Here is a 72,089-nt window from a genome sequence, read left to right as displayed (position 1 = left end):
TATGAGATTCTGTCCCAATTGATTTATATGGGGGGGACACGATCAGAGCAGGTGTCTCACAGCCCACTTTTATGAAATTGTACATTTGAGGTGTTAACGCAATGCAAAAAAGAAAAAGTCCACATAAGTCATTCAAAATGGCAACAAACTGGTGCAGCAAAAAGAAAATTTTTAAAAGAAAGAGAAGCAAAGAACACTGTTGTGCTAAAACCGATGCTTGCCATTTTCAAAAACAAACTAAAATGAGAGATTGAGCAAGTCATAAATAACTGCAGTGCTTTCACCACTTCCAGCAGCTTTAACAGTAACGAGCTGTCCGGGAACACCGAGGAAGACAGCTAAGATGCACTGAACATTCATTGTAATAAACAAAAACCTAAAGAAAAGCTTAACTTGAATAAAGCTTTGGAGATTTTTATTCCTTACTCCGTTTAGCTGGTATATTATTGGTACAGATTATGTTCACTGGGTGTGTCCAGTGGGGGTAGTGAGGAGTGGATTTGTGCTTCAACAATATCCTAGGACCCACGAGTCTTAATCTGCCCTTGCTTAGAGTTATTATTCTTCAAACACTGATTGGAAATTTTTAAAACACAAATCCCCTCACATGAAAAAGTTGCCACATAATTATGAATCAAGTGTGTATTATTGAAGTATTGAAGCATTAACCTTAATTTTAGTATAAATCTTAAAACTGTTAATCCATTATAAATTGTATTTATCAACTGACTCTGCAAAAGCAGACACAACAAACACAGCCATTGCACATATTGGCAATCACCTTTGAACTGGCAATTGATAAAGAATTGTAAGGACTATAATATGAGAAAGGGGAATTCAGCAGATCCTGTAAGGCTGTATTTAGAAGCCTGTAACGAATTTAGGAAAAGTAGTGCCAACATCGCAAAAGCATATAAAAAGTGAAATGCTCTAATGAGAAGTTAGGCACTTGGCGCTTTACCAGAATTTTGTTCGGTGTCTCAATTTTGCAGAATTATAAATAAAGCCTTGTTTCTGTGAATCAAATTATTAAGCTTGTTGTATTTCTTCCACGGTATAATGTAAAGATAATGTTTGCTGTAACGGCAACAAATTACTGTATTTCGAACAACGCTTTTATCATTTTACTGGAGAAAATTGTCGCACATAATAACGTGTACAGATATGTACATTTGTTGTAGCATTTCAAAAACAGCATTATTAACGTAAACACAAAATAAGCACGCAGAATATTGTTACGCCTGTGGTGGGTTGGCACCCTGCCCAGGATTGTTTCCTGCCTTGTGCCCTGTGTTGGCTGGGATTGGCTCCAGCAGACCCCCGTGACCCTGTGTTCGGATTCAGCGGGTTGGACAATGGATGGATGGATGGATATTGTTACGCTTTTACTGCTATGTAATCAAGCGCAAATTCGCCCGCTTCTACTGCAGTCCCGAGAGCACAGCTGTTGTGATTTCTGTAAATCACCTCAAAATACTCAAGATTTTTCGAAGATCTAAAACGTTTCTCTCTTACATATACACACACACCACAATCAAAAACAAACATCGAAAGCATTACCCGTCCATCAACTCAATATTTAAATACTGTAGCCTACTACGTCTGAGTCCACCCCACAAGAGCGGCCCATTCTCCAAGAAGCCCCGCCCCTTCTGACAGTTCTCGGCCAACCACAAGTATGGGTAGAGCCAGCAATAACAAGAACACGGATTGGATGCTATAAACCACCACGTGAGCACAACATACAGCCATGTGTTCATTCACGCTCAACCACTTTGCTAGCGGTACACGTAAAAAAAGACGATTGTCAAAAAGAAAACTTCACATTGGGTTCTGTAATAGACAACTGGCCAATTTGGGGCTGTACCCTGCCTTTTGGCCAGCGCTGCCGGACGGGATAGGCGACCACTTGAATTCGATTACACAGGCTTACGATACAAATTACTCATTCTTTAAAATAAAAGTGAAAGTAAAGGTTTTATTATAAGCGTATTTCTTTTTCATACAGTGCTTATTAATGGTGGCCTCATCGTCAAATCGTTATAGTCACATTTCTTGTTTATTGTCCTGGCACTCAGATCAGCTTCCTAGCAGCGTTATCGTTTATATTCCTTTTTCCGTGCGCACCTCTCTTCTCGCGTTTTGTCACTTACATACAATCTGCCTGACCTTATGTTGCAGTTTCTCAAGTCGTACCTCTTCACCAACTGAACACCCTCTAACGGAAACTCCACGAGATGTTGCATCTGGCGCCACAAGGAAAAAATAATTTTAAAGTTCCCCGACAGGCATTGCAGCTGCGTGAATGCAACGCATGCGCATTGCACTTTTTTTGAAACGCTTTATTGGGATAGGATTCAGTCTGTTCATCATTCCCAACTTCGTTTGAGCTTAGCTGCAGGGATTCGCAGTGTGCTTTGGAAGTTTGTCTTAAGGATATTGACGAGGTGTAGCCAGTTAAACGGAGAGGCTTTACAAATATAATGTCACTAAATATGAAAATGTATGTAGCTGGAAATCAGTCACTGAATAGTTAAGTGTTGCAGTCCTTAAATGGACTGGCGGAATTTTACTACATTATTTCCAGACCAACTAGCTGAATTTTCTGTTTGGGATAGGGTTGCCAGATTAGAAAATTAGAAATACAGGACACTCTTAAAATCTCTCTCTATATTACTATGTATATAAATTTATACATGCCCCCAACACACCCAGACCAATATATTATATAAAAGTAGAGACATACGTTAAAAACATAAAGCAAGGATTTTAATGGGTTATGAGGGAAACAAAAGTAAAATAATTTCAAAATTATTTAATACAAGCTAAAAAAAATCTGTAAAAGTTAAATCATTTGAAAATATTTATTTAACATAGACAACAGAGAAATATTATTATAATTTATTTAATACAGGCAGTTAGAAAAAAAGTGGGCCGTGGCAAGTAGTAACAACACAGTTTGTTGACTGTCACTGTATGTTGTAATGCTGATACAGAACTGCACAGCAGCGCGGCACGAGAGCAAAACAGTAAGAGTGTCGCTGTATGTCCTCAGCCAACCATTGCAACTGAATAAGTTGCAAACAGGCAGCGAACATTAGTTTCCTCGTTACATTTGGGTTATTTTCATCAAGAGAATCTGAGAAAAGTAAGTATAATTACTTATAAAGTTACAACTAAGTACCGTAAGAAGGTAGTAAAAATATATTTTTATTACGAAATTTGAAAATGAACTAAATACGGGACATTTAGGAGTCCCTGAAAGGTTCAGTACGGAACAGGGGACAAAATTATCAAATATGGGACATATCCCATATATAAGGCACGTCTGGCAACCCTAGTTTGGGATTGTAAGGTAATCATCTATGTCGTGACAGACTACACCACAAGAGACCGGTACATGAGAACACACTGCAGCTTTCCAGCTGCTTCATTTTCCAGGTTTATTTTTTCCATGGCTTACGTGGAGGGTACATCCAAGAGGCAGAGGCAAACGAAAAGACCGGACAGAAGACATGTGCTCACTATACAGCCCCATAATTATAATTTCAATACAAGTGTCTCAACAACATTTCTGAATCTGGGTTGAACCTTACCTGCACTCTACATAATGATGGAATTTATATAATGACCCGGGATATTAGCTTGCTAACTAGTCTTGAGCACAGTGTGTTCCTAATATATATTTTCTGTGACATGTAGGAAGGTTTCCACACATTTCCAGAGCATGGACAGAACATGGTGCTTTGCTCCCTTTATTTACCTAATGTTATTTAAGTTTAAGGCAATATTTTAGTTATGTTTTCCCTAACTCGCTTGATGGCCATTCGCAAGCAACTTTACTCGCATTTTCTGTTTCATCTTACATGCTGCTGTAGTTTGCGTAGGGAGCCCGTAGATGGCGCTACATACATATTCTTCAACGTATTTAGTGAAAATGTATTTAAATATAAATGGACACATCTTCCCGTCTCAACGCAACACAGGATCATTGGAACACATTGCCACAGATTGGCCGAGGTATATAGATGAATATTACAAAAATACACAATTAAAAAAACACAACATTAATTGTTTTTAACGCTTTACTGTTATTTAAAGCTGAAGCACTATCGACATGCCGTCTGGCTTCATTTTCAAATGTAATGGTTTCTGATTGGCAAGTTTGGTTTTATACATGTGATATTTGACAGAATAATCAGATGATTAATTAAACAGTATTCCTCGTCATTTTTCATTTTTACTCCGCAGAAAACTAAACATCCTGAAAAGAATATCCTGAAAGAATAATGAAAAACACTCCGAAATCAGGAAAAAAAATCTTTCCAAAATGACAGTGAGAGTAATTCAATATCTTTTTTACACTTTACAGGCATGTTCTGTTTAGCAACAAAACGATGGTGAAGTAAATTAAACCAGTGTGAGAAATACCCCGTGGTAATCGCAGGTTGGGTCCTCTTCGCTAAACACTGGAATCTTGCTCTTGTACTACGGAATAATACAATACTGTACATTAGATTTGTAGAACTGTATTGGTTACTATGTGCATATATGAAGTAGACGAATCATATTATACACAGATATGTACTCTACAAAGAAGAAAAGCCGTTTTTCCTTGCATATACCGTACGTACTCACACAAAGCCCACTGCTCCCCAGTGACTGTTTGCCACAGAATGCCAACTCGCTTTATAGTGCGCGTGATCAGTCTCCTCCCGTCGGCCACTGCTCACTCCAGTTGACTGCTGGGAATTAAAGTTGTCTCGGTTGTATTGCCACAATTAACAATAATAATAACTCTTTACATTTATATAGTGCTTTTCTCACATAGCGAGTGGGGAGCCACTTCAACCACCACTAATGTGTAGCATCCGGAAGAAGCAACGGCAGCCATTCTTGCGCCAGTATGCTCACCACACATTAGCTGTTAGGTGGTGAAAGGGTGAGAGAGAGACAGTTAGAGATTGGAGATGATTAGGGAGCCAGAATGACTAGACCAACTGAGGAAAATTTAGCCTGGACATCGGGATGCCCAGGTCATGTTTATTGAACAATAACTGCAAAACTGCACTCTTAAGAGCCTAACGAGACAAGGCCCATGATTAACCTTCTTATTTTTAAGAATCACCTGAAGTGTCTCTAAAACAGACTAGGAACAAGAGGCAAGTGGGTTATGCTGTTCACAACCTAAAAACTTTTGGTATCATGGTATCAGCAATACATGGTTCATCATCACTAAGAAACCCCATAGAACCAAGCACCAACATCTGCAAGGGGTTTCAGTTTATTTGTTTCCTAAGAAAGACTCTGTACCTTTTCTCAAACCTTCCTGATTTAAACAATGCACTCTCATTCCTTCTTAATGTGCTGCTGCCACTCAAACATCTAGTCCAGTGATTCCCAACGTGGGGCACATTCCCCACTAGGGGGCAATTTGATTTTTTAGGGGGGCAATTCGAGAATTTAGGTACATTAAACAATTTATAAAATGAAAAAACAGAAATTCACTGTTAAAATGATAGAAAAAAATAAACGAATAATTTTAATTTTTGTTTTTTACAGAGACATTTCTATATTTATATAAACATAGAAGGGATGGTGAAGAACCCTTTAATTTATGATTTTACAACCGGCTTGGGTTTTTCTACTTAGAAATCATTTTCACTATTAAAATAATATGAATTGTAACAATGATTATAAAATTTTGCAATATAACAAAAATGACCAAAATATTACAGAAAAAGCTGTCATTAAAGTTATTTTATATTTATGAATATCACATCTCTTATTATATGTTTTCAAAACTGTATTTGCTGTATTTTCATATTACTTCATATTATTATTTTTTTTTTTTAACAATTTCTTATTAATTTCTTTGTCTGTACTTCAACTATCCTTTCCCACTTTTCTTTCCATGTTCTTTGGAAGCTTGTTTAAACCAAATTAATGACATTATATGCTTTCTCCACATGAGTAGGAGTTCAGTTTTTGAATAGGTAATAATAAGAATAAGGTATATGTTACAGTGGGGGACATCATAATTTTAGAGAGGCCTAGGTGGGGCATGGCCAAAAAAGGGTTGGGAACCACTGATCTAGTTCCTCCCATACTGCTGCTACTTCATCAGTTAGCTTCACCCAGTCTGCTGCCACTCCTTCATCTCATCCCACCTAGTCTACCACCACACTTTTCTCACAGCCCATCGAAATATCGCCTGTCCCTCCTGTAAGGAGCTCTTTTCACTTTGTTTCAATACTTTCATGCAAACCCCATAATGGTAATTAAGTTATTACATTTTAGGGATCTCCCATGGTTTATTAGGTGGCCCCAGTCTTAGCCCTCTGACACTTCTAGCACTAATGATGTCATTTTGCATGTCTCAGGGTGTCATGCCAACCCTATCAGATTGTGCAGCAGTCCATTAACAATTAATGGTGATATACTTTTTTCTTATGAGGAGAAATACTGTTCTGTTTTTTAAAAATTATGTTTTAAACATGTCTCTCTATTATAAAAAAAATCTTGCAACGAGACGTGATCTTTTGAAGAGAGACAGAGAGACACTTTCACGTCCCACATGACGGTCAAGTCACGTCATACTTACAACCTTTGGAAGCAAGTCCCATGATACACATGCAGAGCAGGTTAGAGATAATGGAAGTAGGAAAATTTGAAAGTCTCAGAAAAATGAGAGTAAAGATCACATTAGCACAAACAAATGGAAAATATTACTCGGTGAAATAACAAAAAAGCGAAAAGAGATCGAATAGTGTTTGAAGATGTCTGGGGAGAAGGGAGACAAGGCAGTGAGACAAAAGGACAGCTACTGTACAGGCTTTTAAACGTTGGAAGCACTGCACAAGATACAGATCACACGGCATGGCTGCAGCAGCAAGCCAGCAGCTGATCGAGCAAAGAGGAGGTAAAAAAAAACAACTGTTATTTGTTTCCTATTGTATCAGGGGTCAGTGCCATGGCTGCTGCTATTTTTAATATACAGAAATGATTTTGGGTAGGAATAGAAGTAACAAGCTGGTTAAGTTTGCAGATGACACCAAGCTAGGGGGTTTGGCAGATAATCTTGAACCCACTTAATCATTACAGTGGGACTTGAACAGCATTCAGGCCTGGGTAAATTTGTAGAAGATTACAATCTCTCTATTATAAAAAAAAACTTGGAAGGAGACGAGACGTGATTGTCTCAGAGACACTTTCATGTTGAATGAGACGAGTCTTCGTGCCAAGCGATGTAACCATGCCTGGGGCTGGAAGCCCCATGAGACAAAAGCTTATGCAAAGAGATTTGGAAAAGTCCTGTGTGGTTATGTCAGACACATTTCTTGTAGAGAGAAAGAAACGATATTCACTCACAGGCAGTTATACATTGCATTGTCACAATGTAATTCCAAACATGGAATCAAAATTCAATGCAATATTGATGAAAAGTTAAAAGCGAAAAGAGATCGAATATATCGATAGGTGATATGACAGAATTGCGCCACGCAAAATGCTGATCATGTGGCACAGCAGCAGCAGCAGCAAGCCAGCAGCTGATCAAGCAAAGAGGAGGTAAAAAAAAAAACTGTTTGTTTCCCATTGTATCACCATTTAAGAGGGGTTTTGGAGGAGTAGCTGCGTCTCCTTGGGGTGCATTCATCCCCTTTCTTCACAACGGCACGTAGTGCTGGTGGGGGGGGGAGGGTTTGGTGAGCGAAACAAGCAGGGGGCGAAGCCCCCTAGTAATGTTAAATAATACAACATTGTAAAATATATACAGACAGACAGATATATAGATATGACAATGAAAAGAAAAAAGAAAATGAAATGAGTCAACTTTATTGTCATTGTACAGGTACAACAAAATGTAGTTATCGCATACCCCTTAGGGTCAGAACACAGGGTCAGCCATTATACAGCATCCCAGAGAAATTGCAGGTTAAGGGCCCAATGGAGTAGAGACCATTCTGGCAGTGACAGGATTTAAACGTCGACTTTAGATAGATAGATAGATAGATAGATAGATAGATAGATAGATAGATAGATAGATAGATAGATAGATAGATAGATAGATAGATAGATAGATAGATAGATAGATAGATAGATAGATAACAAAGGGGCTTGATACTTCTATGAAGGAGAAAAATCTGCAAACCCTTTCAAACAACATGTTTTTACTTTGTCATGGTGGATTGAGTAAAGACTGATAGTCAGTAAGTCAGTCAGTCAGTCAGTCGGTCATTTTCTAATCTGCTATATCCTAACACAGTGTCACGGGGGTCTGCTGGAGCCAATCCCAGCCAGCACAGGGCGCAAGGCAGGAACAAACCCCAGGCAGGGTGCCAGCTCACCGCAGGACATACACACACACACACACACACACACACACACACACACACACACACACACACACACACACACCAAGCACACACCAGGGACAATTTAGGATCGGCAGTGCACCTAACCTGCATGTCTTTGGACTGTGGGAGGAAACCGGGGGAAACCCACGCAGACACGGGGAGAAGCGAACCCAGGCCTCCTTACTGCTAGACAGCAGCGCTACCACTGCACCACCGTGCCACCCTCAGATTGATAGTCAAAAATGGCAAATGCATACATTTGCATGTATAGAAAGTAAAGTCATGTATTAGCACAGACAGATATTAATTTTATAAGAGCTTTTGTAAGCATTAAACGTGTGATTTAGACATGTCAAGTAAATAGTTAAACAAAGGCATATACCATATTTCTTTTTTAGTTCAGCTTAAACAGAGACCACCCATATTCAGTAACCTAGAAAGACAGGGAAGGAAGACAATGACGCACAGAAACTGCCCAAATTCAGAGAAGGGGGAACACCTGTTGTTTGAGGGCTGATTAGGAAATAAGGGAAGCAAGGAATAATGCTGAATGATGAGACACAGGAAATATTGGCGGCCAAGAAAGGGCCCATGAGAAGGGAGTCAGAATAGACAGCAAATGCATTGATACGAGTTAAGTCAAGATGATAAGAAATGATTACAGTATATAACCTGTGATTTTTGGCCAGTTCAAGGCTCAGCTCAGTTTGGCCTAATTGGGTTGAGTCTGTGTTATTATTTATTGCAATAAAACTAATTGCTCTGTCTGCCTGTCCTTCGACTCCTAGAGCCTTCTTTCAAGGTGAAAATCTTTGGCATATTTTACGCTTTCACACATATAATCATCACCAGTCACTGCTGCATCCACAGATGCGAGTTAAGACTTTACTATCTATATCACTAAACCACAGTTTAATTTATGCACGGTGGACGCACCGAAGTGCATGCGCACTGCGCCGCAGCACCCCAGAGTCAAACGCAGCGGCTTCCCGGAATCAGTAGGTGGAGCCCAAACAACACAACCTGTAAACTAAACATGCTCTGATCCACTGTGCCAGCAGTCAGTGTGGCGTGTTTGAATCACATAACGGTAATTCAGTAACAGAGAAACAAAAACGAGACCGCATGGATAAAAACAATAAACGGAGGCTCCTACAACGCGCTTCACAAACACCAGAAGCAAAGAAGTCACGGCTCCAAAACGAAACACGGACGGCGGACGCACCAAAGCGCATGCGCACTGCGCCACAGCGCCCCAGAGTCAAACCCAGCAGAACTTGCTCTAATCCACTGTCCCAGCAGTCAGTGTCAGCAGAGGCAAAGGAGTCACGGCTCCAAATGGAAAGAGCTCAACGATTTGTAATACAAAATCGAGCCCGTACTTCCCAGAGTCAGTACGTGGCGCCCAAGCACCACAACCTGTAAACTACACTTGCTCTAAACTTCTGTGCCAGCAGTCAGTGTGGCATATTTGAATCACATAACGGTAATTCAGTATTAAATGTAAGTTGGATTATGCTTCCTAACAGTAAACGACTTCTACTTAACGACACAGCCACAGAACAACAAAGACGACACCGCATGGATAAAGACAATACATGGAGGCTCCTACAACGCGCTTCAAACACACCAGAAGCAAAGACGTCACGGCTCCACAATGAAAGAGCCACTGTGCCAGCAGTCGGTGTCAGCATATGCAAAGGAGTCACGGCTCCAAATGGAAAGAGTTCAACGATTTGTAATACAAAACCGAGCCCGTACTTCCCAGAGTCAGTACCTGGCGCCCAAGCACCACAACCTGTAAACTACACTTGCTCTAATCCTCTGTGCCAGCAGTCGATGTGGCATATTTGAATCACATAACGGTAATTCAGTATTAAATGTAAGTTGGATTATGCTTCCTAACAGTAAACGACTTCTACCTAACGACACAGCCACAGAACAACAAAGACGACACCGCATGGATAAAAAAAATACACGGAGGCTCCTACAACGCGATTCAGACACACCAGAAGCAAAGACGTCATGGCTCCACAATGAAAGAGCTCAACTAACTAAAATACAAAACGAGCCTGTATGGATAAACACAATGGGCTCAAATATGTTTATTTAATTAAATGAACTTTCCCAGGACGCACCCACCCTCCATGATATTTCATCCCTCCAAATATCGGAGGGAACAGAAAGTGATTGCCATTCTTGGATTTGCGATTCTTTCGAGAATCGCGAGCTTGCTAGTGCAAGCAGAAGCCATACATCAACACTGTCAAGAAGCACCGTTGACTTTTTTCGGCTTGGCCTCATCTGAAGTGGACAATACCATAGTTGAATAGTGTTTTGTTTTCCAATGAGTCAACATTTCAAATAGTTTTTGGGAAAAAAACAGCCAAGAGGTAAAGGGCCATCTAAGCTGTTATCAGCATCAGGTTCGAAACCCAGCATCTGTCATTGCCCATGTTATGTGTAACTTGCACATCTGTGAGGACACCACTAATGCAGAAAGATATATGCAACATCTGCAACCATCCATATTTTTTCCCCCAGAGACTTCCATGTATTTTTTAATAGGACAACACCAAACTTACAAGTGAATGGTTGTGTAAGCAGAGTGTGGATACAAAATTGGCTGGTCTACAGTCCTGACTGGCCTCTGATTGAGAATGTGTGGCACTATATGAAGTGTAAAACACAGTGTGGCGGACAGACGGACTCCATGCCTGGCTGGGACACCCCTTCAATACTTGGTCCGGAGGAACAGCCGTGGGCGGCATACTACTTCCCCCGGAATGTTTGGTGGCAGCCACCCTGGGTTGTGTCGGGGCCACAGATATGGGACTCTGGAGCTCAGCCTTGTTGGACTCCATGGCCACTGCCAGGAGGAGCTGCATGCCTTCCTGAGCCCGTGTGGGCGGTAACGCAGCCGCACCCGAAAGTGCAGCCGGATCTAGGTCATCAATCACCTGAAGCACTTCTGGGTGGGCTATAAAAGGGAGCCAGCGGCCACCATCGGGGGACAAGAGTCGGGAGAAGGAGGAGGACAATGCTTGCCGGGAGGAGTGGTGGTGAAGACCAGTATGTCTGTGAACACTTTGGTGACTTGTTTGTGCTTTGTGGGACTGTGTTGTGGCTGAGGGGCACGGGGAAGACGCGTCTCCCAGCTGAAGAAAAATAAATATTTGTTGTATTTTTGCCTCCCTGTCTCTCTGTGCCGAGTCGGGCGCCAATATATCGCCTTTCACAACAGCAACAAAGACCTGGCACAGTGAAACAGCTGAACATGTGAATAATGAATGAATGGTAGAAAATTCTGCTTGCTAAAACAACCAACTTGTGCCTACAGTTCCCAAACACTCAGCACATATCATTAAATTTAATAGAGATGTTACATAGTGGTGAACACTCAAGTGTCGTATCTTTTTTGGAGTGTGTTGCAGGCATCAGATTTGACATAATATACAGTATTTTAAAAAATGTATTGTAATGTTTACACCTTGATGGAGGGACAAATAAGAGGAGGAGGAGTCAAGGTATTGTATATGATTAACTAAGAAATGTCACACTTACAGGAAGACGGCCGAGGTCACAGTACCGAGTCTGACAGAAGGATGGCTCAGCAGGCCATTATTGGATGTCCAGTATAGGTTTCCATCAAAAATGAATTAATCACTTGGGGGGACAGGAAGCGGAAATACACGGACCAACGCTTTTAGCTTGCCAATAATCAGTGCCTAATGTTTGGCATGAGGCAGTAATTGTACTCACTAAATTGTCCCCCAGAAAAAAAAATGACACCATGTTCCCCTCAGGGGCTCCGTTCATGTGTGAAAACTGATAACTGTATAAACATTAAGTATGCACCTAAACTATCTCAAACTCCTTTAATAAATATAAGCCCACTCATCTGCTTATTAAATTACTACTCTATGAGATAGAAGTGCTGTCAAACTGAAGCGCCCTGGCCTTGGTAAAGCCATAATTAGGTAGCCCCGAAGCGCACTTTTGTAATTTTTTAAATTTAACTTTATCTCGTATGTACATGAAAGTATCCCATAAGTATCCCATAGTGCGAGATTCGGGTTATCCCAATATTTTTTTCACTATGCGGTACAGAGTTTTCCGTACTTCCCTGATTTTACAGTGATGTTCATTCCTAATGACGTCGGGGCTTGTGAGCTTTCTGGTCAGTGCCACCGTCTCCAACCCATATAACATAGCTGGTCTCACTACCATCCTGTAGACCTTCCCTTTCACTCTTGCTGATAACCCGTCTGTCATAAATTACTCCTGACACTCTTCTCCACCCAATCCACCCTGCCTGCACTCTTTTTCACCTCTCTTCCGTACTCCCCATTACTCTGTACTGTTGATCCCAAGTATTTAAACTCATCCACCTTCACCTACTCTACTCCCTGCATCCTCACCATTCCTCTGACTTCCCTCTCATTCACACATGTGTATTCTGTCTTGGTGATCCTACTGACCTTCATTCCTCTCCTCTCTAGAGCATATCTCCACCTCTCCAGGGTCTCCTCGACCTACTCCCTACTATCACTACAGATCACAATGTCATCAGCAAACATCGTAGTCCACAGGGACTCCTGTCTAATCTTGTCTGTCAACCTGTCCATCACCTGCCTCCGGACACTTCTCCCCACTCTTCTTCTCCTTCTTTGGCCAACAGTGGCCCAATTTCCACCAGCACCCTGTTGGCTAACAGTACTGGTGAGTCCGTTGTTAACCCGGCCCTTGACCGATCCGGTATGGAAATTTATATTGTTGTCCACATATTGATCTGGCAAAATTTTACACTGGATGCCCTTCCTGATGTAACCCTCCCCATTTATCCGGGTTTGGGACCAGCACGAAGAAACACACTGGTTTGTGCATCCCCTGTGGCTGGGTTACGCAATTATGTACATTAAAGAACCATCAACATCAAATCAAATTAATAATATATTGAGCAATTATTATAAAAGTAAAGTTGAATAAATCGGACTCTGCAGCTGCATGAATAAAAGGTAAAGTACCACTTCCGATTAGTGGAAATAGCCCAAAAGTTGATAGAAGTCTTCTTTTTGTACCTAATACTTTTATGCAAAATTTGGTCGGCCTAAATGAAAGGTACTCAGGTTATCACGTTTACATACACACACACATACACACACACAGACATAATTCCAAAAATGGCATTTTAACACTCAGGGAGGTCTAAAACGTCGAGATTCATCAAAATGTTGAAATTAAATTTTTGGAGGATTTCAACATTTTCTCAGTAACTGGAACAATTTATTCTACTGTGTCTTTCTCATTTAATACATATGTGCTAAAGTAAACCCAAATCCCCTAAAATTCTGGTCATGATGTTCAAGTTATTATGTTCTATGTGGCTTTCTGTGTAACCAAGACTTCATGTGTCCATCTACTGCCAACACATTCACCTTGGAGATGATAATATCATATGCCATTTAACTCCTTTTATACAGAATATTCCTGAGATGTTTAAGTAACGTTTGTGAACACGTTTACATGATAAAGCACTTCACAAGTGATAATGGAGTCTTTCCTCTTTTTTATGCACCTACACTGGAGGCCAATTGACTAGAAAAGTGTGAATATGAAAGCAGAATCCTGTCTGTTTAAATGCCAGTAATGAGATGTTCTGAAAATGGAGTGCCCACTTAGTTTACAGGTGGAGCTGTTGGCTGGCGGAGGCTCCTTTATGGAGGATACAATGGAGCACAGGTCTATAAAGCTGAAAGAGGAGGCTTGTGATTGGGAACTTGGAGATATTCTGTCAGTCACCATCAAACCGTTGATGGTTAAAGAAAAGGAGCATGACCCTGAATGTAAATTCATAAAAGAAGAAGTTGTTGAACAAAGGTGCATCTCCATTAAGAAGGAAATTCTGACACCAAGGCCCAACCCAGTCAAGGATAAATAATAATACATTTTATTTATTTGTAGGCGCCTTTCTAAACACTCAAGGACACCGAACAATAGAAAAAACAAAGATTATAAACAAAAGTAAAATACAAAAGTTAAAATCAGACAGAGTAATTATAATCAAAGAGAAAAAGCAGTCTTAAACAAATGAGTTTTAAGTTTAGATTTGAAAAGTGAAAATGATTCAATATTTCTAAGCTCAGATGGTAGTGAGTTCCAAAGCTGGGGAGCAGAGCAACTGAATGCTCTGCTCCCCATAGTGGTAAGATGGACGAAGAGGACAGTCAAGTGGATGGAGGAAGAGGATCTAAGGGTATGGGAGGGAATGGCAACATGGAGGAGGTCAGACAGATATGGAGGGGCAAGGTTGTGGATAGCCTTAAAAGTTAGTAGGAGAATTTTGAATTGAATTCGGAACTGAACTGGAAGCCAATGAAGCTGCTGAAAAACGGAAGTGATATGGTGAATAGAGAGGGTTCTAGTAATGATGGGGGCAGCTGAATTCTGGACCAGTTGAAGTTTATAAAGAGATATGTGAGAAAGTCCAAAGAAAAGGGAATTGCAATAATCCAGACGAGAAGTGACAAGGCTATGAACAAGGATAGCAGTGGTGTGTGGAGTGAGGGAGGGGCGAATACGATTAAAGTTACACAGGTGGAAACATGCAGACAGGGAGATGTTATTGATGTGGGACTGAAAGGATAAAGTACTGTCAAGGATGACACCTGTGGGGAAGGGGAGACAGAGGAATTATCAATAGCAAATGAAAAATGGTCAGTTTTGGATAATGTTGATTTTGTACCAGTGAGGAGAACCTCAGTTTTGTCACTATTTAATTTAAGAAAATTTGAAGAAAACCGAGATTTAATTTCTGCTATGCAATCTATAAGTGAGGAGGGTGGAAAGGAAGCAGTAGGTTTGCTAGTGAGATAGAGCTGGGTGTCATCAGCATAACAGTGAAAGCTAATGTTACATTTACGAAAGATATTGCCAAGGGGAAGGAGGTAAATAATGAAAAGGAGGGGCCCCAGGATAGAGGCCTGGGGCCCACCTGAAGTAACAGCGGTGGGTTGGGATGTGAAAGTTTTAAGCTGAACAAACTGAGTGCAGCCTCAGAGGTAGGATCTGAACCAATCTAGTGGAGTGTGGGTAATGCCAATCGAAGATAATCTATTGAGAAAAGTAGTGTGACAAATAGTGTCAAAGGCTGCACTCAGATCAAGAAGGTATGAGAACAGTAATTCAACCAGAATCAGCTGCCATAAGGAGGTCATTAGTAATTTTTATAAGTGTCGTTTCTGTACTGTGGAGGGGACGAAAACCAGACTGGAACTGTTCATACAGATTTTTTTGAGATAAATGAGAATGAAGTTGAATAGCCACTATTTTTTCAAGAATTTTGGAAATGAAGGGTAGATTAGAAATAGGACGGAAATTACTGAAATTAGTCGGATCAGCAGCAGGTTTTTTCAGTATTGGAGTTATTGCAGCAGTTTTAAAAGATGAAGGAACAGTACCAGTAGTGAGAGAAGAGTGGATTATAGCAGAGATAAGGGGGACCAGAGAGGGGAGGCAGGCTTTGACCAGAACTGTAGGGAGGGGGTCCAGTTGACAGGTGGATGGCTTAGACTTACAGACAAGATCTGAGATTTCTGAGAAAGTAGGAAGCTGAAAAGGGGAAAATGAATGAGTTGGTGGGTGAAATTCAAATGAAGTACTGGAGGAATCCGTACAGAGAAACAGATGAATCTTTTGGATTTTTTCATTAAAAAAGAACATAAAGGAATTGAAAAATTCAGTTGAGTAAAGGTGAGAAGGTAAAGAATCCGGGGATTGTGTGATGTTGTTAAGTAGAGAAAACAATGACTTGGTGTTGCCTTCATTGGAAGAAATAATGTGAGTATAACAGTTAGATTTAGTTTGGGCAATGCAGTCCTTGTAATAAAGTATATGGTTTTTGTACATCTCTTTGTGAACAAAGAGTCCAGCTTTTTTATATAACCGTTCAAGTTGCCGGCCTTTGGCTTTCAAAAGCTGAAGTTCAGGCGTTAACCAGGGAGCAGAAAAAGGAGAAAGAAACAGATCTAGTTTTTTAATGGAGCGACAGAGTTAAGAATACCATTAAGTCCAGTGTTATAGTGTGAGACCGCTTCTTCAGGAGTGGATAAATTATGAATGTCCACAAGGGAATCAATACTAGAGGAAAGACTAAGTTAATATTCTTAATATTACGGAAAGACATGAGACGAGAAACCTTAGTATTGGAAAGTGCAAGTTTAACATTAAATGAAATAAGAAAATGACCAGTTATGGGGAGTTCATCTGCAGTACAATCAAGCGGGGTAACTCCAGAACAGCACATCAAGTCCAAGATATCTGCTGTGTGACTCTAGTTGTGAATTCCCAGAACAAGTGTGTCCTCTAAATCAAGGGGAGCATTTTGAACAAGAATTTACCACAGTTAAAAAGGAGACATGTGACACTTTACTGGTGTGTACCCAAGAGGAAAACTGTGAATATGAATTTGACTGCATTCAAATACAAGACAACAAAGATGGGAATATTGTAAAGGAAGAGACTTCCAAGTTGGAGTCTAGCCTGGGTGGGAATCAAGCATCTGATTTGTGTTGTAGAAGGCAATGATCAAGAAGGAAAAGGAAGAAGAAGAGTTTTCCAAAAGAGATCAGACAGAGGAGCCCACAGCGAATCCTGTCCATCAACCTTTCATACGTAAGTTCAACTGATGTATCAGAGTGACAGAAAATTTGGTTAATTTGAGGGCTGCACAGTAAAGTTTACTTATCATATTGATTTTGCAGTTACTTGGCTTTTGTTTTTCTTTTTCCTGCTAATGTCATAAAGGCAGTTAGAGCTTAGCCTTCTAATTTGGTGGTTAATTATTTACTGTGTAAAATGTACAAGTGCAATAGTTTACCCACTCTCGATGTATTTAAATAAGTAAATTAACAAAATGTAGACTATAGAAATTCTGCACATCCTACTGATACAAACCTATATTTTATCCATTATTCTCTCCCTTTTATTATTATTATGTAATAATATAAAATATTTAATTGATGTAATATACAGTGATATGCTAATATAATGAGGACAATGAGGTAATATGGTTTATTTTTGTTATACTGATAAAAAAATCCGTATTCCTGGTGAAAAGATGACTAGAAGACTAAAATACTGAATGTCAGCTTTTATTCCTGGCCAATATTTTCCAGTGCCATTTGTTGTTTGGTCCCCCAGAAGTATTGGGACAAATGACAGATAGATAGATAGATAGATAGATAGATAGATAGATAGATAGATAGATAGATAGATAGATAGATAGATAGATAGATAGATAGATAGATAGATAGATACTTTATTAATCCCAATGGGAAATTCACAGGTGACTCTAATGGTTCAGTTGTTCTCTTAATTCTCAACACTTAAACAAAATTGAGTATGGAGGGATGGTTGTAGTCTTTGGAGTTTATATTTGGAGTGTGCTGTTGTTATCAAAGGTACAAGAGAGAATTGACTATAACAGAAAATGAGATTTAAGCAAATACTGTTCAGAACAGGGCATTCCAAAATCAACCGAATGGAGGAATTTAGGATGACAGAAGCTAATTTCAGGAGTATTTTTAGAGCTGTGAAGAGAAACCCAAAAATAACACCCAAAGAAGTAAAAGACTACAGGTCTACAGGTTGCAGGTTGGCGTTATTCATCATTTGCTGAAAATTTAAAGAGAAGTAATGCAGAGGTTACACTACAAGATACAAACCAAGAACAGAAGGAACAGACTGGAATTACAAAGATGAGCCAGAAGAGTTATGGAGCAAAGTTTTACGGACAGCTGAAGTAAAGATGAACTTTTACCAGAGTGATGGGAAGGTAATATTGTGGATTAAGAGACTGCAAGTGATCCTAAGCATACCTGGAGGAGGCAGCGTCATGGCTTGAGTATGCATGATCGTTTCTGGATCTGGCTCACCAGTTTTATTGATGATGTAAATGATGATGAATTCTGAAGTATACACATGAAGCTTGGGAGGTTCATAAGATGGCAAGACAATGACCCAAAACATACCATCCACATAACCAAGGAGTTCATCAGAAAAAAACCAAGAGTGGTCTCCCCCTATATTTTCTTGTATACTCAGATATGGGATGGAAATTTGAGGAATAAACCACAAGACAATGATTATATTTTTATTGTATGTACATTAAAGAACCATCAGCAACAAATCAAGTCAAATTAATAATATATTATACAATTATTATAAAAAGTGAAGTTGAATAAATCGGACTCTGCAGCTGCATGGATAAATAGTGAAGTACCACTTCCAGTTAGCAGAAATAGCCCAAAATTTTGTACCTAATACTTTGTGACAAATTGTTGTCTCCGTGACCCCTTGAACCCTCAGACCAGACGTCAGACACCAGGTAAAAGTCCAAAGATTAATATTTATTATAATAATAAAGTGCACAAAGCACCCTCCTCTCCACAATACTCAATAATAAATCAATAATCAAATAACAATAAACACAATCCTCCACTCCCAGACGCTTAGCCACCCTGCCTCCCAACTCAGCTCACTTGTCTGGGGTTTCCCAGAGTCCTTTGTAGTCCCTGACCCGGAAGTGGTTCCATCCCAACAATCCATAAGTCCTCATCACTTCCGAGTCAGCTTAAAAGTCCTTTTCTTCAACCCGGAAGCACGTCGTTCCTTCCGGTCATGTGATCATGACGCACTTCCGGGTTATAGGGCACGTATAAGTCCTTGAGCCTCCCTGCAGCATCCTCTGGTGGGCCCCACGGTGTCCAGCAGGGTCGGGAATAAAACTCCATTGTCCATGATTCCCTGCTGGTCTTCGGGGCACTTCCATGCTACAGAGAGGGCTCCATCTAGCGGCTTGGGGGTATTGGCCGGGATGAACAGCCAGCCATCTCTCACAACTTGTATGCAAAATTTTGGTTGACCTATTTTCGGACTCAGGGAGGTCTAAAATGGACGCATTAAAATCTAGTAATGGAATTTTTGGAGGATTCCAATACTTTCCCTACACTTCGTATACCGGAAAGTCAGTGAGGCCTAATACGTTAAGATTCATCAAAACCTCAACATCGATTTTTTTAGACGATTACAATACTTTCCCCATACTTCGTAATCGAGAAAATAAAAAAGTGGAAAGTTGTAGAGTGGCTAAGTCAGCTTCCTGATTTTCAACCATAATAAGAATGCATTTCACCTATTGAAGAGCAAACTAAAGTCAGAAAAGCCCCCAAACAAGCATCAACTGAAAGAGGTTGCCGAAAAGGTTTAGCAGAGCATGCAAATAAAGTTATCAGAAGTCTCCTGATGGCAGTGGGCCACAGACCGCTTCAGATTCATTTGTCCCAAAATTTCAGCTAAGTTGGAACTGGAGCTCTAAACACAACAAATAAAACATTGCCCAGAAATGTACCACCTTAACCCCATCTTTTCAGAACCCCTGCTATGTGCATTTTCCAGTGTGGCACAATATCAGGGATCTTGTAGTAAACCATATCTGAATGGCCTTTCTCTGACTTTGTTGTTGTATAGTAAATGTTTTTTTAAAACAATTCCGGGAATTTTTGGATCCATCTTTGTATGACCCTTGGGGACAAATAAAGTATTATCTATCTGTCATGCAATCACTGAAATCTAGGCCATTTTTTAATGCTTGCATTCTAGCTGTTGTCCAAAAGTTCTGTTATTACTATTAACTCTGGTCTTATTACATTGGAACATCAATCTAATTGCAGCACTAAAGGGGATGTATATTTACTGATATGTTTTTGCCTTCTTATTTAAAGTAATAAAACCTGTTGTACCATCAGTCACCTCGTCGCAGAACATAAAAGTAATATTAGAACCCGGTCCACTGAACACTCAGTTTCCTGGCACTTCACAACAGCAGACCACTATCATTGATGTGAAATTTACAGTATTAGAGATTGTGAGATCACATCCATGACACAGTGGTTACAACATTCTTCTTTTATGTAAAAAAGCTTGCTGGATCTTTAAACTTAATATTGTACAACCTTTAGGCTCAAATGAACAGAATGACTTGACTTGTTTCCTCAGTTAATTCCTATTACAATACTTCACCTCTGTTGAGGCTAGGGCTGGGTAATCTTTTTTTCAATCAAGTCTTTTAATTCAAATAATTGTTTTAAAGCGATGCTCAAACATGAAAAACTCCTTTTTAACCAAATGGCACAGTAAAACAGTCAAGCAGGCAAACTTTATTTTATCAGCTGGTTATTTGTGTACACTTAAAATACAGTATATTAATGCAAAGAATGTAACCAGCAGTGCTTCTCTTAGAAATGAGCAAGTTCCATAGTTGGGTGTCTAGAATTGGTTTGGATATAAAAGATCAGATGTCGAACAGACTAATGTAAAACACAAAGTTTGCAAAAGCATGATAGTAATAATTCTTTGCATTTATATAGCGCTTTTCTCACTACTCAAAGTGCTCAGCAATTGCAGGTTAAGGGCCTTGCTTAAGGACCCAACAGAGCAGAGTCCCTTTTGGCATTAACGGGATTTGAACCGGTAACCTTCAGATTGCCAGTGCAGATCCCTAGCCTCAGAGCCACCACTCAGTAGCTGTACATCCAATTTGTTTTAGCACTTAAAACAGAAAGAACAGAATGGAACCAGTGCAAGAAAGCACAGGACGAAGATAAAGCCTGTTCCAAGCCACAGTTCCAGTGTGTTGTTTGCCCTTCTCCAGCATAGACCGCACAAGGCATGCACTCTGTTACATATCCCTTTAGACACCATGATTACATTGTGTTTGCCTTGGCATGAGATAGGGGAAGATTATGCTGGAGCTTTCAATCACACCTTTGTACCCTGCAACAGAGGCCAGGATACGATTGGAGAGAAGAACGAGTAGGCTGTGTGAAAGGGACGGTTAGATGGCTATCAGACAGCACTTGGAGAAGGTGACTCCACTTTTGACAGAACACTCCCAACAGCCTGACGATGGCTTAGGCGACCAAGGCAATGCTACTGGGGGGCTACATTCAATTTTTTTTATTATTATTATTATGTTCCCCACTTACATTTAGGAAGTAAGGTGCCACAGGTGGTGGGGGACAATGTAATAAGTTTATATGTTTAATATGTCACTGTGCTCTGTACAAATATTTTAAATCTGCTTTTCTTTTCTTTCTACATGCACAGCTGAACCAGATTTAGTACAAAGGGGCTCAGCATTTAGAACTGCTAGGCCAAGCATAGGACAAGATTGACAAAGACAAATGGGCAACGTGCACTATTTCTGTATGTTAGACTCCACATGCCTCTCTTTGCCTTGTTTGGAATGGCATGATTTACTTAAGCAAGGGCCTGCACATGGACAAAGAGTATAAAGCCTTGGAACATTGCCTGGCACACTTTTGAAGCCAACGGACGGATTTAAGATTACGTCATCCGATCTTGAAAATCCTTCCAGCGCAGCGACGAAAATGGCAGACTCTACAAATGGGCTTGTCATTGGCTTCCTTGTCTGTAATGCCATGTAAGTCGTCATTAAAGAACATTATTTTCTCTTATGTGATTTCTTACCGCCTTATCATTAAGGGAGGAGTATCGCCTTTTTACATTATATCTATATAGTTTCGGGTTACTTAAAACGCCGCAATTACAAAAGAACTTATTCCAACCATGGAGCTGGCGCCCCCTATAGGAAAACACAATAAAAGTGATTATATTTGGCTGGGTGGTGTTTGACTGGTTGACTCGTATAGAGTGACATTTTGTAGGTAGTTTATCTGTCCATTATAGGCTGTCAGGTGGGCTGCAACTTTTTAAAATTTTTTTTGAAGAAGATAACATTCCATACAATCAAGTTGTACAAAGAAGAAAATAACATTACAACCAATCAGGTCAAAACTTAACAAAATAGAATTTTTCTCCCCCACCTGAGAGAAAGAGAGGAAAGCCAACAGTATGGGCAAATATTTCAAAACAACAAAGCAGTGAGAATGGCCTTTTGCTTGATATAAATGTTTATTCTAAAATTTTAATTGCCATATTTTAAAAATATTTTGAGCAGATGGTCTAAGTGAGAGTTTGATTTCTTCCAATTTCAAATAGCATACAACATTGGTTACCCACTGACTTATAAACTTTTAACTGTGACATCTGATAGAAGATGCTGAGATAAAATATGAGGTACACACACTTAAGGGCCAAACTAATAATATTTATCTGCAGTTGCAAACTATTAAACTGTTAATTCACACAAGGGATTCCTCTACACCACGGAATACCCCACAAGAAGAGCAGCATCTCACTTTACACAAAAGAGAAATGAACAGCAAATTATGTAACTAAATAAGCAGTTGGGGTGGCACGGTGGTGCAGTGGGTAGCGCTGCTGCCTCGCAGTTGGGAGATCTGGGGACCTGGGTTCGATTCCCGGGTCCTCCCTGCGTGGAGTTTGCATGTTCTCCCTGTGTCTGCGTGGGTTTCCTCCGGGCACTCCGGTTTCCTCCCACAGTCCAAAGACATGCCGGTTAGGTGGATTGGCGATTCTAAATTGGCCTTAGTGTGTGCTTGGTGTGTGGGTGTGTTTGTGTGTGTCCTGTGGTGGGTTGGCACCCTGCCCAGGATTGGTTCCTGCCTTGTGCCCTGTGTTGGCTGGGATTGGCTCCAGCAGACCCCCGTGACCCTGTTGTTCAGATTCAGCGGGTTGGAAAATGGATGGATGGATGTAAATAAGCAGTTGGAAATCTCTATGAAGGACAATTTGTCATATGTGAGAAACAAAACAGGGCTAGGACTGCTTATACTTGTTTCTCATTAAAACAACATGACCCTCCAAGGATATGCCTCCACAGACCATCCCTGACCCACCACCAAAACAGTCATGCCAGGCTGCATAACATTCACCACTGCATCTCCAGACTCTTTCACGTCTGTCACATGAGCTCAGTGTGAACCTGCTGTCATCGCTTAAGAGAATGGGGCACCAATGACAAAACTACCAATTGTGGTATTCTCTGGCAAATGCCAATTAAGCTGCATGGTGATGAGTGTGAGCACAGGTCCCACTAGATGATTATGGGCCATCATGGAGTTTGTTTTTGACAGTTTGATCAGAAACAAAAGATGGAGGTCATTTTGTAGGGCTTTGACAACAACAACAACAACAACAACATTTATTTACATAGCACATTTTCATACAAAAAGTAGCTCAAAGTGCTTTACATAATGAAGAGAAGAAAAATAAAAGACAAAATAAGAAATTAAAATAAGACAACATTAATTAACATAGAAAGGAGTAAGGTCCGATGGCCAGGGTGGACAGAAAAAACAAAAAAAAACTCCAGAAGGCTGGAAAAAAAAAAAAAATCTGTAGGGGTTCCAGGCCACAAGACCACCCAGTCCCCTCTGGGCATTCTACCTAACATAAATGAAATAGTCCTCTTTGTAGTTTGGGTTTTTCACGGAGTCACTTGATGCTGATGGTCATACAGACTTCTGGCTTTTAATCCATCCATCATTGTTGGAACATCATGGTGCTTTGGGTAGATGGCGGTGGCGCACGCCACCACCAACAGGACACCGGAAAAGGAAACAGAAGAGAGAGTAGGGGTTAGTACAGATTTTGAATGAATAGTTATTATAATGAATTAGATATACAGAGTATCAGGATTAAATTACAGTGAAGTTATGAGAAGGCCATGTTAAAATAATGTGTTTTCAGTAGTTTTTTAAAGTGCTCCACTGTATTAGCCTGGCGAATTCCTACTGGCAGGCTATTCCAGATTTTAGGTGCATAACAGCAGAAGGCCGCCTCACCACTTCTTTTAAGTTTTGCTCTTGGAATTCTAAGGAGACACTCAGTTGAGGATCTGAGGTTACGATTTGGAATATAAGGTGTCAGACATTCCGATATATAAGCCGGGGCGAGATTATTTAAAGCTTTATAAACCATAAGCAGAATTTTAAAGTCAATTCTGAATGACACAGGTAACCAGTGTAGTGACATCAAAACTGGAGAAATGTGTTCGGATTTTCTTTTCCTGGTAAGGATTCTAGCAGCTGCATTCTGCACTAGTTGCAAACGATTGATGTCTTTTTTGGGTAGTCCTGAGAGGAGTGCGTTACAGTAATCTAGCCGACTGAAAACAAACGCATGAACTAATTTCTCTGCATCTTTCGATGATATAAGAGGTCTAACTTTTGCTATGTTCCTTAGGTGAAAAAATGCTGTCCTAGTGATCTGATTAATATGCGATTTAAAATTCAGATTACAATCAACGGTTACCCCTAAGCTTTTTACCTCCGATTTGACTTTTAATCCTAATGCATCCAGTTTATTTCTAATAGCCTCATTGTATCCATTATTGCCAATCACTAAGATTTCGTTTTTTTCTTTATTTAATTTGAGAAAGTTACTATTCATCCATTCTGAGATACAAGTTAGACATTGTGTTAGCGAATCAAGAGATTTGGGGTCATCAGGTGCTATTGATAAATACAGCTGTGTGTCATCAGCATAGCTGTGGTAGCTCACGTTGTGCCCTGAGATAATCTGACCTAATGGAAGCATGTAGATTGAGAAGAGCAGTGCTCTTCTGTACTCATTCTGTTCCTCCTCACACAAAGGAGCAGATACCAATCCTGCTGCTGGCTTGATGCCCTTCTACAGCCCTGTCCAGCTCCCCTTGTGTAACAGCCTATCTCCTGGTATCTCCTCCATGCTGTTGAGACTGTGCTCTGAGAGTCACAGCAAACTTTCTTGAAATGGCACGTATGGATGTGCCATCCTGGAGGAGCTAGACTACTTCTGCAGCCTGAATAGGTATGACCTTATGCTACCACAAGGACACTAGCAAAATGCAAAATTAGAGAAGCATCAGTCAGGAAGGATAAGCAATTGTCTATGGCCATCACCTGCAAAACCATCCAATTTGGGGGGTTATCTTGCTGTTGCCTCTCCAGTGCACCTGGTGTCACTTTCATTTGTACCAAAGCAGGTGAAGTTGATTCACAATTGCCTCTCTGGACATATTGATATTCCTTGGTGTTAGACTGCAATGATTAAGTGTTCCCTTCATTTTTGAGCAGTGTATATTGTTGGAGTATAAAGAAACATTTTGTGAATCCGTGGTGAAGTAAACTGAGGATCACGATTTTTCCCTAAGACCGACATCATTTTCTCCAGTTTACCCAGTATTTGGACATTTTGTCATCACCTAGGAGAGTAGTCAAGCATTTAGGGGTAAAGGTCCAGAGACATCCCTTGGAATTTCCATGAACTCAAAACTGTTGTTACCTTAAGAAGTTATAAATGTGCAGGTCTAAGGTGCAGTGCATGGTTGAAGAAGATGGGACACCTCTGTACAGGACTGATTAAGCCTGAAAGTAGAAAAGATTTTGATTCTGAGTTTTGCAGTGCAGTTCATCAGGTGCTGATTTGTCTGGTTGAGTTTGTATAAGGGCCTGACGATTGTCTCTCCCTGCTAACAATAATTAAAGATTGTCTGTTTGAATTTCTTTAGTCTTTTCGAGAGCCATTTCTGCTCATTTTGAGGGTGGGGGGGGTGGCTCATCAGATATGGTGCAGTTGTTGGGACGGTGAATGTGTAGATACACGGCCAGATTAGCAACACTGTCCCCATGCAAGAAAACATTAAGAACTTACTAGGGGGCTTTGCCCCCTGCTCACTTCGCTTACCAACCACCCCCCGGCCTGAGCTATGCGACAGCCACTTCACATCTCTGCTGCTAGCATATGTGGATTTCACTTTCACCAAACAATAAATCTTTTAATTCTCGCGGATACGTCTCTTCATTGGGAAGAAACACTACTTTTCCCTGATGGCAACATGAATTAGACGATCTACAAGTCTCCGACTTAAAGTTTAAATCCGAACAATATATTCAATCTCTTTTCGCTGTTTCGTTATTTCACTGAGTAATAATTTCCATTTGTTTGCACTAATGCGATCTTTACTATCATTTTCGTACTTCCATTATGTCCAACCTACTCTGCATATGTATCGCGCCAATGTTTTTGAATTCTTTATGACGTTCTACTTTGTCATCTACTCTTTGTCTTTTATTTCCGGCCCTGGGCATGGTTAAATCTCTTGGCACAAACTCCTCTCGTCTCGCGGCACGTGAAAGTGTCTCTAAAAAAATCACGTCTCATTCCAGGCTAAAAAGTCCCATCTCATCCGAGGATTTATTTATTATAATAGAGAGATTTACTTAATCTTTTTTAAATTCCACCCTCTTCCTGTAATGCATTTACTTACTGTACATGCTGCTTGTTCAGTTCAGGTGCTGTTATGTAGGACTGTTAAGATACAGGGCCATCCCGTTCGAAAACTCCTGTAACCTTTAAGAAGGGCTTAGGATTGAAACTGTTCACATGTCTATAGCCTACTCTTTTTAGGGAGAGAGGAACTGTTATATATCTTTGACTCAAGAAAATAAATTATTCAATCAAAATGTTCAAAAACAATCCCAAAATGAATGGAAAAGGAAAAATAAAGATATATGAAGAACAAGGTGATTACTGATACTGACTAATAAACAGAAACTAGAAAACTTAATTGCATACATATAAATAATATACAGTGCCTATAAAAAGTATTCACCTTCTTTGAAGGTTTTGACGTTTACTTTTTATACAAAATTAAATTGCTGTGCATTTAATTTGGGTTTTTTGACAACAGAAGGACTCTTTAATGTCAAAGTGAAAACAGATCTCTGCAAAATGGCCTAAGTTAAAATAAACATGAAATAATTGATCGCATAAGTATATATAACACCCCAATATCATTCCTTGTGTAGCCAACTGGTTTTAGAAGTCACCTCAGGAGTTGAATGGAGACCTTCTGTCTGGAGTTTCAATTGACTGTAGTCCAAAGTGGTGAGTCAGTACACAATAAAGACAAATGTACATTCCAAGATACTCTGTGGAAAGGGGATTGAAAATCACAAATCGGGATGGTAACAAGAAAATATCAAAGTCACTGAATATCAACTTAAATAAGTCATAAGGAAATGGAAAGAGTATGGCACAGCTGTATAACTGCTAAATCAGGCCATCCACAACAGCTGAAGAAGACAAGTGAGGGAGGCCACACTCGGAGAACCTCAGAGAACTCCAAGGAGTCACAAGCTACAGTGGCTGACTTTGGAGAGACTGTCTCAAATTTATAGAGAGTGGCACACAGGACGTCTCAACAGAAGACTCAGACTAAAAGCCATGTTACCCTGCGCATTGTCAAAAACATGCCATCCGCACCATGAAGCACAGTAGTGGCAGCATGAAGCTTTGAGGATGCTTTTCTGCAGCAGACCCTGGAAGGCTTGTGAGGGGGAATCAAATGAAAAATATGGAACGCAAAAAACTCAAGTTGCCATAAAAGCCAGAGGAGGGCCAACAAAGTACTAATTGTAATTTTTTGGGTTAACGATTTCCATAATTTTTTTCCTCATCATTGAGTGATTCCATAGCTAGTTTCCTCTACTTGATCTGAACAAAAAATGTGCCATTAATTACACCAATTTCATTTTTTTTGAGGTATGTTTTACAATGCCAGAATGTTCCACTGTTAAATAAAATAGTTTAGTATCATATCTGTGATTTTTTTTGCAGCTGAATGAACATCCTCTAAGAGTAGTGATTCCATCATTTTTTGCTAGGGTTTGCTTTTAAATCTACTTGTTTGTTAAGGTTCAAAACTTATAATTGTTTCTCTTTTACTAAACCAGCAGCCAAACAATAAAGAGAGGCTGCAAGGGAACAGATGACCAGCTAATTTGGGATCTCAGGCAATCTTTCTAAAGGCCAACATTTCCACTCCAACCAGTTCCTTAATTAGAAGGTAGTCCTGTGGCCTCACATTTCCAAAACTGATGATTTTCATTTATCTCAGAACATAATCAGATTTTTTGAGCCAGAGCACATCAATATTTCACAGACCTTTACATTTTCGTTTTTTTTTTTAACATTTTATTGAAATTATTAAAATCAAACAACATTCCATAGAAGCAAGTCAAATTTTACAAAACTAGGTTCAAATCAAGTCAACCTTTACATTTTCTTCATCCATCCATCCATCCATTTTCCAACCCACTGAATCCGAACACAGAGTCACAGGGGTCTGCTGGAGCCAATCCCAGCCAACACAGGGCACAAGGCAGGAACCAATCCCGGGCAGGGTGCCAACCCACCGCAGGACACACACAAACACACCCACACACCAAGCACACACTAGGGCCAATTGAGAATCGCCAATCCACCTAACCACATGTCTTTGGACTGTGGGAGGAAAACATTTTCTTTTCAATTGTTTTATTGATAAGTAGGGGGCTTTGCCCCTTGCTTGCTTCACTCGCCCACCCCTGACCCCCCCCCCCCCCCCCGACCTGCACTATGCACCAGCCACTTCGCATCTCTGTTGCTCGCATTGTGAAGAGGGCGGGACGTACCCCAAGGAGACGCGGTTGCTCCTCCGAAACCCCCTCTTAAACGGTGATACAATGGGAAACAAATAGTTTTTTTTAACCTCCTCTTTGCTCGATCAGCTGCTAGTTTGTTGCTGCTGCCATGCCACATCTTATGTCCATATATTCGATCTCTTTTCACTTTTACCTTTTCATCAATATCTCAATGAATTTTGATTCTGTGTTTGGAATTACATTGTGACAATGCAACGTGTAACTGCCCGTGAGTGAATATCGTTTCTTTCTCTCTACAAGAAATGTGTCTGACAATAGTAATTGACACAAATGAGAAATGATTGAACCGTGTGCGTCCTTGAAATTTTCTCTCATGGGATTTCACTTTCACCAAACAACAAATCTTTTACTTCTCGCAGATACGCATCTTCATTGGGAAGAAACACTGCTATTTTTTCCCTGATAGCAACACGAATAAGATGATCTACAAGTCTCCGACCTAAAGTTTAAATCTGAACAATATATTCGATCTCTTTTTTTGCTGTTCCGTTATTTCACCGAGTAATAATTTCCATTTGTTTGCACTAATCTATCTATCTATCTATCTATCTATCTATCTATCTATCTATCTATCTATCTATCTATCTATCTATCTATCTATCTATCTATCTATCTATCTATCTATCTATCTAATGCAACCTTTACTCTTCTTTTTTTGAGACTTTTAAATTTTCGTACTTCCTGTATCCCTAACCTGCTCTGCATGTGTACTGCACCAACGTTTTTGAAGTCTTTACGGCGTTGTACTTTGTCCTCTACTCTGTCTTTTATTTCTGGCCCTGAGTGTGGTTAAATCTCTTGGCACAAGGTCTCGTCTTGCGAGACGTGAAAGTGTCTCTCTGAGAAAATCACATCTCGTCTCCTTCCAAGATTTTTATAATATAGAGACAATATTATATGATGGATGAACACATACAAATGGAATCAAGTTAGTTAGGTAAGCATTTGTTGGCTCCGTTTGCATCTCAGTGTTGTTTGGCTTCTGGTTAAAGGAACAATGAAATGTTCAGAATCTTCAAAGTCAGACAATTAAAATGAAGACAAAATAAGTCAGTTCCATCGTCAGTGAAGACTAATTACTTATTAAGAAAAGCAGCTAAAATGGAAAACTGCAGTCGCCGCTGTCGTTTAGCATCTGTGTTTGAGACTCCTGCCCTAACTGTCACTAGAAATCCTCTCCCTAACTAATTTCTTTCTGTTTGTAGTTCTATCCAAAACTCAGATTTGGAAGCTGTATGCCACCATCTTTCATAGAGGTGTAGGGTTGGCATTAGAAGACTTCAAACCAGGTAACTCATAATAGGGTGTTGCATTAAGTAATACATCACAAAACATTGGCACACATAGAAAAACACCAAGTGAAATGGCAGCACAATGAAATAGGAAAAATAACAGAAATTAATAAAACTAAATGAGCCATAACAATGAAGTATATAATAATAGAGAAAGAACAAATGAATGGTTGAAATATGAAGTCCACGGTGACACCCAGGCGCAAAATATTAAATGTCAGGAAAGTTTTATGGTTAGGATGTAAAGAGAAAACAAAAATATATTAAACCAATTTTTGCTGTATGCAGATTAAACTTAAATCATAAACATTGACATGGAGTACTAGCATCCCAGTTGAGATGGACCTTGTTCCTTTGCCTAGCAGGAAGCCTAATATTACCTGTGGTGGGAGGACTGACGTTCCCTGTCTCAGCCAAGAGGCTGGCATGGGATGCCAGCGTGTATAGAAATATGACTATGTTAATGCTTCAAAATATACAGCCAAGCTTAAAAAGGCACTATAAGAATAGCAAACATAAGTACTAAGCATTAAGTTGTATAAGACACACTCAAGTGGTAAAAGGACACTTAAATGAAACAGCAAGTAGGGAACTGCAGTCTCCCAAGGATCATAATGCATCTTATATTAAAGGGTCAGCATGGACATAAGTGTTTTTATAAAACTGTAAAATGCATACTCAACCAGAGGTGAAAAGCAGCTCACAGATGACAGGCTGAATAAAAACGTACCTCTGGCCTAAGCATTGATTGTGGTTAAGACAAATGGCCACTTAGTCAGCAATAGAGAAGAACAGAAGGAAGTGGTTTTTACACGTACACTTCAATGAATGACGTGCTGTACAAGTGCTGCTGCATAATTAATATACGGAAAATACAACCAAATGGGGTGATTAAGGGGTGTAAAACTAAAATTCAGTCTAGAGTGTAATATAAGTTATTTTTATGAGCTAATAAGCAAGCTACTGCATTGCCCACCTTAAATGAATGTACAGTATGTGCTTGCCTGTGTATTGTAAATAGAAGTGAACTCATTATATGCAACTGTGTCTAAGCAGGAAGCGGAAGTGTCTTAGGCGTGACCTGTATATGAACTGTCAATGTAAAGTAAGTCTGTGGTCTGGCTGTGGGTAATAAGATCCATGCGCTTCGGAAAAGAAGAACTGACTAGAGCAATGTGCCAGTGTGGCTGTGTCATAATGTAATGTAAAAATTAGTTTAATTAGTCCTATATATTTTATTTTGTTGAAAAACTTCATCAAAACGGGCGACTTCATCAAAACTTAATTATACTATTAAAGAAAAAGAAGTGTGGTCTACAAAGTTTCTTCAAATCAGTTTCTAGTGTGGCCGTCATTAATGTGATGCTTCTCGCATATCTCCTGAGCTCTTTCACGTTTTCTCTCAGCATAGTGGATGTTTGAGACGGTAAGATGTGTCTTGTACTCTCTCTAATTTTGCTAATGTTCTTGTATAAGCTCTGCAATATGTATATATATATATATTTCTTTTCATTTTTAATTGTGAGGACAGACATTAAAGACGACCTATGTTCAGGGTAGATGGAGATGACAAGTACACTGTTCAAGAGTGGATAGATGTTATGGATGTCTGTTTGCAGAAAGAAGATAGAAACCTGAGTTACCTTTTGGGTAGAGCAAAGAACATTGTGACAGCTGGTTTGAAGAGTTGCTCATCCAATGCTGTTGTCTCTCCATAGAAAATATATCATGTAATAAGGTGCCTTTTTAGCGATAGCCCTCTATCATGTCTACTGTTGCCTGACTTTTATGCCACACAGCCCAAAGCCAAAGAAGCTCTCTAGACTATCAGGTTCAATTAAACTTTGCTGCTGAATGAGCTAAAAGTCACTTGCAATGTAACAGGGGTACAACAGAGAACACAAGTGCTGAAATAACCACGATGTTTATACGCAACTGCCACAACCCTGAACTACACGCAACCCTGCAAACTCGATGACAAGTTGAGCCAGGTCAGTCTGGGAGACCTTGATATAGACTCTTGTGAAGTGTCTCTGTGCTGGAAAGGGGTATGCAAGTATGAGGATGTTTTCTCTAAAGATAAATTGGATTGTGGGAAAGCCAGTAACTTCTTTCATCACATACATTTGACAGATGATGAGCCCTTTAGGCTTCCTTACTGGCATGTGCTCCCAGGTCACTACCATACGCTTAGACATGTCCTTTCACAGATGGAGGAACGAGAGATAATTCGTAAGTCTGATAGTGAATGGGTCTCTCCATTGGTGTTGGTGTGGAAGAACAGTGGCGATCTTTGCATCTGTGTTGATTCTAGATGGTTGAATGCTCGAATCATTAAAGATGCACACTCTCTGCCCCATCAAGCACATTGTTTAGCTGTCCTGGAAGGGAATAACATCTTTTTGAATGTGTTCTTATTCTTGAGAAGCTTTAGAATTTATTTGTATTGTAATTGTAATTGTGTATGTGATTATTTTGCATACTTTTTTATAGTATATCCTATATGTTATGTTGTATTTTATAGGTCACAATATTTCTCATTTTTCATATTTTTAAAAATTCCTATCTTGCTTTTTGTTCTATTTGGTTCCACTTTGTTCTCTTAATGTAAAATAGAAGTGACAGTAACTAATGTGTAAAAGGAATAAGAATAAGGAATAAGTAATAGATAATAAACTAATTTATTTCTGTAATAATATAATGCAGGCGGCACGGTGGCGCAGTGGGTAGCGCTGCTGCCTCGCAGTTGGGAGATCTGGGGACCTGGGTTCGATTCCCGGGTCCTCCCTGCGTGGAGTTTGCATGTTCTCCCCGTGTCTGCGTGGGTTTCCTCCCACGGTCCAAAGACATGCTGGTTAGGTGGATTGGTGATTCTAAATTGGCCCTGGTGTGTACTTGGTGTGTTGGTGTGTTTGTGTGTGTCCTGTGGTGGGTTGGCACCCTGCCCAGGATTGTTTCCTGCCTTGTGCCCTGTGTTGGCTGGGATGGGCTCCAGCAGACCCCCGTGACCCTGTGTTCGGATTCAGCGGGTTGGAAAATGGATGGATGGATGGATAGACTGTTGTAGACTACTGTAGTATTGTCAATAAAAGGTAAAGTGGTGGATTTGCATTATTTACTTGCCTGGGTATCTTTTCGGCTTTTTACCTCGGTCCAGTTAACTTTAGGTAAAGACGTTCAATACACATCAGTACTGTCCAGTGTTCACATACTGTATAACCAAGTGCTACGATGAGGATAAATTCTTATTAAGAACTCGATCTTGTACTTTTTATACGTACCTTGTTAATAAATCTTAGAGGAGCCATTACTGCTGCCCACAGTCATTGGCCCATTCAGCGCAGCGGGTTCACTCCATCAAAGTACTGAAGATGATTGACATGTCAGCGAAGCAATAACTATCAGTCTTATGGTTAAGTGCCGTCCTCGTAATAACGTCAAATAAGAAAAGCTCATTACAGAACGACGTCAATTTAAAGTCATGTGCTATCATGAGGAAACGTATTTTTATTCAGAGTGCCTCTTTTCTGTAATATTTAATTTTCAGTGTACCGTTAATAAACCCTACTACCGCGCTCCACAGGCTCGTTTAGTGCAACTGGTTCATCCGTTATAAACCGAATTAAATATATACGTACAAGAGGTGATCCCCTTCTTTTTAGTGTTTAGGGGCTATACGTAATTGCACCCAATTCCAAAAGCAAGGTTGCGGGTAGGACTTTCAGTACTGGACTCAAGAATGTCCGGTGGGACTGTTATCAAAAATGAAGTTATCACGTACAGTAGGTCGACGGGTAGATGTAATACGTGGGCTAAAGTTTTAAGCTTGCCGAGAACCTTCTAATAAACTGTCAAGATACGCTACCGTCAAAATGCTCCCGTAGCACGAAACAGAATCAAGTCCATTCAACTGGCAGAAATTAGTATTTACTATTTAAGCAATGCGGCTGAAACGAAACATGCAGCTGTCCTTCAGGATCTGCGTTAGAGAATCTGGCTTTTCTGCCGCTTCGACAAGTTTAGATTTAGAGAATGCGGAATTTGGCTTCTCTCTGTGGTTTCTGGTCTGCTTTAAAAGGTGGCACCTTTGCACATGAGTATTTTAGATCATTGTTTCGCTCCGAGATGTTCAGGTATGCAGACCTCCTTCCCAAAACAGATTCCTGCTTTGTGTTTGCCATTACCATCTTCACGTTAGTGGTAATTTCTTTTGAGTGTCCGCTAACATTAAAATTCTATTAATTGCAAAGAGCTTAAAGAGAAAATATTTTTAAAGCCTTTTAAACTGTTTGTTTTAACTGTAAAACATGTATTTGACATAACCGTGGTTGTTTCAATTTTTAAAATACGTATCCCCCCCCCCCCCCGCAAATAATGGAATTGTCCATCTGGAGTCAGCTGCGCATGTGCAGCGTAGCTGCGCGTCGGCGTACTCTTCCTTTTGGGGATCTTGTTGTTGATTCTGCTTGGCACGTGGGTTCTGCGTCCACGTTTTTCTCTCAGAATAAGTACATGGCTGTCTACGTTTTCTTGGCGGATCTGCTGGTGAGTCTTATTTTGGCATAACTTTTGTTGGGGCGGCAAGATAACGGTAAAGTAAAGAAATTGGTCTTGTCAAAAGGTGCCGTGTGATTGAGGAGACGAAGGAAGAGTGGCACATGTGTGGTCTACGGCAGTCCGTCCTAAATTTGGTTTTATTTGGCTGTACCAGTGTTTCCCATGTTACTCCAGCTGTATTTTTTTTTTATCAGGGCCAGTGTTCTATCGATTCGCCCAGCTTTGTCGAATTGGACTGCCAAAGTGCAAATCGATAGTTATATTTGTCGATGTGTGGTACCCTATCGAAAAATGCTACCGTAGGCAGGGGCTAGTTAGTTACACACCGTTTGACTTCCTAAAATTAATGTAAGCAACCACCATGGGGCATCTGATTTGAATGCAAGAAAATTATGTCCTTTGTTAAACTTTAGACCACACGAAAGAATCATAAAATAACGTAACAAACTTGAGAATGTACGTACGTTTGGCTGCTGTGAACATAATACCACAGCACTCCTTACTGACAACAAATCTAACTCGAGAAACTGTCCTGCTGCGCTGCACTTAAAGGGGAACATCACAATTTAAGATGACCTTTAAAAAATAAAAAGAATATTTATTCTCATTAATTATTCAAATAAACGTGAAAACTTTCAAATAGTCCACATTGATTTACTTATTTCCTTTATCACAGAATACTGTCAAGTATATTTTAATATAAGGCATATTTACAAGTGATCCATTAACATCGACTGGTAGCTTATTTGGATAGTGAAAAATACACTATACAGTATTGCCAAAAGTATTGGGACACCTAACTTTACATACACTTGAACTTTAATGACATCCCATTCTTAATATGTAGGCTTTAATATGGAGTTGGCCCACCCTTTGCAGCTATAACAGCTTCAACTCCTCTGGGAAGGCTTTCCACAAGGTGTAGGAGTGTGTTGATGGGAATTTGTGACCAGGAGAGCATTTGTGAGGCACTGATGTTGGACAAGAAGGCCTGGCTCGCTCGCAGTCTCTGCTCTGATTCATCCCAAAGGTGTTCTGTCGGGTTGAGGTCAGTGCTCTGTGCAGGCCAATCAAGTTCCCCCATGCCAACCTCGCTCATCCATTTCTTTACAGACCTTGCTTTGTACACTAGTGCGCAATCATGTTGGAACAGGAAGGGGCCGTCCCCAAACTGTTCCCACAAAGCTGGGAGCATGAAATTGTCCAAAATGGCTTTGCATGCTGAAGCATTAAGAGTTCCTTTCACTGGAACTAAGGGGCCAAGCCCAACCCCTGGAAAACAAACCCACACCATAATCCCCTCTCCACCAAACATTACACTTATCACAATGCAGTCAGACTCATCCATTGGATTGTCAGACAGAGAAGCGTGATTCGTCACTCCAGAGGACATGTCTCCACTGTTCTAGAGTCCAGTGGCGGTGTGCTTTACACCACTGCATCCTACACTTTGCATTGCACTTGGTGATGTCAGGCTTAGATTCAGCTGCTCGGCCATGGAAGCCCATTGCATGAAGCTCTCTACACACTGTTCATGGGCTAATCTGGAGACCACATGAAGTTTGGAGGTCTTTAGCTGTGAACTCTGCAGAAAATTGGCGACTTCTGCAAACCTCAGCATGCACTGTCCCCGTTCTGTGATTTTACGTTGTCTACCACTTTGTGGCCGAGTTGCTGTTGTTCCCAATTGCTTCCACTTTGTTATAATACCACTAACAGTGGATCGTGAAATATTTAGTACTGAGGAAATTTCACAAATGGAGTTATTGCACAGGTAGCATCCTGTCACGGTCCCTGGCTTGAATTCACTGAGCTCCTGAGAGTCGCCCATTCTGTCACAAATGTTTGTAGAAGCTGTCTGCAGGCCTAGGCGCTTGAGTTTAGACACCTGTGGCCATGGAAGTGATTGGAACACCTGACTTCAATGATTTGGGTGAGGGTGGGGGGGGGTCCCAATACTTTTGGCAATATAGTGTACCTTAGCGAGATACACTACCAGGCTGCCAGAACCATGTCATGGCATCTAATGCTATTTCTGACACAATGAGGAGTGGCATCTTTGTTTTAAAAAAAAAGTCTTTATTGTTTAACCTTTTTCATTCAAAACTTAACAAATATTTAACCTTTAATCGAAGTAAAATTATTGAAAGGAAAAAAAATTCTTGTCATAAAACAAATACTTTTCTCAAATATGTGTTCCACAGTTGGACATGGCAAGGGATCGGAGTCCATTCCTCCATATAGAATCTCTCATGATCCTTCAGATTTTGAGGTCCACAGTTATGGAGTCTACTCCAAGTTTTCAGTGGGGTCTTAGGTGATGGTACTGGGATGGTTGTGGCAAAGCCATTACACTGCACAACAGTTTTTTTTGAAAAGTCTTGTTTCCTGAAACGTTTTTGCTGATTGTGACAGATCTCTACTGGGTATGCACAAATATAGTTTTGGTTTTACTGCATCATGTAGGAACTCTGAGAAATAGACATTTATATGTTTACTGACAATAACGCATTTAGTCACGTTTATGTTTCGCATAAGCTATTAAATTCAATAGAATGAAAAGTGTTCTGCTCCTGATTTTCTTTTGTATTCAATGTCTGGTGCATCACATTGCAGTAGTCAGCAAGTATTGACAGATTCCAGTCACCCTGGTATCGTTTCTCCATCGCAACAATGTCCTGGTGAAACCTTTCACCGTGTTCGTCACTGACAGCACCGAGATTTGCGAGGAAGAAGTCCAAGTGTGAGTGGAGGAAGTGAATCTTGAGTGACGTATTGCACTTCATTGTCTTGTATGTTTTGAGAAGTTTGTCAACCAGCTGAACCTTTGCCTTGTTCAGTGCTTTCACGAAATTCTTCATGAGTCCCAGTTTTATGTAAAGAGGAGGCAAAAATATCTTTGCTGGGTCGGCAAACGATTCATGTGCCACATTTTTCTGTCTTGGAACTAACTTTTTACGGAGTGGCAAGTTCTGTCGAATAGTGCAACTCTTTGGCATGGCTGTCCCATTCACAGATGAAACAACAGGACTTTGTATAGCCGAGCTGCAGTCCTAGTAACAGAATAACGACTTTAAGATTTCCACAGATATTCCAGTTGTACCTGCTATACTGGACATGCTTCAACAACAGTTCCATATTCTCATACGTTTCTTTCATGTGTGCCGCATAGCCAATAGGTACCTAAGGATAAACTTTGCCATTGTGTAGCAGAACAGCTTTCAGGCTTAACATTGACGAATCAATGAAGAGACGCCGCTCTTCCAGGTTGTGATCACAACCCAAGGCCGATAACAATCCTTCAATGTCACAACAGAAATGGAGACTGTCGACTTGTGCAAAAAATTTGGTTATATCATGATGTCGGCCTCGAAACACAGAAATTTTCGTACCTGGTGACAGCAAACGCCATTCCTGCAGTCTCAAACCCAGCAGCTCGGCTTTTGCTTTTGACAGACCCAAATCTCTGACCAAATCGTTCAGTTTGGTCTGTGTTACCAGATGTGGATCGCCTGATGAGCACAGTTCAAAATCCGGATCAATGTCACTGTCAGTACCCTGCATTGCTGTTTCTTCATCTGGTTCGTCTAAGGTCCAATCCTCTGGTGGTTTCAGAATTGGAAGACTGTCGTCATGTGGCATGGGTCTCATTGCTGAAGGCAGATTAGGATATTCAATTGACTTATTGTTTTTGGCAGAGAAACCAGGCACATTAGTCAAACAGAAGTAACAGTCTGTCACATGGTATTTCTGTTCTCGCCATATCGTTGGAACGGTAAACGGCATCGTCTTTCGAGTGCTTCTGAGCCAGACTCTGACTGACAACACATGGCGCACAGCAAATGTGAGGCGCCCATTCCTTGTCTTGATCACCAGCCGAAATACAGATAATAAGCTTTCTTCACAAGAGCAGTCATCCAACATCTCTGAGATGCAGGTGTATATTCACTGCACACAGATATAGCAGAATGTATCGCGGCTGTTACGACATTGAGGAGACATATCGCCCAACACCAAAATGTCTATAGCATCAAGCTTACTTACTGTTATATTGCTACAGATACTGTACTTTACAATACTGATAGTATACATACACACTGACTATCTATATTAACCAATTGAGCAGGATTGGTGTATGTAAGCCACCTTTATAGCAGGCTGAGACAGCGTCAAGCTTGTTCAGACCTGCCCAGGATGTCAACTTCCATAAAACAGCTTCCAACTTGGCCTGATTCCATGCCTGGACATTCCCAGGCTACACAAACCGTTGTTGATAAGTCACTTACGGGAGCGAAAATGTTTGGATACAAATATAAGAAAAAATCATGGCAAAACTGAAGATTTTGATTGATATTCGTGATCAGCACCCAAAAATGTATAAGAAACACCCAATAATGTTCAAGAAGCAAAAACTTTGTTGTGCAGTGTTATATGCTCACTGGACCATTTTTGTGTTGATTTTCAGGCGTGCTTTGAATTACTGTCCTGCTGAAAGATCCAGCCACAGTCCAGTTTCAGCTTAATAGCAGAGGCGGTCAGTTTTTGATTTAATATCTGCTGATACTTGATTTAGTCCATGATACCATGTGTCTTAACAGGTTGTCCAGGGCCTTTGGCAGAAAAGCCACCCCACAACATCAAATATCCACTTCCATACTTCAAAGTGGGCTGTAATGAGGTGCTTTTCTGCATGCCTACATTAAATCCACCTCTGGTGTTTATTGCTAAAAAGCTGTATGTTTGTCTCATCTGACCATGGAACTCTGCACCACTGAAAGAAAGTTCCAGTACAGTGATCCCTCGCTATATCACACTTCGACTTTCGCGGCTTCACTCTATCGCGATTTTTTCTCATACACGCTTACGTCACTACGCATGCGCTTTCTGAGAACTTTTATCTAAGCCCCACGATGGCTCCTAAACGTGCTGCTTTTTCTAAGCCTTCATCCAGGAGAAGGTGAAACTCTTGGGTATGATCAAAGATGGCAATACCCTACAAAAGCCTCCTCACACATATGAAAAGACAGCGCCAGCAACTGCCTATCAAGATGCTCTTCAGCCGCGCACCCAGACACCCACTGCATACTCCTAGTACTCCTTCAGCGGGAGAAGACAACGACGCACCTGCTGAAGATACTGCACCACCTTGTCACGCTTGGGTCACAGATTTGCACAGAGACACAGGAGGTTGTAGAAAAAAAAAAAAAAAAGAACTTTATTCAAAGCACTGCAAACAAACATTTGTCTCTTTTCAAAAGTTTAAACGTGCTCCATGACAAGTCAGAGATGACAGTTCCGCCAGGAGCAGAGAATGTCTGAGAGAGAGAAACAAAACAACCAATTCCAAAGCTGAGAGGCGCTGCACAATACTTTTAAGTAAGCGGAGTACTGCGTGAGAGGTTTATCGCGCGTTATAGCGCAAGTAAGAAGGGTAAGGAGCAATGTGAAGGTAGACTGTCAGCTGTTTCAGGAGTTTTCCCGGGGGCGTCTGTGTCCTCTGAGGGTGCGATCAGCGCTCCAGCTTACCACCTGAAGACTGAGCTCGTGCCTTCATAGGTTAGTGGTTGTGTGTAAGAAGTGTGTGTGTGTGTGTAATTAAATGTACAGTACAATAATAATAATATATTTGTAACGTCTAATATGTCTTATTTTCTCTTATTTTGTCTAATATATTGGGTAATACGAGTGTAATGGTGACTAAAGGGTGTTATTTCATGTCTAGAGGGCTCTAATAATGTTAAACGTATTTAGAAGGTCGTAAACAGGTTTTCTATACTCGCTGCGAAAATATTCGATTTATAAATAAAGAATCCTACTTCGCAAAAATTCATTTATCGCGGTAGAGTCTGGAACAGATTAACCATGATAAACGAGGGTTCACTGTAATGTTTTGCATACGTAAGCGCTTGAGTTTGTTTTATGATAACAGCAGAGGCTTTTTTCTTGCAACCCTTCAAAACAACTTTTGGTTATGTAGGTGGCGTCTGGTAGTTTTCGTGACTTTTTCACTTTTGCTTAGGGCCTCAAATATTATTATTTTTATTATCAAATGTTATTGTTGTTGTGGTTGTGATGGTTGTCTTTTGTTTTATGAACAATAAAGGCATACAAATATACGTTTTAAACAGAGAATTTGCATCAACCTTGTTGTTCCAAAAAGCATGAATATATCCTGTGAATCAAAAATAAAATCACTCTCAAGAAGTTGTCTTGAACACTGATCAGTGCCAGAGGAAGGGACTGAAATTATGAAACTTAGTAATTGAAACCACTGTAAGATTTAGAATATTTATTTAATACAAATTTACTAAACAGGGTGTTGGGTCTTCATAAATGATAAATGAAATATTTCCCTTTTTTTTTTAAAAAAAAAAAAAAAAAAAACAGGTAGACAGGAGACTGGTTGTGACAAGGGAAGTGTTCGTATGGAAGCGGAAATTCATGCTGTCTGAATGTTAGACGAACTACACTGACAATGGAGTATCCACTTACCATGCAGGAGGACCCACAGGCTGGCAGAGGCCCCGTTGTAGGAAGCACATTGGAACACATGTATGTAAAGCTGAAAGAGGAGGCCTGTGATTGGGAACTTGGCGAAATCCCACCTGTCATTATCCAGCCACGGGCAGTTAAAGAGGAGGTGTATGACCCTGAATATAAGTTTATAAAAGAAGAGGCTTTTGAGCAAAGGTGCCTCCCCGTCAAAGACAAAATTCTGACGCCGACATCCACGAATCTCCTATGTGACTCTAGTCATACTAGAATTAAATGTGAAGCCCCTGACCATGTTTATCTGCCTATTCAAGGGGAGCATTCTGAAGAAGAATTCACCCCAGTTAAAAAGGAGGCATGTGGTGCTGTACCAGTGTGTATCAAAGAGGAAAACTGTGAATATGAATTTGACTGCATTCAAACACAACATCTCAAATGTGGGAATATTGTAACGGAAGAGGCTTCTAAATTGGTGTCTAACCTAGGTGGAAATCAAGCTGCTGATTTGGGGTCAATACAGTTGAAGAAGGAAATAATTAAGGAAGAAGAGGAAGAGTTTTGCAAAAGAGACCAGAAAGAGAATCCTGTCCGTCAGCCTTTCATACGTAAGTTCAACTGATGTATCAGAAAGACAGAAACTTTTGATTTTGCAGTTATTTTACCTTTTTTTTTTCTTTAACTGCCTTTCAACAAACATCATAAATAGTTTAAGGGCTTAGCCTTCCAATTTGGTGGTTAATTACCCTAAGTTCTTGTCTATAAGCCGCGGCTTATCTAAGGAAAAAAGTTGTGAAAATGAAAAAATAGAATATCGGCTTATACATAAATCCGGTTTATACAGTAATCCCTCCTCCATCGTGGGTGTTGCGTTCCAGAGCCACCCGCGAAATAAGAAAATCCGCGAAGTAGAAACCATATGTTTATATGGTTATTTTTATATTGTCATGCTTGGGTCACAGATTTGCGCAGAAACACAGGAGGTTGTAGAGAGACAGGAACGTTATTCAAACACTGCAAACAAACATTTGTCTCTTTTTCAAAAGTTTAAACTGTGCTCCATGACAAGACAGAGATGACAGTTCTGTCTCACAATTAAAGAATGCAAACATATCTTCCTCTTCAAAGGTGTGTGTGTCAGGAGCACAGAATGTCACATAGATAGAGAAAACAATCTCTAGCAAACAAATCAATGGTGCTGTTTGGCTTTTAAGTATGCGAAGCACCGCGGCACAAAGCTGTTGAAGGCGGCAGCTCACACCCCCTCCGTCAGGAGCAGACAAAGAGAGAGATAGAGAGACAGAGAAAAACAAACATGCAAAAATCAATACGTGCCCTTCAAGCTTTTAAGTATGCGAAGCACCGTGCAGCATGTCGTTTCATGAAACAGCTTTACAAAAGATAGCAACGTGAAGATAATCTTTCAGCATTTTTAGGCGAGCGTCTGTATCGTCTAGGTGTGCAAACAGCCCCCCTGCTCAATCCCCATACGTCAGGATCACAGATAGTCAGTGCAAGAGAGAGAGAAAAGTAAGCAATCTAGCTTCTCAGCCATCTGCCAATAGCGTCCCTTGTATGAAATCAACTGGGCAAACCAACTGAGGAAGCATGTACCAGAAATTAAAAGACCCATTGTCCGCAGAAATCCGCGAACCAGCAAAAAATCTGCGATATATATTTAAATATGCTTACATATAAAATCACAATTTAAATGACCGCTACGCGCGCGTGTTGACTCGGCGACGCCCAGAGCAGAAAGAACGCGCTCCGGCCGCTCCAACCGCGCCATGCGGGGAGTGAGAGAGACGCCAATATCTCACACTCTCTCCCCCCTTAAAGAAATTAAATGGGTGCGAGTGAGACCACTGACCTCCCTCCCTTCTATTAGTTATAGGTTATAGTACGTTCGGCTTACCCATGAGTCCGGCTTATCTATGATACGATTTTATTTTAAAAATTCGTATGATTTTTGGTCTCCGGCTTATACATGAGTCCGGCTTATAGACAAGAACCTAGGGTATGTATGGTGGAAGACTCTTTAAAATGCACATGTTAATTAGTTGTCTTCCTTTTCATGAAATTTACATTTTTATCTTTGAAGTGAACAGCTGTTTTTTTCTTTTCCTTTTAGCCACTTACAGTATCTCACAAAAGTGAGTACACCCCTCACATTTTTGTAAATATTTTATTATATCTTTTCATCGGACAACACTGAAGATATGACACTTGGATGCAATGTACAGTAGTCCGTGTACAGCTTGTATCACAGTGTAAATTTGCTGTCCCCTCAAAGTAACTCAGCACACAGCCATTAATGTCTAAACCGCTGGCAACAAAAGTGAGTACACCCTTAAGTGAAAAATGTCCAAATTGTGCCCAAAGTGTCAATATTTTGTGTGGCCACCATTATTTTCCAGCACTGCCTTAACTCTCTTGGGCATGGAGCTTCACACAAGCTTCACAGGTTGCCACTGGAATCCTCTTCCACTCCTCCATGATGACATCACGGAGCTGGTGGATGTTAGAGACCTTGCACTCGTCCACCTTCCGTTTGAGGAGGCCCCACAGATGCTCAGTAGGGTTTAGGTCTGGAGACATGCTTAGCCAGTCCAGCACCTTTACCCACAGTTTCTTTAGTAAGGCAGTGGTGGTCTTTGAGGTGTTTTTGGGGTCTGTTATCATGTTGGAATGCTGCTCTGCAGCCCCAAACCATGACACTCCCACCACCATGCTTGACTGTAGGCAAGACACGCTTGTCTTTGTACTCCTCACCTGGTTGCCGCCACACACGCTTGACACCATCTGAACCAAATAAGTTTATCTTGGTCTCATCAGACCACAGGACGTGGTTCCAGTAATCCATGTCCTTAGCCTGCTTGTCTTCAGCAAACTGTTTGTGGGCTTTCTTGTGCATCATCTTTAGAAGAGGCTTCCTTCTGGGGCGACAACCATGCAGACCAATTTGATGCAGTGTGTGGCGGGCGTATCGTCTGAGCACTGACAAGCTGACCCCCCCACCCCTTCAAAATCTGCAGCAATGCTGGCAGCACTCATACGTCTATTTTCAAAAGACAACCGCTGGATATGACTCTGAGCACGTGCAGTCAACTTCTTTTGTCGACCGTGGCGAGGCCTGTTCTGAGTAGAACCTGTCCTGTTAAACCGCTGTATGGTCTTGGCCACCGCGCTGCAGCTCAGTTTCAGGGTGTTGGCAATCTTCTTATAGCCTAGGCCATCTTTATGTAGAGTAACAATTCTTTTTTTCAGATCCTCAGAGAGTTCTTTGCCATGAGGTGCCATGTTGAACTTCCAGTGGCCAGTATGAAAGAGTGTGAGAGCGATAACACTAAATTTAACACACCTGCTCGCCATTCACACCTTAGACCTTGTAACACGAACGCGTCACATGACACCAGGGAGGGAAAATGGCTAATTGGGCACAATTTGGACATTTATCACTTAGGGTTGTACTCACTTTTGTGATCCCTGGAGGTCATCTGTCAGTACTATTCTCGCATCACTTAGACTTTGTGTATTTATATTTACAGTGGGGATAGAAAAGAATACCCCCCTTCGAAATATTCCCATTTTTGTGCTTTACAGCCTTAAATGAAAACTCACAAACCAATATTTTTTCCAGCTTTACTTACTCAATGCAACCTCTAAAATCCAAGAGAAAGATATCACGGCTACAGTTTAGAAAAATTATAAAAAAATCAAAACCAGGACCTACTAAGATTAATAACAGATCACCCCCCAATGTCAATGTTATTTTGTTGCACCCCCTTTTTGCTTTAATGACAGCCTTGAATCTGTTGGGATTCTTCTCTTATCAGTTTTGCACACTTAGATTGTGTAATATTTGCCCCCCACTCTTCTTTACAGTTGAACTGTTCAAGTTTGGTCACATTTGATGGTGAGTGTTGGTGGTCTGCTATCTTCAAATCTTTTCCACAGATTTTCAATGGGATTTAGGTCTGGGCTCTGACTGGCCACACCAGGACATTCACTTTTTTCTCCTTCGGCCACCGTGTGGTCAATTTTGCTGTGTGCTTCGGATCGTTGTCGTCTTGGAAGGTGAACGTTCTGCCCATCTTCAACTTTCTGGCAGAGGGTAGCAGGTTTTCCTCAAGAATTTGATGGTATTTTGCCCCATCCATTTTTCCTTCTACCCTAACGAGAGCCCCAGGCCCCCACAACAGAATGCTGCCCCTTCCATGCTTTACTGTAGGTATGGTGTGTTGTGCATGGTGAGCTGCATTGGTGTACCGTTTGGTATTGAGGCCAGTTTGATTTTGGTCTCATCTGACCATAAGACCTTTTTCCACTTGCCATCAGAATCTTCAAGGTGCATTCTGGCAAAGCTCAAACGAGCCTTAATGTGGCTTTTCTTGAGAAGTGGCTTTTTCCTTGCGACCCTCCCAAACAAGCCACAATGGTGGAGTGCTTGTGAAATTGTTGTCACATGCACACCATTAATGACCAATCTGTGCCATCAAATCCTGTAAACTCCTTCAAAGTGTCCATTGGCCTCTTGGTAGCCTCTCTTACCAGTTTTCCTCCTTGCTCTTCCATCCAGTTTGGAGGATCCAGGGAGGGTCCTAGTAATACCAAACACTTGTATATGATGGACTTTACTGTGCTCCTTGGGATTGATAAAACCTTTGAGATGTTTTTGTATCCATCTCCTGCCTTATGTCTGTCCACAACTGTATCCCTGAGATCTTTTGAAAGTAGCTTGCCACCCATAGTCAGTTGTTTGCTGTCAGTTGCACTACCAAGCAAGGGAATGACAGCTTCACTAATCACACGGATTACAATTGATCACAGAAAGGAAGCCAGTAACCAGGGTCTGCAGTGTAAATGGTGGGCACTTACACCTGAATGAGTTTAGGAGGGAGATGATCCTTTATTCATCTCAGTTTTTTATTTTTTAAAATTCTTCTGAACTGTAGCTGTGATATCTTTCACTTGGATGTGTTAGATTACATTGAGTAAGTAAAGCAGGGAAAAGTATTGGTTTAAGGTTGTAAAGCTAAAAAAATGGGAATATTTTGAAGAGGGGGGATTCTCTCCTATACCCTCTGTATATGTTTGCTTACTTTTTTAGAGTTTTGAGTGGGCAATTGCTGAGTACAAAGTAAGAAGGTAAGGTTGTGCTACTGGTGAAAATCTACTGTAGATTAATCTTCAGTGAAGAAAGAGAATATGCAAGGGACATTGAACATTTTGATAGGTAGTAGGTTGACTAGGCTATGAATTAAAATTAAGAATCTTTATTAAGCAAGAGCTCATATACACTTAATTTGATGAAGGGTAATTGGGGATCAAAAGTGTATCCTTTGAGCACTGGGTGCAAGGTAAGAAACAGTAGTGACACTGAGAAATTGGCCAGGGCAATGCACCTCTCCATTTAATGTCTTCTCACAGAGAGGCCTGCTGGAATCTTGGGACCACAGAGTCAGGCAGAACCAGCTTGTATGAAATGGATGGAGTGTGCGCTGCTTGGCTGTGAGATGGCTACTCTGGTGTAGCCAAGTTGGCAGTCTTGTTGACAGCTGTCGTATGTGTAGCTCAGCTTGCTGAAAAGGGCTGCTTTTATACTGCATTCACATACTCTTGGACAGACGGTAAATTAGAGTTGTCGAGTTGCAAGCACCATGTGAACACACAACAAACTCTGAATTACACGTTGAACAATTTGCACCAAAGAAAGCTACCCGAATGGTCTGAGTTGTGATGTAGTGCTGACCTTTCAATTTAGTCGATTGTTTAAATTAAAAATTGCATTTCGAGTAAAGTGACATATGTCATTTCAACATGCTTATTTTGCTCTTCATTGTTTTTATTTTTTTTTTTTGTTGATCAAGTAACAAATCAGCAGACGTCTTGCATTTTTCCAAATAGTCCAACCGGAAACATACATGAACACACTCAAGTGGGAAAGTGAAATGTCACAAGTCAGAGCTCTGAATAGTCTGCAAGCACATGAATGCAGCATTAACGCCCAGTATCCTGGGTTTACATCCTAACCCATTGGGATTAATAAAGTGTCTGTCTGTCTGTCTGTCTGTCTGTCTGTCTGTCTGTCTGTCTGTCTGTCTGTCTGTCTGTCTGTCTGTCCGTCCGTCCGTCCGTCCGTCCGTCCCTCCCTCCCTCCCTCCATCCCTCCATCCATCCATCTCTGGGAAGAGGATAGCCATTGGGAGAGGAAGCAACACCCTAAAATACAATACAGTACAATTTATTTTTATATAGCCCAAAATCACACAAGAAGTGCCGCAATGGGCTTTAACAGGCCCTGCCTCTTAGCCTTGTCTCTCTAAGAAGACAAGGAAAAACTCCCAAAAAACCCTTGTAGGGAAAAAATGGAAGAAAAATTGGGAAAGGCAGTTCAAAAAGAGACCCCTTTCCAGGTAGGTTGGGCATGCAGTGGGTGTCAAAAAGAAAGGGGTCAATACAATACACACAACAGAACAAATCCTCAATACAGTATAAAAAATTTACAAGTATGGAGCAGAATTTAACGGTAGATATCACATAATATGATTTGGATTTGTTTAGCCATCAAGCTTAAAGGAACCGTATTGTGCAGCAGCAGGCTCTTTGTCTGTCTTTCATCATGTGGCCTCGTGCTGGTGAAACCTGCGGCAAAGGTACACAGGGATGACATAAATAAAGTATAATCTAATCCAAAAACAATTTTAATGTCCTAAAGAATCAGAGTCAAGATCTTAGTCCAATTGAGAATTTGCGGCTGGACATTTTTTCGTGTTCACTCACCATCCCCCTGATACCTAACAGAGCTTGAGCAGTTTGACAATGAAGAAAGCAAAAAATGGCTGACCGTACAAGAGACCTGTGCACATAGACTCAAGGCTGTCATTGGTGCCATCTTCTAGGGCTGTCTGATCAAACTTCAATATTAGAAAATATTTAGATTTATTTCGATAATGTCTTTTTCATAGGCAAAAAGAAGACATTATTAGTTTTTTTTAAGATGCGCAATTGATTTGTGGGAGTGACTGATCGTTTTTATTTGCTTTCACAAATTCGCTCTGTTTATGTGATTTAGGAGACATGCCGTATGAAAGTGATCATTTGTGGCATAAATGGCAATGATGCTTTAAGTATGGCCGCGTTTCCATGTTTTGGTATCCCTCAGTTGGATAAACTTTGCATACCGACTACTGCTAAAGGTTTATAATTAAAGTAGGCCAAGTGCTAGGTTTCATTTTGATTTTTGTTCTCCTTCTGGCTTTGTATGTCTATTTAAGTTTAGCATCCATGTCTGTCTTTACAGGCACACTTTCATTCACTGAAGTACTGATTTAGTCCTGGGGGCCCACTTAGGGCACATTTATTCCTGTGCTGAGACTCTCTACTTCAGGGGTGTCCAACCTTTTTTCCCCTGAGAGCTACTTTTACAAAATGAAAACGGCCGAGAGCTACTCATGTTTTCTAACATTTTATTCTCATAGCTTATTTCAACCCAAACAAACTGAATAAGCTTGTTTTGCCTGAACATTTACAAAATGTTGGTGTCCACAACTCACATTTTGCATTAAAACATCACAAAAAATATTTAGTTCACCTGCAAGTGCATTTTGTATGTGTAGTGCATCTCACACTATTGAATTAAAAACATGAATGCTGTCAAAACAAAACAATGCAATCACAGTTACGCAGATATGACTTATTCATTTGTCCTTTTGTTCCATGTCACTGTCACTTTACTCACATGTCCAGTTGCATGTGTGATGTGTTTTTTAATTCGTCAGATGACTGGCACTGCATGGAGTCAACAAGAGAGGCAGATGTATGGTGGAGTGGAGCCACTGAGGTTCACTCTTATGGAGTCATTTAAATGTTCATCCGTCAGTCTTGTTCTGAACTTTGATTTCATGACATTCATGTCAGACTCACAGAGGTATGGAGACCCAAACAAAGCAGACATTTTCAGAGCTGCTTGGTGAAGATTCTTATAGTTATCTGGCTCTACTAAGCTCCAGAAGTGCTGAGAATGCTGTTGAGACTTTAACTGCACATTATTTTGACGGTTTATTAATATATAAAATATAAAATCCAACATTTGTATGTCTGTATGTCTGTCTGCTTTTCACGAGAGAACTACTTAACGGATTTAGATTTTTTTTTTCTATAATTTGCTTGAACATTCCAGTTGATTTTTTGACGACTTCTCTCATTTCGCTGTGTATCATAGTTCGCTTGCAGTACTGATTTATTTGCGTGAATCCAAGATCCACACAACTGGCGTGTTCCTTAACTCCGCTTAGCTAGCGAACGAGAGAACAATTGAATTTAACTTTGTTTGATATTTAAAATAAAGTGTTACTTAGGTCTTGATGAGTTTGAGTCCGGATAATCTCTTAATAGTATACCACATTGAAAAAATAGATTGCAATTCAGATTGTGGATCGTGATTTTGTGTTAAAAGTATCATGATATGATTTTTTGGAAAGATCGCCTACCCCTAATTTGACTAATCAAGTTTTCAAATTTATGTCGGATTCATTAACCCTTTGGCGAGCTAACGGTAGCCCACAAGCAACGTGTTGGAGACCCCTGCTCTACTTTATACCTCCAACAGTAGGCCCTGAATGACATCACAGGGTCCACAGAGAGGGTCTACCACTGGATGTCTGTAACCACACTCAGTTGACTAAACTTGAAAACCTAGGTATTAAACTGTAGAGGTGTTACCCTGCAATTTCTTACCTTCTGTCTGTTTTCTGATCTGCAGCACAGATGACTTGGAAGTATTGTGGGACAGATGTTCCTAAGAATCGTATCAGATTGACAGCCTCACTCAGTAATGATTGTGAACAGGTATTTGCTTCATTTGAACTCTCCAAATATGCCCAGTTGCCCAACTCAAAGAGCATCAACTGCAGTCTGTCTACATCAGAAAATAGGACCAGACAACCGGCAACCATGAATATCATCAGTGTAGTCCCCACCAAGAGAAAATATACATGTACGCACTGTGGAAAAAACGTAGCAGATAGACACTCATTAAAGCAACATCAGGGAATTCACACGGGAGATAAGCCATATTGCTGCACTGTGTGTGGAAAAAAGTTTACATTCAGAACAACCCTTCGAACTCATCGGTGGACTCACTTGAAAGAGCGGCCCTACTATTGCGATGAATGTGGAAGGGGCTTCGTCAATCGCAACAGTCTTAACGAACATAGGAGAGTTCACACTGGAGAGATGCCATATGGTTGTGCTAAATGCGGAAGGAGGTTCATGACAAATTCTCAACTTCAGTCACATCTGAATAGCCACTGTCAAATCAAGTACCATTGCGCCAAATGTGGAAAGCGGTTCCCACAAAAGAATGAACTTGAAGAACACCTGTTGAGCCAACATGCCTTTCTTTTTCATTACTGTGCTAAATGTGGAATGAGGTTTTTAGATAAAATTTCTCTTCGCAACCACCAAAATGTTCATCTAAAGAAGTTGGTTTTCTGTGAAGAATGTGGGAAAGGGTTTACTTTTAAAGCAAATCTTCTCCGCCACCAAAGATTTCATTCAGGGAAGAAACCACATGTCTGTACTGGCTGTGGAAAAGCTTTCTCACAAAAAAACGATTTGCAGCTCCACGAAATACAGCATTCAGAAGATAAACCATATTGTTGTGCTACTTGTGGAAAGAAGTTTGCAGGAGAGCATCAGCTTCAGGATCATGAGAAAGTTCATACTGGAGAAAAGCCATATTGTTGTACTTTATGTGGAAAGGCATATGCTAAGAAAAAGCACCTTCATCAACACCAGGAGGGTCACACTACTGAGAAGCCATTTGAGTGTCTCAAATGTGGACAGAAGTTTTCACTAAAGCGAGGCCTTCAAAGTCATGTGAAAATTCACAGTGGAGTGAAGCCATACCATTGTGCCGAATGTGGTAAAAGCTTCACACGGCGTGATGTGCTTATCCGCCATCAGATGACTCACACAGAAGAAAAGCCATTCTGTTGTACTGAATGTGGAAAGCAGTTTATACGTAAAAGTCAACTTCTGACACACCAAAGACGTCACTCAGAAAAGAATCAAGTTTAATATTGGGTTGTCTGCAATACTTAATAGCCTTTAGTGAGAGAGAAGAAATCAAAGTAACAACATCTAGATCTATTATTTTGAAAATGAAATTTTATTTTTGAACTTTGTGACATTTTAGCCCCCATTTTTTCTGTTGTTTTAGTAAACAATAGTACAAATCTGTAAGGCTACGTGGTTAATGAGAGGTAAATTAAAGAATAGTTATATTATGACACACTTTACGCTTAATAGTGAACTTTGAAATAAGAATATGCAAATGCGTGTATGTATGAGAAAAAAATTAGTGAAAATCTTGGAGCCAGTGTAAATGCCCTGATGCATCCTGCCATCCTGAAAATGTAACAATGTGTTCCTCTTGTCAAACCTGCTGGAAAATAAGACCATTAGGACATGACTGACAGAAGGGACCTACCCCTGCCTCCAGACGTAAGAGACCATTACAAGCAGTGACCTGTCTGTCAGGGCTGAGGCCATTCATGAATTGAATTGAGAACACATGGCAAATCCCGAATCACTTCCTGGCATTGAAATTGGAATTAGAATTGCATGCAGCTGAAGGGAAATGAAATTTGAAATTGAATTGGAATGTCAGAAAGTGGAATTTCGTGGAATTTATTTGAATTCACTTCTGTTTTCTAAGATAATTTGACTTGATTTGCTAAATAGTGTATAGTACATTAAATATTATGAATCACATAAATCACAAATACAACAGTAATGTATGTTTTATACATTATGCATGTTAATTTCACAAATCTCTGTTAGAAATACAAAGTAAAATATGAAATTTGCATGTGTCACTCGCTAATGTCACTAACAACATTTTCTTAAATTAGTGAACAAATAAACAGATACTACTTAATACAACCACCCCCTTTGACCCCCCTCCCTTTATAATGCACTCCCAAAATAAAATTCAAACAGAAATAAGAAATGAGACAAAATTAATAAGAAAAGAAAAAGAAATATGACCACTTACAGACAGCACAAAAATATTCACATCACATGCATACAGTGTGTATAGAAAAGAATCCCCCCTTTGGAATATTCCCATTTTTTTGCTTTACATCCGTAAATGAAAACATACACAAAAAATATTTTTCCCAGCTTTACTTATTCAATGCAACCTCTAACATCCAAGTGAAAGATATCACAGCTACAGTTCAGATGAATTATGAAAAAATCAAGAACAAGACCTACTGAGATTAATAACAGATCACCCCCCAAAGTCATTTTGTTGACCCCCCTTTTGCTTTAATGACAGCCTTGAGTATGTTGGGATTCTTCTCTATCAGTTTTGCGCACCTAGATTGAGTTATATTTGCCCCCCACTCTTCTTTACGGGTTCACTGTTCAAGTTTGGTCACATTGGATGGTGAGCGTTGGTGGTCTACTATCTTCAGATCTTTCAACAGATTTTCAATGGGATTTAGGTCTGGGCTCTGACTGGCCACACCAGCACATTCACTTTTTTCTCCTTCAGCCACTGTGTAGTCAATTGTGCTGTTTGCTTCGGGTCAAAAAAACAAATTTGTAGCCGAACAGCATACTATAGTTAGCAGACTGAAAAACGCCAAGGATTTGAAGTGGTCCTGTTGTGGGGTACAATATCTGTACATTTTGGTTTATATTTCCTTTATCTATTGTTTTGTTTTGAACAAAATATGAACAAAATTCAGGACACATCAAAGCATATCCCTATTTGTGCCTCACTTTTAAAACCGCTGTTCCAATAAAGAAAGGAAGACATGCTGGTGCCTAAGGCTATTGATTAGTTTATAACCTAGGCATCTTGGACAAAAGTAGCTAAATTATTTTACAGCCTGGGAAAGGAAGACATGCCGATACCTCAGACAACATCAAAAAAATTTTATTGTTTGGGAAAACAGGCAATGAATTCATTCATCATATTGACAGCCAGCCAATCAGAATATCTAACAATCACATCTTGCAAAAACCCCCGGTAGAATTTTATAATAAATATGTCTCGTCTGAAGAGCAACATAGGAAGGAGGGGAGAAGAAGAAGAAGGGACAAAGACATCAGGAGAGAACAGAGCAATGGCAACGTGCAAACATTTCCATCTGATCGTCAGAAAAGCATCATGAACAACTATGAGTGCTAGATCATAAGCCACCTGAGACATTCATCCTTGACATCTTTACTTTTTCGTAAGCTTTTTCTAAAGACTATATATATCCAGACTTTTCTATCAGTCCTATTTTCTATTATTATTTGTTCCACTGGTATTATTATTATCACTGTAATAAATACCATGCTGCTTTTAACTTTCTATGCTTTGTCTTCATGCCTGGAGTGGTTGAAGTAATAAGTTAGATTTCTCTGAGCACCTGGTGAAATCGGAGATTTGCTGCGAGGTTTATTAAGGGCTGAGGGTGAGAGCTCCACCCAATAGTAGGGAACAGGACGTAAAGTAAGGCATTCTTGGCTGATAAATAGCCTATAGTCAAGTATGCTGAGCCTCTGTATGTTTAAATGTATTCTTGTAGACCAAAAGTAATATTTAGGTCTGAGATATCATTAAAACATTGCATGTTCTTTGTGTCGATAATAAGTAAGTCTCATGAAGTGCTGAGACAGTGACAGGCTGTGTTATCCCTAAGGCACTTGTGTGGTTTAAAGTGCCAGAGGTTAACCAGCTGTGTCATTCACAGGGCACTGTTGAGTTTCTATGTGTATGCATATAGCTATGTATGTGTGTGATAATCTTAAGGTGTGACAGTAGACCAACCTGGTAACGAATCTGATGTGTAAACTTACCGCTAGGTAAAGGGTAAGTAGAGGGAAATACCACAATAATACATTTCCCATCCCCCATATGCCAGGTGGCAGTGGTCCTTGAATGGGAAACCAGTTGGGACACCTGCAGGGGAGCTTGGGAGATGGAGTCCAGAAGTGCAGCCTTGTCAGGGTCTTTGGGGATCGAGAGAGGGCTTTTCTTATGGCCCGGAGGAGTTTCCTGGAGGATATGACATGGCACCTGAAGCATTCCCAGGTCCAGCTTAAAAAGGAGCCTGCTGCCACACATGGATGAGTCAGAGTCGGGATGCAGCGAGCAACACTGAGTGGAGGAAAGAAGGAGGAAGAATTGTGCTTTATTGTTCATTTATTGGGCGGCACGGTGGCGCAGTGGTAGCGCTGCAGCCTTGCAGTTAGGAGACCCGGGTTCGCTTCCCGGGTCTACCCTGCGTGGAGTTTGCATGTTCTCCCCGTGTCTGCGTGGGTTTCCTCCGGGGGCTCCGGTTTCCTCCCACAGTCCAAAGACATGCAGGTTAGGTGGATTGGCGATTCTAAATTGGCCCTAGTGTGTGCTTGGTGTGTGGGTGTGTTTGTGTGTGTCATGCGGTGGGTTGGCACCCTGCCCGGGATTGGTTCCCTGCCTTGTGCCCTGTGTTGGCTGGGATTGGCTCCAGCAGACCCCCGTGACCCTGTGTTCGGATTCAGCGGGTTGGAAAATGGATGGATGGATGGATGTTCATTTATTGCATTATTGTGGCTGATTATTGGAGAGAGGATTGGTTAAAGGTGCTTGGTGTGAATATCAACGTGTGCTTATTGCTGTGTCTGCAGTTTCAGGCTCTGTGGTGCACCCATGTGGTCACATCGCCTGTCTTCAAATATTATATTGACTGGCATTGAACTACTGTGCCATTCACCTCTATTCAGTATTGTCTTCCCTGGCTTTGTAAAACTGTGTCATCTACCTTTGTTCAAGTATTATCTTGACTGAAATTGTATGCATGTTCAAAATACAATCTTATACAGCACTGGAAAACTCTTCAATCTATTCTTAATCAAGTCCAGTTTAAACTTAACATTGTGCCATCCTTCCATTTTCAAGTATTATCTTGAATGGCCTTGTAGTACTGTGCCATCTATCCACCCTGAAGTACACTCTTTAGTGGCAGTAGAATACGGTGTCATTAAATCACATTCAAGTACAATCTCATATGGCATTGTAACATTGTACCATCCGCTTAAGATAAGACTACAGCTTTACATGGCTTCATAATATTTTGCCATCCACTCATTTTCAAACATTATCTTCATAGGCCTTCTAATGTGCATAGAAGAGAAGTGTGACACTCAGCTCAAACACTAACGTATACGTATCTCAACCTCCTCTCCATGTTCCGCCAATACATCTGGATTAGAACAGCCAAAACATTTAAAAAAAAAAAAAAACAGAAATCCCATTACATAGCCAACTTCAGTATCTTTAATACATAAAACAATATACCGATATTACAACCACACCTCAATAATACAGAAACCTGTGTGCCAGATTTATCTTTTACCTTTTTCAAAAAAACCAAACGTATCCTACAGATGATGAACTACATACCCTCAGTCTGCAGTAAGTCAGGGATAAAAACACACACATCAAATTCAACCAAATAGAAAAAAAGTAAAAAAAAATACTAAAACAAGTAAAGCAAAGCAAAATCCCCCGTGAATATTGGCACCAAGTGGTAAAGTCCAGAGAATCAGAGATACTTTGTGGTGTGTAAGTAGAGCGTTACACTTCTCTGTTACGGTTATGGGTTCTTTATGAGTATGTGAAGATTTCAATATCCTTATAATATTTGCCATCATCTATGCACATTGCAGTACAATTTGCTAAGGCTGTGCCATCTATCCGTGACCAAGAACAACACTGGGTGGCACTGTAATGAGGTTGGCATCATGGCTGTGGTAGGGCTGCCGCGTTGCAATAAGGAGACGAGTGTTCACGTCCCTGTGCTCCCTGCCTGGAGTTTGCATGTTTTTTTCGTGTCTGTGTGGGTTTCACCCGAGTGCTCCGCTTTCTGCCCACAGTCCAGAGGTAGACTGGTGTTGTTAAATTGTCCCCTGATGTGTGTCTGTTTATCCTACAATGGACCGGTGGAATAGAATTCAGCTGCCCAACCACCCTATACCAGATAAGTGGGTTAGGAAAACAGATAAATGCATTGTAATACTGTGCTGTCTACCCACAGTCAAATACAATGTGATGTGGCATCATAATACTCTGCCAGCCACCTGCTTTCAAGTGTCGTCTTAACTGGCAGTAGGAATTCTCTTCATAGATCCCTGGTGATGATCTGACTCCCTGGTCTCTCATTGAGGACCCTTTGCATTGATACTATTGAGCCTACTCAATGTAAAAATGTTATTATATCTCATCTACTTTCCCTTGTTCTAGGCAATGTGATTTTTATGAAATATAATATTGAAATAATTCAATTTATAATTACGTAAGTTTCATTCATTCTTAACAGTCTCAGAAACACTTAAAGACAACTCAGGGTTGAAGAAATTGAATGAAATTTGTATTGCATACAACTGTCCTGAGGTGCCCACTCTCACAGAATAGGAGTTTGCAAATGCAAAGCCCCCTGTGATGAAGAAACCTTTATTCTGTTCATATGGTTTTTGGATAACTCAATAATACTAACACCACAAAGATTTTCTGCATTATATTATATTGGTTCAGTAGTCTCAATACCTACAGTGGGTGAAATAAGCATTTGATTCCCTGCTGAATTTGTAAGTTTGCAAACGAACAGTCTAACTTTTATGGTAGTTTCATTTTAATGGAGAAAGATAGAGAGAATTTCAATAAAAAATCCAGAAATAACACATACAGTGGGTATAGAAAAGAATCCCCCCCTTTGAAATATTCCCATTTTTTTGCTTTACAGCCTTAAATAAAAACACACAAAAAATATTTCTTCCCAGTTTTACAATGCAACCTCTAACATCCAAGTGAAAGATATCACAGCTACAGTTCAGAAGAATGATAAAAAATCAAAAACACCTACTGAGATTTTAATAAAGGATCACCCCCCCCCCCCCCCATGTTATTTTGTTGACCCCCCTTTTGCTTTAATGACAGCCTTGAGTCTGTTGGGATTCTTCTCTATCAGCTTTGCACACCTAGATTGTGTAATATTTGCCCCCTACTCTTCTTTACAGTTTCACTGTTCAAGTTCAGTCACATTGGATGGAGAGTGTTGGTGGTCTGCTATCTTCAGATCTTTCCACAGATTTTCAATGTGATTTAGGTCTGGACTCTGACTGGCCACACGAGGACATTTACTTTTTTCTCCTTCAGCCACTGTGTGGTCCATTTTGCTGTGTGCTTCGGGTCGTTGTCATCTTGAAAGGTGAACATTCTACCCATCTTCAACTTTCTGGCAGAGGGTAGCAGGTTTTTTCTTAACAATTTGAGTGTATTTTGCACCTTCCATTATTCCTTCTACCCTAACGAGAGCCTCCTCCATGCCACCTCCATGCTTTACTGTAGGTACAGTGTGTTGTGGATGGTGAGCTGCATTGGTGTACAGTTTGGTATTGTGGCCAAATAGTTTGATTTTGGTCAAATCTGACCATAAGACCATTTTCCACTTGGCATCAGAATCTTCAAGGTGCATTCTGACAAAGCTCAAAGGAGCCTTCATGTGGCCTTTCTTGAGAAGTGCGACCCTCCCGAACAAGCCACAATGGTGGAGCGCTTGTGAAATTGTTGTCACATGCACACAATGACTACTCTTTGCTATAAAATCCTATAACTCCTTCAAAGTGGCCATCGGCCTCTTGGTAGCCTCTCTCACCATGTTTCCTCCTTGCTCTTCCATCCAGTTTGGAGGGATGGCCGGATCCAGGGAGGGTCCTAGTAGTACCAAACACTTGCCATTTCTTTATGATGGATTTTACTGTGCTCCTTGGGATTGATAAAGCCTTTGCATTTTTTTTGTCTCCATCTCCTGCCTTGTCTGTCCACAACTCTATCCCTGAGATCTTTTGAAAGTGGCTTGCCGTCCATAGTCAGTTGTTTGCTCTCAGTTGCACTACCAAGCAAGGGAATGACAGCTTCACTAATCACACGGATTACAATTGATCTCAGGAAGGAAGCCAATAACCGTGGTCTGCAATGGGAATGGTGGGCACTTACACCTGAGTGAGTTTAGGAGGGAGATGATCCTTTATTCATCTCAGGATTTCTTGTTTTTGATTTTTTATAATTTTCTGGACTGTAGCTGTGATATCTTTCACTTAGATGTTATAGATTGCATTGAGTAAGTAAAGCTGGAAAAAGTATTGGTTTGTGTGTTTTCATTTAAGGCGGTAAAGCAAAAAAATGGGAATATTTTGAAGGGGGGGATTCTTTTCTACACCCACTGTATCTCTATTATAAAAGGAAGTCCTGAGATGAGACTTTTTCAAAGAGATAATTTCAAGTCCCGCAAGACGAGACTTTTGCCATGAGATTTTTTTGAAGTCCCTCCCTCCTCTCAACCACCCACAAGGCCCTCTCACCTCTCATTTGTGTGAATTCTTTTGTCAGACACAGTTCCTGCTCTCTCAACTCCTATAAATTTTTACGTTTTCCTCACTGTAGGTCCCCAAATAAAGAAGTCTTATTATGTCCAAATCTTATTGAAGAATTTCACCCCGAAGGGTTATCAACAGAGGAAATGAGTACATAGGCAATCCTAACACCGAGAAATGATAAAGTCAAACAAATTAACGCAAAAATTGTTGATCAGTTACATGGCAAATTGGTTAAATGCGTATCAATAGACTATGCTGAAACAGTTGGTGGTGATCATGCAGAAGATGAAAACATCAACATACAATATCCTGAAGAATGTCTACAACTGTTAACACCATACGGTTTTCCACCACCCAAATTACTGTTGAAATAAGGATGTTTCCAAGAAAGGTAATGTACAGTAGTACATCTCCCACGGATAACATTAGACAACAAAGCAGATCTTTATATGCCATTCGTATTAAAATGTTAACAGTTTCCCGTTAGAATAACTTTAGCAAAGACAATTAACAAATCGCAGAGACAAACATTTGTAAACGTTGGTTTATTTATTAGAGAGAAAGAAAATTCACTCACGGGCAGTTATACATTGCGTTGTCACGATGCAAGTCCAAACATGGAATCAAAATACAATGAGATATTGTCAAAAATGCCATTCAAAAAATTGTTTGCGAGCAGCTGAACCGCAAAGTGGCTAGCGCATAGCAGCGGCCCTGGGGTTGGCGAGCAAAGTGAGCAGGGGGCAAAGCCCCCTAGTTACATAAAAGTTATAAATTGATTTGCATGTCATTGAGTGAAATAAGTATTTGTTCTCCTACAACCCAGCCAGAATTCTGGCTCCCACAGATTGGCAGTCTGCCCATGTGGCGCACAGATTACAATCAATCAATCAATCAATCAATCACAGATACTCCTGCTCTCAACTCATTATATGTATAAAACACGCCAGTCCACAGAATCAGTTTTTTCCATTCCAACCTCTCCACCACTACGGGCAATACCAAAGAGCTGTCAAAGGATGTCAGGGACAAGACCTGTACAAGCCGGAATAGGCTACAAGATCATCATCAAGACGTTTGGCGAGAAGGTGACAGCTTTTGGTGCGATTATTAAGAAATGGTAGAAATATAAAATGACCATCAATCGCTCTTGGTCTGGAGCTCCATGCAAGTTCTTCCCTCAAGGGTTGAGGAGGATCATGAGAAAGGTGAGGGATCAGCCCAAAACTACACGGGAGGAGCTTGTTAATGATCTGAAGGCAGTTGGGACCACAGTCATCAAGAACACCATTGGTAACACACTACGCCATAATGGATTGAAATCTTGCAGCGCCTGTAAGGTCCCCCTGCTGAGGAAGGCACATGTACTGACCCAGATGTTCACTGGCAAAATTAAGACGGGCATCCAGGGAAGGAAACTGAGGTTTCGGCCATGGATTAACCTTGAGGAAATAATACTGTGCAATTGCAAACCTAATTTAGGGGTACTTTTAATAAACTGGACATGACATTAAAGCCAACTGTGGATATCCTAAATTAAGATGAGGTACAAATGTCAAAAAAGCAGCTACACTTAGGTCCAAAAGTATTTGGACAGTGATACAATTTTCATAATTTTGGCTATGTATGCCACCACAATGGATCTGAAATAAAGCAAACATTATGTGATTGAAGTGTAGACTTTCAGGTGTTTACCAAAAATATAGTATGGGCCATTTAGGAATGACAGCCATTTTTCTGCATAGCCCCCCCATTTCCAGTCACTCAGAAATATTTGGACAGCTGACTGACAAGCTATTCCATAGCAGGTCTCTCATTATTGTATTAACTGTTAAGCAGGTAAATGGTCTGGAATTGAGTCCTAGTGTGGAATTTCCATTTGGAAGCTGTCCGTGTGAAATCAGAGCTGTCCATACAAGTAAAAACAGGCCATCATTAGACTGAGAAAACAAAACAAACCCAATAGAGAGACAGCAGAAACACCCGGAGTGGTCAAATCAAACATTTGGTACATTCTTAAAGAGAAGAAACACACTTGTGAACTCAGCAACACCAGAAGATCCCAACAACCACAGAAGACGACTGTGCTGGACAATCACAGAATGCTGCCCTTGGTGAAGAAGAACCCCTTCACAACATTTAGCCAAACCAGGACCACTCTCTGGGGGGATAGACCTAGCATTGCCAATGTCCACAATTAAGAGAAGACATCACGAAACCACTGGTAAACCTCAAGAATAGGAAGGACAGATTAGACTTTGTCAGAAAAGTTTTTTTTTTTAAACTTGTCCAGTATTGGAATAATTTTCTTTGGACAAAGGAAATTAAGATCAATCTGTACCAGAATGATGGAAAGAGAAGAATATGAAGAAGAGAAGAAATGTCTCATGATCTGATGAATACCACATCATCTGTGAAACATGGAGAAGGCTGTGTTATGGCCTGATCATGCATGGCTGCCAGTGGAAGTCAGTCACTGGTGTTTATTGATGATGTGACTGCTGGAAGAAGTTGGCGGATGAATTCTGAAGGGTGCAGGGCGCTATACTGTCTGCTCAGAGTCAGACAAATGCTACAAAACTGATAGGACGATACTTCACAGTACAGATGGACAATGAGCCAAAAAGCTAACCTAGTGCTTTTCAAGGCAAAGAAGTGAAAGATTCTTCAATAGCCAAGTCAATCAATTGACCTCATCCTCAGTGGACATGCAGTTCATTTACTGAAGACAAAACAGATGGCAGAAAGTCCAACAAACAAGAAGCACCTGAAGGCAGCGGCAGTGAAGTCCTGGCAAAGCACCACTAGGGTGGAAACTCAGCACTTGGATAAAGCCATGGGTTCAGACTTCAGGCACTCATTGACTGGAAAGGATTTTCAACCAAATATTGAAAATGATTGTTATATTTTTGATTATGTTAGCTTGTCCAAATACTTGAGCACCTGAAAATGGGGGGACAATGTATACAAATGGTTGTGTCTTTTCTAAACAGCTTATGCAATATTTTTGTTAAACCCCTTGAATTAAACCTCAAAGTCTACACTTCAATCACATCTTGATTGCTTCATTTCAGATCCATTGTGGTGGCGTAAAGAGACAAAATTATGAAAATCGTGCCACTGTCAAAATACTTATGGGCTGGACCGTACTTTGGCTACCACCCCATACATAAGAGGCATGGCAAAAGTAACCGATGTACAGTAAGAAATTGACAAGGCACATGGAAGTGGACGAATAAGATGCCTTGTGTGTGTGTCTTCACATACACCCCCAGCAGTGAAGAGATTCAAAATCAAACACAAAATGGGGTCAAAGCCAGGAGATCACAACTGAGTACAAGAAGTCATGCACTTTTAATAATCAACTGTTAAACTCATATATAGCTCCAGCTAGCTAACGCAATGCATTTTGCTTTAACTTGATTGCCTAAGGTATTGACGAGTCTTCAGCATTTAGATGGCATTTAAATTTATATATTGTGTTTATGTGCTAATGTAAGAGCCCACTTAGCTCTTTCATAAAATTAAAGGCCTTCATTGCTTGTCGAAGCTTGTTTAGTCTGCCATCAGTCGGAAGCCTCTCAAGTTCTTTTCCCAAAACAAAAGTCTGCTCTGCTCCGTTCCCTCAGAGAACACAACGTCCTTGACTTACATAAGTTCAAAACAAAGCAAGTAACAAGACAGGCAGACCAGCAGCACAGCAGCCCTTGTGGCAAAATTAACCTTTTAAGCTGCTTCAGGCATAAGCTTTTACTAGGTAATAGCACTAAAATAAATAATAAGGCACTTTGATCCTTAATTCTCAATGTATTCCTCACTTTGAGGTTAATCAAAGTCCCACCTAACTGTTATATCCATTATCATGGCTTCACAGAGATCAACAAAGAAATCATTAGAAAGGTGTCCATCCATCCATCCATCCATCCATTTTCCTTCCCACTGAATCCGAACACAGGGTCACGGGGGTCTGCTGGAGCCAATCCCAGCCAACACAGGGCACAAGGCAGGAACCAATCCCGGGCAGGGTGCCAACCCACCGCAGTTAGAAAGGTGTACCTATAATAATTAACATGGATTAATCAGCAACGTACAGGTACAGATCAATAGCCATAATAAAAGTACAATAAAAAGTCCTTCATTGCAACTATTTGATCCTGTATTGCACATTGGTGGAAAAATGTACTTCAACCCAGGACTTTTGTGCACCATAGAAGGTCACCTTCCTAGGGAGCGGTTACTAGCACTTCACCCAGGGAGTTTCTTCCATTTTATGTTCCAAGTCTTCATCCAATAAATGAACAAAATCATCCACTGGTGGAGCTTGCAGTTCAACAATTTATACAGTCATTTGTTTCATGGCAACTTCGGCAATAAATGATCTGAAAGAGGGTAGTAGGCAGCAAAACACCAGTCCAGGGCACAGCAGTGTAATCACAAGAGTAATTCCTGCTTTAAACAGCATGACTCTCCACGTCCAACTCCTTAAATCGATGTTATAGGTACCCTTTTTCTAAAGTAGCTGTTTAACATACCTAGCTCTTTATTTTCATCTGCAATTACGTCATTTAATTATACAGTCAGAACAAGTGTTTACTTCAAAAGCATAAGTTTCTAGCTTATGTTGCCAATGATGTGTACAACAATGACTAGAGTTAGAGTCCTTATACACACTACCATACTTGCATTCCTATGCTCTCATCTGCAAAGTTGCCCCATTTTATAACCAGCTGTGGTTTTAAACTAGGTTACTACCTTTATTTTATTAAAGCAAATAGTTACCTTTCTGACAGTAGGTGCCAATCCTAACCTTCAGAAGATGTCCGCACTACTGTCTGAAATGCAAGTCACTGGCTCTTCCCTGAGGTCACATTTAAATTGCAAGAGTTATCCCCAAGCTTCTCATTAAGGTTAAAATCTTCTGACACCAGCTGGGGTCTTCGGTTTGTATCTGGGCTTTTCAATTCTCAAACTGCACACTCACTGACCACTCCATGTGTGAGACACCTCATCTCTTTTGGGCTGAATTATTACTTTGTTTGGCAATCTTCTATAGCCACAATATTAATCATTTGTCCTGTATCTTCATCAACATGCCAGCCTAAACTGTATCTTTATTTTTTCTAATGGATGTGAATGGTGTGACCTACAGTAAGAGTCACTTACTCCCAAAATTATATAAATAATTCAAATGTTAACATAATTTAGGTAATATATATACACATACACTCTACATATATCCTCTTTAATAAAACCCCTGTGTGTGTCCAGTGTCCATGTGTGTGTCTGTGTCTTCTGGTGAAGTGCGCATGCGCAGGGCACGGTGCGATGCTTCAAAGCAGATGCTTCATAGGCCGCCTGACGCGTCACATGAGACAGAGAGGGCGGGACCTATAAAATATTGTGCGGCCGATCCAATCGGATTTCGGTAAATGAGGTAAGACCTAAAACATAAAACACGAAAAACCTAATCGGGTACTGAGACGCGGAGACCAGCGTGTCACCATTGTTGTGCAAGTGTTCACTCTGAGGATGTCAGATTTGCGATTAAGAAGTTTGGCCCGGGAAAGTGTAAAGTGTCAGTCGTTGAAGGGGTTTTCCTAAATATATGAATTTTCATGATATTACAATACAATGACTTTTAAAAGTAGATTTATTTTCACGCACATTACATCAGTTGCTGGGGAGAATCTGCTGATTGCCCACTGTTGTGACAGAAAATTAAACGCATATTACAGACAGCAAAGCCAGTATTACTGTCAGAGAAAATTACAGGCATTTTACGGAAAAATGTAATGAGGTAAAAGGTCCCTTGCCATTTAATATAGACTGTTCCTACTAATGTTTATGGACTACTGTTCTAGTGCCCATTATTGTAACGGGCTTAATGTCTAGTATATATATATTATATATATAAAATCCTAAACCCAAAAGTGCATCGATTTTGTGCAACAATTTTATGTCACGTTTTTTGTCACGCTTTAAATCAAGCTTATTTTAAAACCTACATATATATGTATGGTATCATCCTTTTCAGAATTCATTGAACTTCGATGCTGTTACATTTCCAGATTCTTATGCTGTTTTTAAATTATAAACTAAAATATCAAGAAAGTCGTGGTTTTTATTTTTGATCGAGTAAACTTCCACAAGAACAAACTATTTAAAAAAATGATCTATTCATAACACCAATGTTTGTGTTTAGGCGATTTAGTTAGCTGAAGGTCGAGTTACGAAGACCCATTGCCACAACTGGAAGTTGGGCACCAATGGCGCCAGGGGGGCTTGTATATACAGTATATACTGTATATATACATATATATTCTGTACATATACCATCTCATAAGTTTACCGTTATTCTTCTTACTATTACTTTTCTTAATTAATAAATTTCTTTAACTGTTAAGCTCTATACTATTAGCTATAATATTAAAATCAATAAACAATTACATTTAAACTGGACTGGCTTTATAATGCTGGAATGCTGCTGTGATGATAGTCACACATTGACATTTTGTACTGTGTTAGATTAGTCTCTAACTCTTAATTATATAAAGATTTATCCTTAGAAGTAAGCTACCCTATCAATGGCCTATTGAAATTATTTATCTAAAAATATTTACTTTTACCCAGTATTTGTACACTAAATGCTACCCACGTTATCCTAATCATGTTTTCTTAACTATTTGGTAATATTACCATTGCTGATCAGGGAAAAACCAAAATGAATTAATTTCATTATAATAATCCATTAACAAAACAATAGCCAACAAATATTCAATAATTGCATGTTGCTTACGAAACAGTTCATTTGCTTCATTGTGCCTCCCCCCTTATTAACAATTAAAGATGTTGCCTAAGCAAAGGATATCAGAATCTGGAAATCTTGATTTGATGAATGGGATTCTGGTTTGGATGCCATGCAGGCTGCCCTCTATGATTCGGAACCCATGATGTTCTTTTTGGTGTCAATGGTCACCAGGGCTTGTTTGCTATAGGGACCCATGATTCCTTTAACTGGACCTTGAATATGTTTTGTGACAAGCAAAGATCCAGTGCTCAGTTCTCCTCTCTGGCATGGCTTGTTTCTCTGCAGACCTTTATCACGGCCCAATCTCCAGGTTCAAATTCTTCAAGTGCTGTTATTTCAGATGTGTTAGGGAGGAGGGCAGTTTCTACCTGCAGGTACAAGGACTCAAAAGCTTTTGCTCAATATTAGTCAGCATTGCAATACTTCACCTGTAGGTACTTATGGATCCCAAAAAAAATAATATCTCATAATGTGTTAAGCCTGCTTTGTTGAGGGTACCCCTTATTAACAATAGTGCTAGCAGTTTAGATAGATAGATACTTTATTAATCCCAATGGGAAATTCACATTCTCCAGCAGCAGCATACTGATACAATAAATAATATTAAATTAAAGAATGATAATAATGCAGGTGAAAAACAGACAATAACTTTGTATAATGTTAAATGTTAACGTTTACCCCCCGGGTGGAATTGAAGAGTCGCATAGTTTGGGGGAGGAACGATCTCCTCAGTCTGTCAGTGGAGCAGGACAGTGACAGCAGTCTGTCGCTGAAGCTGCTCCTCTGTCTGGAGATGATCCTGTTTAGTGGATGCAGTGGATTCTCCACTCATTTCAATTCCATCTGTGTTTGTGTCTGGGCCAATTTGTTTTTAATGATCAAAGTGAATTTGGAAGGTGATGAGCACAATGTTCAAAATTCCTTTGAATTTGGCCATTATATTCAAATATAAATTCTTTAATGTAAACTACCCTTTATAGCTGCATCCAGTTTGGTTGCTGTTGTAAATTCCACTCAATTTAAAACATATCCATTATAACAAGCAAATCGTCACAGAAATAAAGTCAACCTTAATATTTACCAAGGGAAAAGTACTCAAAAATATATCATTACAAAAATTAACCTAATAATATTATTGGCATAATATTCAAATTATTGGCATTTGTGTCAATATAATATGCAAACTGTTCAAACTGTTGGCACATGACCTTTCTTTGCGTTGAAGATGGCCTCAAAAACTAAAATTCATTTACTATGACAACAACCCTTGCCCCCTTATTGATACTTGTGTGTCAATTTTGCTATTATTATCCTACTTTTAGAGGAAATGTGGAACAAGAGGGTATCGGACAGTAAAAACCCTGAAACTGATCCTGTTAATATAACAACTTAATAAAAACAAAGTGTTGTAACTTTCTTATAGAAAACACAAATACGTCCAGAGATTGAAAACAAACAGAAAAAAAAAATAGAAGGCAGAGTGATGCGGAGGTTATTAGTTAAAGAGCCATGCTCTATGGAGGGTCCTGTAAAAATTAAGAAATGTCATTCTAAAGTACAAATGTGTCTCTAGGTTCTCTACACCTTTCCCTCAATGGATGTTAGTTACCATCAGTGTCCCCCAGATAACATCTCTCAGTCAGGATTGGAAACAGAAGTCAAAAAAGAAATCCACAGCCTGGATTGCTAAATTCCTATTTATCTTTTGGAGAACAAGACCAAATAACTAAAACAATTAAGTTCCACATTGTTCTAGTGACAGAATGTTGTTCACATATGTGAAGGCTCAGACTTTCAAATTATGTGCAGAAGACAAAGGATACCAGGAACCTGGGCAGAAAAATCTATTTACAGCATTTAAAATTCAAGGCTTTATAAACGCAAGGAGCTGGTCAGAGTTACAGTGTCTACAATGCTTCTTCACCAATATAATTAAGTTATTTCTCGATATGCAATGTTCAGGTCCTTCGTTTTTTTAAATATGAGAACTATTTCTGAGTCTACTTGAAATATCCTAGTTTTAGGAAGGTACAATTTGTGATCTCCAATTACCTGCCATTTGAGTTAACTTTCAAGAGATTGTGATAACAACTTCTCAAGCTTCTTGAAGTATCCTAACGCTGGCGAAGTAAAATCTATGATTTCCAATTCCTCACCATTTGAGTTAATGTTGTAGAGTTTGTGAGATATCCTAAATATCCTAGTGTTGGAAAAACGCAATCTAGGATCTTCATTTCTGCTCAATCTGGGTTAACTTTAAAGGAATTGTGAGAATTACTTGTCAGGCTTTGTGAAACATCCTAATGTTTCAGAGGTTAACCTGGGATATTTAGTTCTTTGCCATCTGGGTTGTGAAAATTACGTCTCGGGCTTATTGAAATATCTTAGTGTTGGGGATGAACAATCTGGGATCTTCAGTTCCTTACCATCTGAGCAAATTTAAAGGGATTAGAAGAATAACATCAAGCTTCTTGAAATATCCTAATGTTTGGGAGGCAAAATCTGGAATCTCCAATTCCTCGCTGTCTGTATTAACTCTACAGAGTTTGTGAGAATTCATTTTCTGGCTTCATGATACTGTATATCCAGTGTTAGAAAGTTATAATCTGGGATTTTCAGTTCTTGACCATCTGAGTTAACTTTTTAGGGATTGTGAAGATATATATATAGAAATATCCATCACCAGTTGCTCACCCTCTGAATTAAGGGATTAGGAGAACTCCTTCAAAAATCTGCATGCTGGAAAGGTATAAAAGGAAGGGAAGAGGTCTCTAATTGACCCTAAACAACAAGTTATCAGAATCTTTGGACTTGCTTATACAAGTAAGATATAGTATTTCAGATTCATTAACAAAGAAAACACCGCATCATGTTGTGTTGCCAGTTACTTCTAGAGTTCATTGTGGAAGGTGTCCATTAAACATATAAATTAGCAGCCATTTGTTTCAATGAGGTCAGGCACATATTTATTCAACAAGTGTCATCCCATTAGGAAATATTCACAACACATCAGCCTGGGGCTTTTGTTATCCTTAAGGAGTCGTATAGTATTTCAAACTCCCTCCATATCCAACTCCTACCACAATTTCCGGGCAGCCTCCGCTTTGCACGGCATGAATTTTCATGTGCTGCCGAAGACTCCATTTAACTGCAAACCTCATTCCACATTCAGTACAGTCATACTGTTGACCTAAACTGTGAATCCTCCTGTGGCTCTTGAGCTGGTTTCTCTGTGCAAAACTCTTTCCGCAGTCACTGCAGGAATATGGCTTCTCTTCAATGTGAATTTGCTGGTGTTTTTGAACATCCCGCTGCCATGTAAATCTCAATCCACATTCAGGACATTCATACTTTTTCACTCCAGTGTGAAATCTCTGGTGCAGCTGGAGATGACTTTTTTGTAAAAAACGTCGCCCACATTCAGGGCAGGAATAAGGTTTGTACCCGGTATGAATAGTCTGGTGGCGTTCAAACTTACTCTTGAATTTGAATTGCAATCCGCATTCTGCACAGCAGTAAGATTTAACGCTATGAACTCTTAGATGCTGCTGAAGAGAACTCTCCTTCACAAATGACTTTCCACATTCAGTGCAGGAAAAAAGCTTCTTCCTAGTATGAATTTTCTGATGTGCCACAAGATAATAATGATGTGTGAACTGTTTGCCACATTCAGCACAGCTGAATGGCTTCTCCCCACTGTGAATCTTTTCATGGCGATGGTAAGAGTAACTGGTTGAGAACATTTTTCCACATATAGTACAAGCAAAACGCTTCACTTTGGTATGCATGTTTTGCCCATTCTCTCCAGTGTGAATGCTCTGGTGATGCTGAAGGGAATATCTACTGTTAAACACTTTACTACACTCTGTGCATACGTGATTTCCTTCTTCCAAGCTGATGTCTTGCTGGCTCTCTCTAGAGTGAACTTTCTGGTGTCGATGAAGATTAGCCTTCTTTGTAAATGATTTTGCACACTCAGAACAAGTATATAGGTTTTCTCCCATGTGAATCTTAAGATGTCTCACCTTCGTTATGAATCTCTTTCCGCATTCATCACAATAATAGGGCCTCTCTCCCGAGTGAGGTTTGTAATGCTGTTGAAGGGAGAACTGTTTTCCACATTCAGCACAAGTATGATGTGCCATTTCAGTAGCAGCCAACTGGACACTCTCTTCTTCGTGAGCTCTCTCTTCATTTAGAAATTCCTTTTTGCATTCACTGCAGTTATACAAACTCTCTCCATTGTGCAACATCAGGTGCTCTTCAAGAGCTAGTTTAGTTAAGAATGCACTTCCACAAGGCCTCTCACCAGTGTGAAGTTGTTGGTGGCGATGAAGGGGGTATCTTGTTTTAAACTTTTTTGGACACTGTGTGCAAGCAAAGTGAGTTTCTCTGTTGTGCATGTTTTGGGGTGCCGCACCTGTGTGAACTTTCTGGTGGTACTTATTTTTGAACATTTTACCACACATAATATTCTTCTCTTTAGTGTGAATTTCTCCATAAAGATTGTCAACATTTGTTTCCATATCCATATTCTCCCTGGATGTTTCTCTGTTTTGTGAACAATCCTCTCGATCGTAATATAATGATTCTAACTTAACAGTCTTTCCATTTTCTGGCGAGCAACTGGAAGGCACAGTGATGGGAACCTTTGTATCATCTTCTTCCCTTTTCAATTTAACTTCTTCTGCAGATTGAAAGACAGAGACTCAGATTTTATCAGGTAACAAATAAAATTGCTATTGTTATCAGTTTGCCACAACTATTGGCACACAAATGAGTATTAATCATAATTCTAGTTTCTAATATATAAAGCTAAATGTGTATTTGTCTGGTATTCATTTCCACCCCATTGAATTTATCTCTGCCAAATTTTGCACAGATTCCCCATTTTGGCTTTGTTTCATTCTGGAATCTTTCACCTTGAGGAACTTAACTTAGTGACCATTGTGGTATAGCGGATCTGTGGCTACAACAAAATATGGCCAGGTTTTAAATCCATAAAGCCATGTCACTCTCCGTGGGCACGATTGCACGACTGCAGGGAGTTAATGAGGTAGTTGGAGCGAATCGCACCTGCACGTGTGGGTACATTCGTTCTTAATTGCTTCGTTAGCTTCCTGCGGCATGTGATTAAGGTGCTGCGCCCACAGAGACAGGTGTGTATATATACGGGCCAGCACAGAGGGATGGAGAACATAAAAGAGAGGAATGTAAAAGAAAGAGGTGAAAGGACGGAAAAAGGCAGCCATAGGTGATGATTCAGACACCAGTAAGGAGAAGGCAGCTCGAGCTGGGGCTCCGGAAGGGAGCTCAGACTGAGGCGCTCTAGTGGCATAAGACCTCCCAGTGAATATGAGGAGCGACTGCGTGAGCGTGAAGGAAGACGAGAGGTGTGCCGACCTCGGACGGTCTGGCTGTGCAGTGTGGTGGCAGCCAAGATGGGGATCGGCAAAAAGGAGTTCGTACTGCAGAGGCTCCGCTGGCAATGTCTGTGATGGGTGAGCCGGGGAGAGAGAAGGTGGTGGGCTGCGATCGGGTGAAGAGAGCAATTTAACCTCTATTTTAATGGATTTACTGATTTTATCTCCACGTTTCACTGATTTTATGGATTTGGTTTCTTTGAACACTGCACAATGGACATTTTTGGTTTTACTTTTGTGTTGGATTGGTGTTTTTTAATAAAAGCACCTGACCATTTTACACCATCCATTGGCGTCAATATGAACTGTCCTCATTTGTCAGCTCATCTTGGTCATAACTACCGACAGTGTTGGTTCAGCAGACTCCCATGTGTGAAGAGGGAATCAGTAGGGGACCGGCATCATCACAACTGTGCTTTACTGGCAGAGGTGAGTGGGTGGGTTTAATCAGTCAGAATTTGGTTTGGGGCAAAATCTTTCCACCTGGAAATTTATTCAGAGACTGCACCCAGGGCAGCAAAAGGTATCTCTGCTAGTGAACAATAAACGGGAGATCCACCTTCATCAAAAGGCCATTAGAACACTCATAAGGTCATAATACATCACAAGCTCATTTTAACATTCACTAAGTTTTGGTCAGCCTAATCCAATTCTTAGATCTGTTTACATTTTATCCACTAAAATGCTTGTTTTCATATATGCAGAAAAAATTAATTAGTTTACCACACTATTGCAGCCATGTGAAAAAGTAAGTATGCCCCATAAAATGTTTTACTTTTTAAACTCAAGTGGACATATCAAGATTGGGTCTTCATTTAAATACCATTTATAGTTAAAGGTGATCTCATATAACAAGCATTAGGCCACATTTATGTATCATAGTCCAAAAGTATCACTTAAATAAACATAAATGCAAATTTTTCAGGTTGAAAAAGTAAACAGACCCTTCCATTTATCACAACCTCAAATACCACAAATTATAGAATCAGGTGCAGATGATTAGCACATCATTAGAGAGGATCTTATCTGACCCAGGCTTATTTAAACATTAAACATCTAGTTTACTGTTGAAGTATGTGTTATCAAGATCCAAAGAGATCTGAGGTCTTCAGAAAGGAGGTTACAGAAGCCCAGGATCTTTCAACAGATCTCCAAACAACTGGAACTCAATCATTGCACCGTCTGGAAGTGGAAAAGATTTCACACAACTGCCAACTTGTCCAAAACAGGTTACCTCAGCAAGTTCAGCCTGAGAGCAGAGTGCAAGA

At 40.2% G+C, this 72,089-nt stretch overlaps 2 protein-coding genes across 2 annotated transcripts in view; one reads left to right on the top strand and one right to left on the bottom strand.

The window, feature by feature from the left end:
• The first annotated feature begins 34,552 nt into the window (after nucleotides 1-34,552).
• On the top strand, nucleotides 34,553-53,541 carry LOC114651575 (gastrula zinc finger protein XlCGF26.1-like). The gene is made up of 3 exons (XM_028801399.2): nucleotides 34,553-34,668; nucleotides 41,068-41,777; nucleotides 49,934-53,541. The coding sequence occupies exons 2-3, from the start codon at nucleotides 41,156-41,158 to the stop codon at nucleotides 51,250-51,252; spliced, it is 1,941 nt and encodes a 646-aa protein (XP_028657232.2). The 5' UTR covers nucleotides 34,553-34,668; nucleotides 41,068-41,155; the 3' UTR covers nucleotides 51,253-53,541.
• Nucleotides 53,542-68,430: 14,889 nt separating this feature from the next.
• LOC114652458 (gastrula zinc finger protein XlCGF58.1-like) overlaps nucleotides 68,431-72,089 on the bottom strand; it is an 8,141-nt gene continuing 4,482 nt past the window's right edge. Inside the window, exon 2 of the mRNA XM_028802839.2 lies at nucleotides 68,431-70,085. Within this exon, the coding sequence (XP_028658672.2) occupies nucleotides 68,431-70,085 (1,655 nt within the window). The remainder of the gene's footprint in view (nucleotides 70,086-72,089) is intronic.

This window comes from Erpetoichthys calabaricus, chromosome 5, assembly GCF_900747795.2.
Source record: "Erpetoichthys calabaricus chromosome 5, fErpCal1.3, whole genome shotgun sequence".
NCBI lineage: Eukaryota > Metazoa > Chordata > Cladistia > Polypteriformes > Polypteridae > Erpetoichthys > Erpetoichthys calabaricus.
This window is presented reverse-complemented; position numbering and strand designations above follow the sequence as displayed.

Coding starts and splice junctions, on each gene's coding strand:
- LOC114651575 (XM_028801399.2), top strand. CDS start 41,156: ATGGAGTATCCACTTACCATGCAGGAGGACCCACAGGCTGGCAGAGGC. Junction 41,778..49,933: donor TGTCCGTCAGCCTTTCATAC/GTAAGTTCAACT, acceptor TCTGATCTGCAG/CACAGATGACTTGGAAGTAT.